Source organism: Gossypium hirsutum, chromosome D03, assembly GCF_007990345.1.
Source record: "Gossypium hirsutum isolate 1008001.06 chromosome D03, Gossypium_hirsutum_v2.1, whole genome shotgun sequence".
NCBI lineage: Eukaryota > Viridiplantae > Streptophyta > Magnoliopsida > Malvales > Malvaceae > Gossypium > Gossypium hirsutum.
Genome location: NC_053439.1, coordinates 52,566,254 through 52,638,342, shown reverse-complemented (window position 1 = coordinate 52,638,342; position 72,089 = coordinate 52,566,254). Strand labels below are relative to the sequence as shown.

Genomic DNA, 72,089 nt, shown 5'->3' with positions numbered 1-72,089 from the left:
ATTTATTTATTTATTTATTTCGAAAAAAATAAAAATACAACACCTTTTGATATTTGAATCTATTTCAAAATCTCTACTTTTTTTATGTATTTCTCCCTAAACAAGGATACATTGGGTTCGACTTTTATAGCCAAGTAATACATATTATTTTGTTTTTTCTTTCTCTGTTTGCTACTGTTCTTGATGCCTCTGTGTCTATCTTCTTTTTGTTCTCTTTTGCAGGTTCGCGAAGTCAACAAAGGCGGAGACTCCGGCTTTTTGCCATTTTGGTGCAAGGGAGGCAGACCTCGGGAGGTGGGCACGCTGACGCGGCACGTGGAGCGGCGGTGCGGCTGGATTTAGGGGCTTTTTTAAAAAAAATTGTTTATGTGTTGTGGGCTAGAGTTTTTTGGTTATTTTTGTCCATTTTGGTCTTGGGCCTGCTGTTTTGTTTTGTAATTTAGACTTTTAATTTATATTTTTTTGGATTTTATTTGTCTTGGGCCCGGGCAAAATAGGCCCATTACACTTATCATATACCAAAATATACACATATTATCAAACATTAGCTAAGGTTCAAACCAAAACTATCATTCCCAAGTTAACATATATAACATCTATGTATATGTCACATAATTAAACTTTAGAGCTTTCAAAAGACTAGCGAATCAATAACGAGATAGTGTGAGCTTCTTGTAGATCCATTCGACACGTTCCACAAGTTAGCAATCTACAAGGAAAAAGGGAGGCAACGGAATAAGCATTTCGAATTCTTAGTAAATTCATAGGTGTTAAATAAAAAAACTTACCTTATTAATCAATTAGGTACAACAAGCTACAAGTTTGATATAATCAACTAGTTGTAAAACATAACATAACAAGGTGAGTTAGAACACATAATCAAACCATGTTATATTTCAAGCATATAACATACCATTATATAACATATTAAGTAACCTATTCAGTCTCATTTCATTCATGAATATGGAAATCACATACTATGCCAAAACTTTATATTCAAATAGTTCAATCTCATTTCATTCATGAATATGGAAATCACATACTATGCCAAAACTTCATATTCAAATAGTTCACTAACAATTTATTTAACATTAACTACATTTCGTGTCATCCAATTTCTCATTTCATATCATCTATATTACTCAATAAAATTTAGTAAACGAACTTGAATACACAGGTACTAATCACATCTATTGCTCATTCAAGCTAAATATATATTCGTGTCAGGTTACCCATCCGGGCTAAACCTTTATAATGACACATCAAATTGATTGGCCAAGCTAAAATATGTATGTCAAGTTACCTGTCCAGGCTAAACCTTTAAAACGACATCATGTTACTCGTCCGAGCTAAACCTGTGTCACATGTATCTTCGAATCCGTAACAAATGTTGAATCTCAATAGTCATGGATAATCAATCCATATCCATGTATACAAGACCTAAACTAAGTTCACCAGGGCAATTTCAACATATAAGTTCATATACATTTCTTTACAATTTAGTACAAATCTCACATTTTGAATCAAATCTTAAACAATCCAAATTTCAAATTAAACATGCATATATTCATAAATTTAAATACATAAAAATTTAAACACAAACACACCATATGAATTTACCTAGTCAATTCAGCAAACAAGTTGAATTTGTAATGAGTAATCGATAATTTTGCCTTTTTCCCAGTTATCCTCGGTTTGGTTCAATTCCTGATCTATACCATAATTCAATTCAATTTATTGATTCCAAATAGTTTATAATATTCTATTTTATGCATGGATCAATTCAATTTTCTTTTTGAGTGCCCCTAAAGTTTTGTATTTTATTCAATTTAGTCTTTAAAATCGAATTTTCCATAACTTTTAAATTTGAGCTTCAATTTCAAAATCGATCTCAAATAAATCCTTTTAGGACTCTCTATCATCAATAATTATAGAAATTTCACATCAATTTTGAAACCTATACACTTTAGTCCCTATGTTCAAAACTAACAATTGTTACTTTGCAAACTAGTCATTTTTCACTTCTAAGCTTAAAATCTAACAATTTAACATCAATTTCTTTAAACATTCATCAATGACAACTTTTATAAACTTTAACAGTTTTACAAATTGGTTCATGGGTTAGTTAAATCAACAAGATGAGTACCAACAACAGCAAGAGAAAAAGTATGCACCATTAAAGCAACAAGCATCAACAAAATCAGTAGTGCAAATTTCGCAAAGTTTATAACAACGTACATCACCAAATCTATATCTCTTCTCGTATTTTTTCCTTTTTCTATTTTTCTATATTTTAAAATTATATTTTTTACCTTCTTTCTTTCTTTCAAATCCTTCCTTATTTTAGTTTTTCTTTTACTTTCGTTATTTATTTTTAACTTTGTTTCCTTTATTTTCTATTTCCTATTTCTTTTTCTTTCTTTTTATGGTATAAACACAAGTGTCATTATCCATTTACGGTCTGAGTTTAGTCCGAAGGTAGTATTTAGGTAAAGTCTCCCTAATAGTGACAACCTTAGGATTCGAACTTGATCCAAATTCTTAGCAAAGAAGTCCACTTCTATTCTTTCCAACCACTCTTAACAATAGCTCTCTCACATGACTTAAACCTTAAGTCAAGACTTGCACCTTCAACTTCCCGAATCTTTTATCTCTACCATCAAATTGACTTAGAATTTTGTTGGAGTGCCCTCCTTTTTTTAATAGAATTTGTTCTTTATTTTATGGTCAAAGTGTGGCTTGTGGGAGAGGGATTAGCAAAGATATATTTTGATGTTGGGTGTTGAAAGAAGATACAGTAACTAACAGGTAGTGCTAGATAGTGACGATGATGCTGTGTGGGAAGGGTGATGGCAAGGTACAAGGGCATGGGTTAATGCAAGTAGGGTGGCCAAGGCAGGTTAGGATATTTAAACCCGAGCTTCAGGTTTGGATCTCATGAAACAAAAAATGAAAAATTAAGCATAACCTAAACAAAAATTACTTACAATAAAGACGCATACGCCAGCCAACCACACATTAATGGTCCCATGGATTCTCGAAACAACAATGATGGGAATGATAGGCTGCAAAGGGATAAAGGTACGAGATTTCTCATAGGCAATATGAGCCCTAGAATACTTTGGTAAGCCATTTTCTTTAATCTATCCATCTTTCTTCATCCCATCCTCCTTAGAGAGACTTAAATAATTATAATTAGAACTATTTGATCATATAAATCAAATAGGATTTAATTGGTTAAAAGTTAGAGATTTAATCTTTATATTTAAAAAGTAAATAATCATCCGAGATATTATTATACAACCATATTTTTTTTAAAAAAAATCTTATTATAAGTTCTGATCATATATGCTCTTTTTGATACAAGACTTAGAACTACCCAACCCATAAATAAGAGGATAATGTGCTTCAACACACTCGAACCCACGTTCTCCTATATTGACAACAATGTCCATGCTAATCGAGTTAAGATTTAATCGACTCATATAAACGTACTTTAATTAACTAAATTGATGTCACTTGATTTGTAATACTGAACTCAATTAGAGATTTAATTATTCCATACATCGATAAATTTTCATACAAGATAATGTTTTACTTCTATGTCAAGATTGGGCCGTTCATATAAAATTGGATGTTGTGATGTGGGCTTAAACATTAGGATTTCATTGATTGGCTGGCCTTATCGAACAACAGTCCAACCAAACATTAAAACTAAAAATGCATCATTAGACAATGAAATAAATATAACTATTTTGTTGTTGTAATAGTAGCCATATAAATTCATTAGTAAAAATAATTCATTACAGTGTTATTTCATGTGACATATGTAATTTAAATTGTTGAATATAATTAAAGTATTTTAATTATTTTGATAATTATAATAGTTTTATTTTTTATATAAGGCTTAGAATTATTTATAAATTTTCTTTAAAGTTTAAATAAGAGTTGATTTTGAACAGATTCTAAAGAAAGTAAATTATGCCGCTCACTCATTAGTTGGAATGATGAAGCATTTTCCGATTGGCGTTCAAATTTTCCATACAACTCCCCCTTTGATCCTTCACCAATTAAAGATGAATAGCATGTTTGTGTTTTGGATTCCTGGTACAAACTGTTAGTTGAATAATTTATTTTCTTATTACAAAAAAAAAAGAGATAAACATGTTTTAGTGTGCTCGAACTTATATTCTTCTACCTTGACAACAACATCAAATGCCAATTAAGCTACTAATAGAGTGAAATTCAAATGAAAATAATAATGAAATTCAATTTTTTATTTATCTTTTAGCTACTAATGGAGTGAAATTAGATAAAGGTTGAATGTTTATATATCTATTTTATGGTAGTAAGTTTAATATTTATATTATTAAAATGCGGGCAATTCAATAATTTAAATCATAAGAATTTTTAATACCATAGATTGAAAAGTGAAAATTTGATTTTAATAAAATATTTATTTTATATATTCAAATTTTAATTATAAAAATAAAAACTATTTTAATACTAATGTAGTAATATGATAAGTAATAAAAAATTTATTTTGATTAATTTAAACATTTTTGAAAATTTTAACTAAATTGATATTACTAATCAAATAAATTTTAGTTTAATTGTGAATTTATTAAAATCCTATTATCTTTATAAAGTATTTAATACTATTTTAAGGGTAATGTTATTAGACTAGTTTAAAACCATAAGAGTGGTTGGTCTAAAGTATCTATCAATCTAAGAAAGTATCCACAAATGCATAAACAGACAAAAAAAAAACATCCAAATAAATACTTTTCTCCGTTAGCTATAATAATTGTTGAGAAATTGTTTTTGAAAAGTGAAGTAAATAATGTTATTTTTAAATATATTTCAAAATGATTGTAGGTTTCACTATCTAATGTTGTTATTGAAAACTGGCATTAGAAATATTGGGATTGACCCGTATAAATAACGAATAAGAAAAATAGAGAAGATCGAACATAAATATTGTACGTGAAAAACCCTCGAAGAGGGAAAAACTATGGGTAAAGGAGGTATCGACTTTTCACTAAATGAGTAAACAAACAAGAGTACAATATGGAGAAAATAAACTATCTCCATAGTTACCATGAAACTCTCACCAAAAACTCATCCGCGACTACATTTTGTCGCTCCCAAAAGCAAAGCCCTTGTTGATTAGCACATCAAAATAGGGATACAATTGTCCCTTTAAATAGGCTTAGATTAGAGTTCTAATCATACTGAAATATCCCTAAAATAATCAGAGTCCAACTGGAAGAAGAAATCTTGCTTGAAATCTTAAAACGTGGCTATTTAACTTGGAGAAATCGTCGTGACGTCGTGACGTCCCATGCATGTTAGTCACGATGTCGCGGCTACACTCGTTTGGGGTTTCATCGTGACATCGCTTATCTTCACGTCTCGACATCACCTCTATGTTACCTCTTTTTCTGTAAATCGTGGAGCATCTTCCTAAGTGCCTACAAAACGTTTGATAAATGCGAGGCACACCCCACAAATCATCTCCACCTTGATTTGTATTTATCATGTCTCTTTTTCCATGCCTCGCCATGGGCCTAACTCAAATTTTGCAGAATGTCAGTCAAGCCTCAACTATTTCCACTTGACTATAACCTTCTGCGACCAACCTTGCCTCAAAACACTCTACTAATCATTCGTGTCCTAAAGACCAAAAGGGGATTAGATTATTCTCTAAACCAGGCATATGTCTGACAACTAACAATACAACTCCACCTTCAACCAAATTATGTGGAGAGTAATGAATCATCACCCTTGTCCTCGGCCATATTAGCTACCTTTGTAATTGCTAGAAACTAAAATTTGTGATTCTGTCTAACTTCTCGAAATCCAAATTCATTATTGTGTCAACAAACGAGTCGATCTGCGAAAGTTGAACTATAACTCTTATACCAATTTGTTGGGGATTGACCCGTATAAACAACAAACAAGAAAAGCAAAGAAGATTAAACATAAATATTTTATGAGGAAAACCCTCAAAGAGGGAAAAATCAGAAGCAAAAAAGGTATCGACTTTTCACTAAATGAGTAAACAAACGAGAGTACAATATGGGAAAAATAAACTTAAAAGTCCTAAACGTACAGTCCCAAACCCCAAAAACAAAGTTCTAACTCGAAAACAAAATTCTCTCCATAGTTACCATGAAACTCTCACCAAAAACTCATCTACGACTACATCTTTTCGCACATAAAAAGCCCTTGTTGATTGACACGTCAAAACAAGGATACAATCGCCCCTTTAAATAGGCTTAGATTAGAGTTCTAATCATACTAAAATATCCCTGACATAATCAAAGTCTAACTGAGAGAAGAAGTTCTATTTGAAGTTTTAAAATGCGGCTGCATAACTTGGATAAATTGTTGTGACATCCCATGCATGCTCATCATGACGTCTCCGCCACATTCGTTTAAGGTTTTGTCGCGTCGTCGCGACGCCGCTTGTATTCACATTGTTGAATGTCTTCCTAAGTACCTAAGTAAACATCTGATAAATGCGGGGCACACCCAACAAAAAACATAAAAACGTTGTTTTTAGACATGATGTTTTAAAGAAACACTTTGAAATGATATTCAAATTCATTAATTTTATGATGTATAAAATTTAGTAACTTAAATTAGAATAAATATAAAAATAATTTATTGTAGCTTATTATTTATATTTTGATATATAAAATATAATTTTTCAATATTTTTTAAGCAGTTAATATATTTTTTGTAAAATTTAATTTAATTATAAAAATTATATTTTAAATATTGAAATATGACAATTAATTTATGTGGGTTTTTTTATTGATCTAGTAACAAATTTAGCCCTCAATATTTACAAAATATGTCATTTTATTTCTAATTCTTAAAAAATTAAATAAATTTGGCCCTAAATTTTTACAAAATCTATCAATTTATTCTTAACTTTAAAAATTCAAAAAATATATTTAAAAAATAATAATTTTTAGCCTTTTATAACCAATTAGCTAACTAGTGATGGCAACGGGCTTTTATTTTTATTTTTATTTTTGTAAAATTGTGATTAATTAATTATTTTTTAAATGAAAGCTTTTGACACAATTTCTTATTAGATTTGCTTAATGATTTATCTTTGGAGTTGTGTGCTAATGTATATTTGCACGCATGTTGTGATTACAACACAAAAGAAAAAGAAGGAACAAATATTTCTTTAATAAATTGTTAAATTAAGAAGATAGAAAATAGAGGAAATAACCTTATATGTGTGAAAAGAGACTAGTATAGCGATGGTAGAATGAAACTAGTTGTGATAAATTTTAGGGACTTTTAATTTAATTGATATTAAATATGTATAGATGGTAATTTCATAAATATTTCAGGGTGGGGTGGATGGTTTCATTCTAAACCCTCCCCGACCCAACCTGACTATTTTTAAAAATTAACTCGCCTCGCCACACCCCAACCCCCAACTTCAATAAAAAAGCCCAACCCTATTGGGTCAAATTAGCTCATAACTCATCAGATTCAATGTATTTTTCCAACCATACGGTTGCCCATGTGAGATATTAAAATAAGGAAACAAAAAGTATCCTCTTTCAAGTCACTTGCAAAAGAACTCTAAAAAGTTGAGATAAAACACACACAAAAATTAAGATCCAAAAGAAAATAAATACATTAAAAACGTTATTTGTTCATTTAGTAATGCAACCAATTATTCCATATAGGTTCTAAATCAATTGGTTTGGTCCAGTGTGAAGCCTAAATTATAGTAAAAAAATTTTGTTGCAAGTGACTTGAAAGATGATGCTCTTTTTCTAATTTCAATATCTCATATGGGTTACGCATGAGCTATAAAGAGTTAAAAATGATTTTTCAATATCTTTCTAAAATTTTTAGAGTTAGGACTAAATTGATAGATTTTATAAATATTAAAGGCCAAATTTATTAATTTTTTAGAATTAAAACTAAAATGAAAAATTATGTAAACATTTAAGGCTAATTTGTTGAATTTTTTTATATTTAGGATCAAATTGATAGAATGCGTAAACATTAAATGGCTAATTTTGTTATTAGACCAATAAAAAAGACCCACATCAACTGACTAAAATATTTAATTTCGTAAAGCATATTGACTAAATTAAAAAAACTAATAGTTGGGTGACCATAATCGAAAAATATAATGACATATAATTGACAAACTTTGACAAAAACAACCAACGACAATAATGAGAGGACTAAAATTTTGAACTTTTAAAATATTGAGACCAAATCTCAAATTCTATACAAGTACAAGGATTAACATAAAAAAATTAACTATTATTTAATCATCCTTTATTGCATCGGAAGGAGACGTGTCAATGAAGTGAGTGCAAAAGAGAGCAGCGTAGCCTCCTTTTTTTTCCAGAACCAACTTTAATTATTATTAATTAATTAAAATTAACAACTTTCTAAAATCCCTTAAACACCCTTCCCCAAAAAATCAATTCCCACATTACTAACCGTCCGATAGTAATCTTAATCATCAAAGATTAAATCCAACAGCTCATATTCTCTGACTCCCATCAAAGTACAATGTACACTTGCCATACCTACATAAAACCATGTGTATCGTAGAAACAAAACCAACCCCAACCTCCCTTCTCCCCCACCAAATAAAGCAAAAAAAAAAGAAAAAAAAACCAGAGAGTCTCCGTTTCGAGTTTGGTTTTTTAATATTTGTTTCACTTTTTCAGTTTCGTCCTTGTGTCTCCCCTCCTTTCGGTTTCTCTCCGCCCCCCCCCCAATAAAAACGAAATTCAGGGAATTAAATTCCCTATAAAATCGTTTCTCGTAAATTTCCTTTTCGTTTTAAATCAAACCCGATTTCCTGGTTTCTTTTTCTTCATCGATCGTCGCCGGCGGAAAAACAAGGTATGTTTAGGGTTTTAATTTGATTTTTTATTTTTTGGTATTTTTTAATTTTTTAATATTATTTGGATTGTAATGGTGGTGGTTTGAATTTTTTTTCCGATGGACGGCTGTGATAAAATAAGGATTTTTTTATCTAGATTCTTCGTTTAGGTTTTTGAAAGACGAGATTACCCTTTCGTTTAGGCTACGGTATTTATTAACATGACGACCATGCCCTTACTAGGTCGGTATAGACAGCTATAAAGGAGCATGTTGGTAGAGGGTATATTCGTTAATATAATAAATGTTAGGAATTAGAAAATATTAAAATAATCAAAAGCTATATAATTTGATTGATATACGCGTTTGGGGATAATTTAGCTTTTGACCCTTTCTAAAAGAATCCATCAGCAAAAAAATCCTTAATTTTGTTCATCTTTGATTGTAGAAAAATCAAAAGCAAAAAGCTTGCAGAATTAGAAAAAAAATTATGGGTTCTGAACAGAATGAAGGAACAAGCTTTCCACCATCGGAGCCAAAGCTTTGTGCCAACGGTTGTGGGTTTTTCGGGACGGCAGCGAATATGAATTTATGTTCAAAGTGTTACCGGGACCTCCGTGTTGGGGAGGAGCAAGCGGCGAAGGCGAAAGCTGTTATGGAGAAATCTCTCAGTATCAAAACGAAGCATGAACCTGTCGTTGTGGAGACTTTTAAGCCTCATGTGGGTTCTTCGTCTACATCGATTGAGCAACAACAACCGGCTGTTGTTGCCGTTAATCAACAACCGGAACCAAAGGCGGCGAACAGGTGTTTTATTTGTAGGAAAAAGGTTGGGTTAACTGGGTTTAAGTGCAGGTGCGAGAATACATTCTGTGGGGAGCATCGGTACCCAGAAAAACACGAGTGTTCATTTGATTTCAAGGGTATTGGACGTGATGCCATTGCTAAGGCAAATCCCGTTGTTAAAGCTGATAAGGTGGAGAGGTTCTGAAAGGTGGGGGAGTTGTTTGTTGGATGAATGTGTTTCTTCCCTTTTCTTACTGCCTATCTCGGGGTTATCGAGAGAGCAGTTAGATTTAGGGTCAATGGAAATATTGTGGGGTGATTTACTGATTTATGTTGTTACTGGTGTTTTTGTTGGGGTTGGGGTTGGGGTTGTGGGATATGATTTGGGAGGGGGAGGGGGATGTTTTAAGGGTGATTGAAAAATGGATCAATGAATGTTTCTAGTTTTCATTTTTACTTCGATTGTATCTGCCTTTGATCTTTCATTATATCCATGTTTATTAGATGTAATGTATGTTATGCCATCTAGTTTATCTGCAATTGTCATGTGCATATGACATTATGGTATTAGAATCTTAGGGTTGGAAGCAGTTAGAACACAACTGGCGTACTGGGAAAATGTGCGTAATGTCATAGCTTGTTCCTGCTGGAAAGAGATCGTGCAAGTTGGTCAAGATGGATCGATCTTGTTACTTAACCAATCAATTTCTTGTTGGTTTTGAACGAGTGGTAGATGTTTGGATTTTAATTTGGAGGATAAGAAAGAGTTTTTAAGAAAAAGAAAAGGTTAAAAATTGGGAACATCGAATCAAATTAAATGGATCAATTTAGTCGATTGGTGTGGTATAATTTGCTTATTTAATTTATAAATATTAGTCTAATTTTTGAAATATTTTAAAAGATGTTCAACTTAACTTGAATTGTAAGGATAAGAAAATAATAAAGTTTGAATTTTTTAGAACAAGTTTTGAATTTGAGACTTAGATGTAAGAGATTTAATTATAAGGGTAAATTATAAAATAGTCATTTTTGTTTGTTTTAGATGATATTTTAGTCACTTATGTTTAAAATGTTACGTTTTTGTTATTTATATTATCGTTTTGTTACAAAGTGATCACTCTACTGTTAAGTTTTATTACCTCCCTAATTGCGCTCCTATGTAGCAGTTTAAGTTGGCATTTAAAACTCATTTGGACTGTCATGTAGGACTGTTGTTAGGGAGGTATCGGAGTTTAACGGCAGAGTGACCACTTCGTATCAAAACGACGATAATGCAAGTGACTAAAATATAACCTGAGACAAACAAAAATAACTATTTTTAAAGTTTATTCTAATTATAAATAGAGGCTTTCTATAACTTCATTTCTATCATTGGACATTGAGAGGGTTTACTCTAAAGCTTTGTTGAGTTTTCTTCCATTTTTGCTTGATTTGTTTTAATAGCTTTTTAATTTTGGAGAATCTTTAAAGATGCTTAATTTTGTGAGATGAACCTGATTTAGACAATTTGAAGTGAATTCTTTACCTAAAACCAATCAGTTTGCTCAGTTAAAGTCCAAATATGTGACACCTGCATACACACCTTTTCTTAATAGTGTTTAGGTCATATTGTGCTTAAATATGCCATCTAACACAATATGAAAAAGAGTGTGCACTCTATTTTTGAATCTTTATTAGAATTAAATCAAGCTAGTTATTTATTAGGAGCTTATTCTCTAACTTTGGGATTGATTTAGGCCATTTCAAGCGATTTTTTTTAATATAAAATCGAATAATTTATCTAGTTAAAGATCTTATAAGGATAGTCATTCAATTATAAATATTTTTTTAATATTTTATACTTTATCAATTTAGTTATAGATTTAAAAATTTTAATTAATTTAACTATCAATATTTACAAAATTTATCAATTTTCTCTTAATGCTAAAAATTCAAAACGAAACAGAAAAAAATTTAAAAATAGAAAATTACTTCAAAAAATGATTCATTAAGCTCATTTTTTGCTTCAACTACAGTTTCTTGTTGCAGTGTTCATTTTCTTGTTCTGTTTCTGATACATTTTCTTCAACCTCAAGCTTGTTAAAATCAAATGAATCTTGGGGCAACATAATTTCTTCTTTAGATTCTTGGTGGTCCTCTTCAACTTCTTGTTCTTGATCTTGACATTCTATAATTGTTTGAGTTTCTTCCCAATCTTTCTTCTTCAACTTCAGCTTTCATCGTTTACCGAAGCAGATTCAGTCTCTATTTCAGCTTCAACTTCATCAGCTATTGGGATTTATTGTTCCTCAATTGCTTCACAAGAAACAAATATTTCACTAACTTCACTAACCTCTTGATGTTCAATTTCTTATTTTTCTACTTCCACAACATCCTCTTGAGCCACTTCTTCTTTTGGCAATGGACTTTCCATGAACTTATTCCAATCCTCACTACATCCTTATTTCTTCTTTGTCTCTTTGGTTAGCCATGCAAAATACCTGCAAGGCAAAAACCAGTTAAAACCAACCCCAAATGCCCCCTAATGCTTCACAAAACAATCTCGCATAATTTCTCGGGCAACTTTGACTGGATTACTGTCCGGTTCCACTCATGGGTGTCGCTTCCATACTCTGCAATAAAGGCTGTTCCCCGTAATGAAATTTTTTTTTTTTGAAAGTACAGCCATATCCAAATAGTATAAAGGCCTAAAGCTGAGTGTTGGGGATCGACTGGTATGAAGAAAGAAATAGAAATGGTAGAGAAATCAATCACAAATTTTACGTGGAAAACTCCTCCGAAGATGATAAAAATCATAGACATAAAGAGGCTTCGGCTTTTCACTAAATAAGCAAATAAACAAGAATATAATATGAAGAAAATAAACCTAAATATATTAAACGTAAAAACCCAAACCTCGAAAACAAAGTTCTAACTTGGAAACAAAATTTTCTTCATAGTTATCACGAAAATTCTCACCAAAACTCATTTGCGACTATATATTGTCACCCCCAAAAGAAAAGCCATGTAGTACTACATCTTTAATTGTCTCTTAACTAGTCTCTCTAAATATGGATACAATAACTCTTTAAATAGGCTAAGATTAGAGGTCTAATCATCTTAAAATATCCCTAGAGTAATCAAAGTTTAAATGGGAAAAGATAACAGAGTTTAACTAGGAGAAGAAACCCGATTTATACGGAAAACACGTAGCCACGTCGCCATGTCGCAACGTCCCCATTCACGTCGTCATGACGTCGTCTATCGTTGCAACATCGGGAAGCTTCTCGTCGTGACATCACCGTCTGTTTGGCCGAAAATACAATGCACACCCTATAAAATCTCCAAATTGACTCGTATTTACCATACATTCTTCTCCAGACCCTGCCACGGGCCGAACTCGACCTTTGCAGAATGTCAACCAAGCTCTAACCGTTCTCAGACTTGGAAACCAAAAGACTCCTAGTCTTCAAATCAAAGTTGTATAATGCAACCAAGGCTAGTGATACACAAACGAACGTGTGCTTCACAATATAGGAGAAAACATCAAGGAAATCAAATCCCTCCACTTGACTGTTACCCTTTGTGGCCAACCTTACTTTAAACACTCTACTTTATCCGAAACTGCTACAAATTGAAATCTATGATTCCATTGAACTTCTAGATATTAGAATCCATTGTTTCCATCCCTAAACAGGTCGATTGCGGAATCCAAACCAAATTCTGGTACCAATTTTTTGGGGATCGACCCATATAAATAACGAAAGAGAAAAATAGAAAATATCGAACACACAAATTTTACGTGAAAAACTCCTCCGAAGAGGATAAAAATCACATACAAAGGAAGCTTCGACTTTTCACTATGAGTAAACAAATGAGAGTACAATATGGAGAAAATAAACCTAAATTTACTAAATGTACATTACCCAAAACATAGAAGATAAAACCCTCTCTAATAAAGTTCTCTCGAAAAGGGTTTAAAGTTCTCTCCATAGTTATCATGAAAACTCTCTTCAAAACTCGTACGTGACTACATCTTGTCACCCCTAAAAAAAGCCCTATAGTAGTACATCTTTAATTGACCTCTCAAAATAGAGATACAACACCCCCTTAAATAGACTAAGATTAGAGGTCAAATTATACTAAAATATCCCTAGAGTAATCAGAGTTTGACTAGAAAAAGATAACAGAGTTTAACTGGAGAAGGAACTTGATTTATGTGGGAACCCCATTCACGTCGTCATGATGTCGTCTATCATTGCAACGTTGGGAAGCTTCTCGTTGTAGCGTTGTCATCTATTCGATCGAAAATACGCGGCACACCTCACACTAAGAAAATAAAATAAGAAGTACAATGGCTAAAATAGCCTAGCCCAACTTGAGAGGAGACAAACCCTAGTTCGACCACTTTCCATTTGTTGTCGTAAGCTGCAATGGGATGATGAGAGAAAACAAGAACCACAATCCCAAGTTGTTGTACTCACGACCTACAAGCCTGTTATCAAGGAGAAGTCAAGATTAAAGGGTCCAAAAGGGCTACCATTTACATCGTGGAGCATGTCTGGGCCATCGACCACCATAAATCTCGAGTTTTTGAGAGGAGACAAACCCTAGTTCGACCACTTTCCATTTGTAGTCGTAAGCTGCAGTGGGATGATGAGAGAAAACGAGAACCACAATCCCAAGTTGTTATACTCAGTTGTTGTACTCACGACCTACAAGCCTGTTATCAAGGAGAACTCAATAGCGAAGGGTCCAAAAGGGCTTCCATTTACATCGTGGAGCATGTCGGGGCCACCAGTTGCCGTAAATCTCCAGTTTTCAAGAGGGCATCAACATCCAAATCATAGAGATTTGGAGCAGCTCGATCAACACCACCATGCACGAGCCTTCGAAGCTAAAGGTCAACGGTGCTCCACCCTGTGTAGCATCCTTGCCAGAATGAACAAAAACGAGGTTGAGAAGGCTTCCAACCAGGCAAAATGAGGTAATGTCTTGGATAGAAGTTGTGGAAAGACTACATGAAAGTCGAGGGTCTCTACATCTTTTCGGTAATTGAAAGCTGAGTGGAAGTTGGGGAGACCAGGTTATTTTGTCAAAAACGAAGAAAAGGAAAAGAAGATGATAGGAAGGCAGATGGGAAAAGAGAGTAAAGGGAAAAAAGAAGGGAGAGAGAGAGGAAAAGGAGAAGAGGGTCAACAATCTGCCATAAGGTTGTCGACGATGGCTAAAGGACCGCAAAGTTGGTTCATAGGGATTACCAGATGTGAGAGAAAAGGACACTTTGTTGATTACTTTTTTTTTTTTTCATTTGGATCCCAAAACGAATTTTTATTACTAGCATACCTCCAGCATTACTTCCTTAGTAGAAATAGGGTTTTAACTGCAGTGTCTGTAATGCCTAACCCTCCATCTGTCTTGCTTAAACATACATTCCTCTAATTAACTAAATTCATTTTTTACTTATTATCTAGTCCTCCTTAAAAGTGTGTTTGGTATGAACTTATTGGGTGTACTTGTCGAAGCAAGCTATGATGACAAACAAAAACAAAATAGGAAAGAACACTAACAAATTTTTATGTAGTTTGGAGTAAATACGTCTTTTGGTTTATTGGGCCTTGACTAGAGATAAATCCATTGCTAAATCACAGTACAAATAATGATTTAAGCTTAACCAATTACTCAATTGTTATAAGAAGAAAATAACAATAGTATTGCATTAAGCAAAAGATATCCTATAAAGTAGATTTGATCTCTCAAATTTGTGCTCTTCATGAAAGATTGTAGTCTTTACTTATAAATTTCGTACCTCTAGCTAAACTTAACAAGATAATCTTCAAAATCTTCAAAATAACGATAATAATAGGATAATTCTTTATTCATGGATGATCATATACCAAATAATAATAGTAAAAGGACTCTCTATAATTTAGATTATCATTACAGATATAATTCATGTGTTTATTTCACTAAAATTCAAAATAAATAAATAAAAAGATAATACAAGTCAAAATTCTCAATCCAATCATATGATTGATAATGCCACACAAGTTGTTGTAATTATTGTTGTTTAACAAGTAGTACAACAACAAATTTGGAGTAACACTCCCCACAAGAACCATCTTCTAATTTTGTCAATGGCAGCCACAACACTTTTCGAGCCTTGAATGCCGATATATAGTACAATGATGAGGCGGATAATAAGAGAGCCAAGCTCTAGTATTTTAGGCTTAAGACCACTATAGCCATAGCTAAAGTGGTAAGATTGTTATATGTTGGCATAAATACTAGAGCTTAAGTCTTATGTCAGCATCTTTTATTTCAAATTTGTAATGTTAAAAAAGAAAATTTTAAAGATTCAAAAACCCTCTTTAAAATGAAAATAATATCAATTTTTTTTCATTTAATTAATCCTTCAAACTGAAAAATATATAATATGTTTAATTGAAAGAGACGAACTTAAATTTTAACCGCATTAATCATGTATCTGTTAATAATTATTGATTTAACTAATTTTGATGATGTGATGGTTGGAGTAATGCTGATGTAGTATTATTTTTTTATATGTTATGTTAATAAATAATTTAATAATTATAAAAAATTTGAAAAGTAAAAAAAAAATTGTGAATTCCTCGATTCCTAAAATGAAAAACTTATTATTGAGGCTTTTTTTTATAATTTATAAAATTTTAAATAAATAATAATAAAATTGTATTTTTGACCCTTCAAAAATAATAAAAATTTGATTTAATTTTTTAAATTTTATAAAAATATAGGCTATTAAACTGTATTTTTACTATAATAAAAATATACAATTTAATTCTTCCTCCTTCCCCCAAAAGAATTTTTTGGTTTCATAGGGTTGTGGGAACTTGGAGGCAAGAGTTAGCTTACGTGATATTGAAACTTAAAGGAAAGTCTTGCTTGTTACTATACTCAAACTTACTTGGAGTGCATATTTATATGTGATATGGAGATAAAGGAAGAAGAAGAATTTCAGTACATCTTTCTTGACTGAAGATGTTGTCTTGGTACATATTAAAAAGATTGTACGAGCTCGTTTAGGAGGAAGACCAATAATAAAACTCACCATGTTAATGCTTCACTTTGCGCTTCTTGGGGCATCATTGTTTAATTTATTTATATAACTTAAAGTATAGTTACTATACAATATTTTTTGTTCTTTTGTAGCAGTTTAACTGTTTTCTTAAATTAATGAAAAATCCATTTTTCATCAAAAAAAAAAAGTTACAAACTCTCATAAGATTTATTTTCTATTTTTCTTAAATCCCATTAATTTTTCTTAAATCCTAGAAATTTTATACTTCTTAAGAATTTCTACGTTATAAAATAAACTCAACTATTAAACAATCTTGGGCATATAAATTACAATAGAAAACCCAATTCAATGAAAAGAATACGGTAGATGATAGAGCGGAATCAGCGGATAAGTCTAACTAAGCTTAGCCTTTTAAGACAACAAAAGCCAGCTGTGGCCTGTGGGGAGTCTAAGACAAAGAGAGTTGCAGTGCAGAGAATCTGAACTGGATTTTAGCTAATTGAATCTTTCGAAACAGCTGTCCGATCCGCAGTTCTCTGAATCCAAAAACAAAATAGACAGGTAGGGAGAGAGTACTTAAATTTAAAGCCCCTACATTGTCATTGTCATTGCCTTTTCTATGCAAGTATTTCGTGGTATTACCTCGAAAAGGAGCTTTGTTCAGAGCAGTGCACGTGTATAACCAGTACCACAAATATTTTCATGTCTCCCTCGTATCTTTTAAAAACAACCCCAGTCTCCCCTTCTCAAAGAACCATACATTTGTAATAGTTAACGACTATATATAAACAATCAAGATTTAAATGAACACAACAATGTAATGTTTGATATAGCAGGTTTGGTTCAATGTGTAATGAAGTATTTGCTGGTTTAGCTTTCCATTGAAAGATAATAAAATGAAATGCACTATTAGAAAAGAGAAGTATTAAAGTAAAAAGAAAAAAGAAAAAGAAAAACGAAACCTAAAATGATTGCTTCTTGAAAACCCAAATTTCCTAACTAGCTACAAATTCAGTGCTGGAAACTGTTAGCTAAAATGGAGGACGACCAGAAGGCCAAAATGCTTCATTTGGTAATTGAATAGGGTTGAGAAGATTAGGTGCTAATCCATGAAAAAGAGGCACATTTGACTCAGCTAATGCTTGTTGTTCTTGTTGCTGTAGTTGCCCTCCACCTGCAGTTGGTGATCCAATTGCACCCCCTTGCATTGGAAGCTGTGGCTCTTCTTCTTCTAATGGGAGCCGCTCATAAGCGGCGTTACTAAAAGAAGCTGCCATGATTACAACGGGGCCTGAACATGTAAGTGTACCTACAACACTGCCACCTACAACTTGCCCTTGTCCACCAGCCAAATATATGGTTAATCCCGTAGCTGCAGGCGGTGCTGGTGGTGGCAAGAATGATCCTGCTAATGATAATATCTCGAATCTACCATGTAAAGTCACAACTGCACCTGCTGAAGCTGGTTGTCTAAGGGTTACATTTGTTACAGTCCCGGTTCCACTCATTATACAAACCCCTCTTTGGCGTCTTCTTGCAAATGTTGCAACGCTTTCAACAATGTCACAACCATCACCTATTTCCATAACATGAGTACGGAGAGCATTGGCACTGTCTCGGGTTACGATGATTGGTGGTTTAGGCTTGTTCTTGGAACCAGCAGGTCTGCCTCTTGGTCTTCTATTGATCTCTCCTTCACCAGTGCCTTGTAAATTAAGGTCTTTCTCTTCGTTATTTCCACCGCTGCTACTGTTGTTGTTGTTATCGTCTCGATCCCGTTTCTTTAAACCACTGCTGCTTCCACTTTGTTCGTCTTCGGAATTTTGGTGATGAAATTGATGTTGATGTTCTTGTTGTTGTTGATGCTGATGCTGATGCTGATGCTGCTGGTGGTGATGGTGAAGATTGAAATCTCTAAAATTAAATGGAGGTGGAAGTGAAAGACCATGTGATGTAACTGGATCCATCGCTTGAATTTTGCACTCGTTCTACAATCTCTTCTTTTAATTCCCTAAACCAGAACCCATAAGCTGAATTGATTTGGGGTTTCACCAGCTGAATTGACCATACAGAGCCTGAGATAAAACTGGGGTTGGAAGAGGTTAGGATTTGATATACCAAGAGAAAGGAATAGATGGGGATTGGGATTGGTTTTTGACAAAGCCTGCGTGTTTAAGGGGTACCTTATGGGCGGTGGAGTAAGGTCCCCACTTCTTCTCTGATCTTAATTTGTCTGCTCCAGCAGCACCCCACGTTCTTTCTCTTTCTTTTCTTAATGTGCAATATAATAATACTATGGTGTCTACTTTAACTCACCTTAAATACCCCCCTTATTACACAGTCCTTATCTACAATGAATTCTTTTTCATCAACCCTTTCATTATGTATATCAAAGTTTAAAGCATATCCAAGTGGCATCTGCTATAAGTACATATATATAAACAAATACATAGGTGATAGGACCATATGCCATCCCTCTATTGCTGGAGTTAATTCTTATCTCAAACGTAAGAAGTTTGAACAATTCTAACACGTTCAACCCATTGTAGATAATATATATATAAACAAGTTTTATTTTGATGAAGGTTATGAAAACGATGACTACATTAATTAACATGTTAATGTTCGTATGTGAGGGGAAAGCAGGTGGGAAAGTGAAGGTTTGACCGCATAATCCAGAGTGTTTGGGGGCGTGAGAGTTGGTGAGAAAAGACGCGTGGGAGGCGCTGACAGAGAAAGCACGAGGCAAAGGGCAAACTGGCATCGCATTGCATTGAATTGCAGTGCAGTGCAGTGCAGGGAGCAGTTTTAGGCAGCAGGAGAGGCATTGGTAATATAGTGTTGTTGGATTGATTGCTAGGGTAGCTAACAGCTAGATTCAAGGAATAAAAACAAGGACAGCAAGCCTTAGTTTCAACTTTCAATCACCTTTCTAACCATTTTCTCACATATCAAGAAGACGCTTATCTCGCTTGAGTTGCAATGGGGACGAAATCCTATGTATCAAAAGATGCTCTTTGTCGGCTTTTTATCTCTTTCCTCATGCATGCAGATGGAGGCCTTAATTTTTTTTTAAAATTATAGAATCATTATTATTCATTTTATGGTTTATAAAATTTAATATTTTTTGGATTTGTCCCTCAATCAGTATTATTTTCAAAATTCTAACTTGGGTTATTTCCTTCAAAATATAATGTATTTTCCTAATGCAACAAAGACCTTCATTTTAATTTATACCTTTTGCGCAACACCCTTTATTAATTTTTTTTATACGCTTCTTAAATTATCCTTAAATTCTTAATTAAACTCGTGCTGTAGCATCTATGATATCGATTGAGCTATTAATTACTACAATCTGAGATATATCTTTCCTCTCTTTCTGTGCACATTAAATAAAATCTAACTTCGATAAATTAATATTTTTTTAATTTAAAAAAAAATAAATTAATTGAATTTTTTATAAATCAACCAAATTTTGGTTAATTCTATTAATCAACAATTGAATTGGTTTTAGTTTATGTAACTTTAGCAGTGACGGAGTCCATATGTTAATATTGGGGAGTCAAGTTTAAATTAGATGTATAAAAATATTTTTGGGAGGGGTCTACTTATATTTTTAGGAGAGCTATAATATATATACAAAGAAAGAAATTGTAAAAATCTTAAACTTTAGAGGACCTACTTATATTTTTTTAGAGGGCCATAGTATATTTACAAATGACTAAATTGAAAAAAAAAAAAATAAACTTTGGGGGGCTATGACCTCTGGGCCTCTACTTGGCTCCGCTGTTGACCTCTAGTACCCCATCTGCGGCTTGTGACATTTGCATGAACCATATCATTAATTAATTTAAAGTATAATTATGGAATTGCATTTTTTTTGTGAGAAGAAATTACAAACAATTAACCTAAATCAAAAGGGTTGTTTGTAAATAAATGCAACCTATCCTCTTTATTAAAGTCTATTTTAGCCAATCTATTAGCTTCTATGTTTTCTTCCCTTGGGATGTACTCGGTTACCCAGTCCTCTACATTATTCAAGAAATGATAGATCTACCTAATAAGCGTCGACCTAGAATGCATTGAGATCTAATCTTGGATATCTTCAATAGCTTCCAAACTATCTGTTTGAATTAACACTTTATTATGTTGCTTCTCTTGCACAAGTATCAGACCATCCAAGATACCCCCATAGTTTAGCCTTAAGGATTGAGCAGTTTCTCAATTGATGATTAAAGCCAATGATCCAACCCCATGGTTCTCCCTCAAAATTCCCTACAACAGCATAACCTAAATCTATTTTAACTAAACCATCCGTTCTTAATTGCATATGGAATTGCAAAGAGTCGCTAAATGTATCTAAAATACATAATACATGAACTTCTTTAAAATTTGACCTAATATTTTTATTACAAGAATAGGAACGTCAGGGTTTGAAGTATAATTTCTAATTAGTAAAATAAAATTTGATACTATCCTAAATAAATAATTTCTCAATCTCAAGAAAATAAAAATAAAAAGAAACTTATTGAGGTATTTATGAGAAGAGTGTCCAATAATAAGATTTTTATTATTTTTTATTCTATGTAAAAGAATAAGAAACACAAGTCTATTATTTCACCCTTATCATGAAGATGTTATGATTTTTTTTTAAAATTATTGTTTTTTCAAATGAATTAAATAAATCAGAGGTTTTTTTTTCATATAAGTTTTACCGTTCGTATTGGAGTTTGTGATTGATCTTTCCAATAATATCATTTTCAATGTTCGAATTTGTATTTTCTTTTTAGTAGTGCAATGTACGTTATCGCTAAACCAAATTGGTAGAGGTTTTTATTCTTTTGAAAAATGAATTTAATTCGGTTAAAACATGTCATAAGTCATTGTACTCTTTAAAAATTTAGAATTTAATCTATGTACTTTTATTTTCAGGAATTTAGTCCCTTTACTTTTTAAATTTTTATAATTCAAGTATAACTATTAAGATTGTTACTTTTTTTCTTTTGTTAAATTCAGGTTAATTATAACATCATTTTTTAATTACATGACTACCAAGTGAGTATTTTTTTTATTTTAAAATGTCACACCAACAAATTTAATAAAAAAAACTATATTAACAATTAGACATGAATTTTAAAATATGAAAAGTAGACGACTAAATCCCTATAAATAAAAGTATAGAGATTAAATTCCAAATCTTAAAATTGTAGAGCAACCTATGGAATATTTTAACCTTTTTAATTTCTTTTGTATTTGTGGGAAACTCAATCTTGTCGAAATTCATGTCATAGTTCAATACATAATTTATTAACTTAGACGTCTTGCAGCCATATGCATATAAAACCTTGCACATTCCCTATTCTAAGGTTTAGTATATATTATGACAAAGATTCAATGTATATTATTAAACTCTAATAAATGTTAGCCAAAAAAGTAATAGCAATAATGAGTTGAAAGTGTAGATTTTGGAACACATTAAATATACTAAATCAAACGCAATTTGAGTATAAGTCAGAGGATAATTAAGCAAATTTGTAAAGTTTAGTCTCCTTTATATATACTAACCACACACCAACTCAACAACTCAATTAGCAAAACATTAAAAAGAACAAATTTTATTATAAGCCTTTATATCATTCAATAATTTTGTATTTTTTTCTATATTAAATAGCTAAAACAATAATTTTGAAATAAATATGGGGAAGTTAAAATATTTAAAATTATTTGGATGTGGTTCAATTTTAGTGTTTATTTTATATATCTTTTCTTTGCTCTTAATGTTTTAATATATTACCAAATCTTTGATTTTGGTGTTACAAATTAAGTGATCTGTGAATTTAGTTTCAATAAATTGTATTATAAAAGCACTTTTTTTTTTAGTTTCAAATTTCTTTATATAAGATATTTTTGAATGCTAAAAAAATTTATCTTTACACGAAACTTACAATTTATTTTGAAAACAATTAATTAAGTCTAGTAAAAATATTTATCATTCACTTAAAAACACATCATTAATTACTTTAAAAAAATTCCTTTTCCTTTTACAGAGTCGTTTATATGATACTTGAATTGTAGTTCATATGTATATATACAACTTTAATTTTAATTCAATGGTACACATTAAAAAAATGAATACATATGCTTTCATATTTGATTAATATAAGTGTTTGTATATGCAATATATTAACATAAAATAATGTTAATTCGATAATATTGTTAGTGGTTAATTTATAAAAATTGAATCAAATTAAAATTTTATATATATAAAATCACACAAAATCAAAGTTTATGTATAACATTACATATTAAATCAAAGTTTATGTATAATTTTGATATTTTTGTCCCTAAATATAATCCCTTAATCAACTAAGTTGATACCAAGTTGAGGGTTCGAACCTTGACATCCACTTACCTGATACCCTTGATTATACCCTTGATTAAATAAATAATTAAATATATATATTTTTTTAAAAGCAGGCATAATAACTTATTTGATCCTCCAACGTTATAAAAAAAAGTCATCTTAGCCTTTCACTTAATTTTTACCTAATTATTTACCTATTTTAGCCCTGAAACTTACATTATTTGTCAAATCACCCCAAAATAGATGAAAAAGTTAACATTTGTTAACTTTGCTTACATGACATTCACGTGTATGCCAGGTTCACAATTCATTAATTTTTTTAAAAATTAAAAATATTTTTTATAATTTTTATACTCTTTAATCATTTTAATAATTTAAATAGATGATTAAAATTACCTTTTTTTAAAAATTAAAAAACCAAATAAATTATTACACCTAAAATGGGACAAAGTCAATAGGACCATGCTTGATTAAATGTTGCGATTTCACTTTTAATCTCGCTTAAAAATTAACAATACAAATTAACTCATTTTAGCTTAGTTTGAATGGAAAAAAGAAAATAGATTTGTATGTCCTCCAAAATATTAATGATTCAATTTAACCTATTTCACATAAAATGTCTCTCTACATCTTTAAATATTATTTTTAACCCTTAATACCAAATTCCTTACATCATCGTTACATGCAAAGAAGTCTTTCTGATGAAAACTTAGAAAAGATCACAACTTTGAATGCGAACAAGTGACTCATACATACCATATTTTAAATCCCTTATCTTAATCAACTTCATATAATAATAATATTCCATTAAACAAATCAACCAGTCACAATCTTGCACTTCTTAATTATTAAGGAAGAAAAAAGTTAAAGAAAACAAATAAATTAAACAACATGTGAAGTGCAACCCCATTGCCTGGAATCAGCTGTCAGATGCCATGGTTTATGCTTTTTCTCCTAGCTCTTACCAGTTCAACACCTATTAGCTTTCACATGTCAACAGAACTCAATTAAAGATTAGATGTTTCCCACCTCATTTGATCATATCATCACAAATCCCGGATTCAATGTTAATTTACTTCTCATTATATTACTATATTTTTTAAAAATTTTATGAGTCGGAAGTAGATTTATGTTTCATGTGAATATAATTAGTTAGGGTTTGAGAAATTAAAGATAGGGTTAATATCATTTTTAATCTCTTAATTTGGTAATCAGCTTTACTTTAGTATTTGTATTTTTTTTTGTCTACTTTAGCACTTAAACTTGACAATTAAGAATATAAAATTTTGATGATATGGTACTTTGAGATTATGCCACATCATCACTTGAAAATTAAAAAAAAATTATATAAATTTTCAAGTGAAGTTGTGGTACAATCTAAGAGTGTCACATTTAGTGTTTTAATAATCGAACTGGTACTTAAACAAGTTAAACCACCAGTTTTTGATTTAACTAGTTTGATCAGTCTAACTATTTGACTAAATTAATTAAAAATTCATATATCTTTTTAAATTTAAAGTTGTTCAACTTGTTCAGTTGTCGATTTTGTCCCGATTTTTTATTGTTGTAAATTTCAAGCAATTTCTTAGCCAATTGGTTCAATCCCTTTGTTCGGACTATTATATAAATCAGTTCTCAGTCTGTCCAATCTGGTATTATTCTAGTAACACTGGTCAGATCATCAAATTTTGACAGAATTTAGGTCTAGGGACCAAACCGAAATTAGTTGTCAACTTCAAGTACCAAAGTGGACCAATAAAAAATAAAGATATCAAAATAGACCTAATTACCAAATTTAAGGAGCAAAAATTATATTATCCTTTAAAGATATTGAAAGAGATGTTTAATTACATTAATTTCTTTTATGTTTAATTATATAGAATAGCTGAAGCAACTTTTTAGTTACAATCTAAAAATCATAGAAGTTGGCTTAATATACACTTTAGTTCTTGAAGTATATTTGTTTTTCTCATTTTGGTCATTTTTTATTACTTCAATCCCTAACGTTATCAGCTATTCATAATTTAGTCCCTAATGATATCATACATTTTCTGTTCAATCCTTTAGGAGTTAAAAAAAAAAAAGCCAACCAATTATATCTTGCCACATGCCATACCATGACATCACTGTGACACCATCATTTGAAAAAAAAAACCTTAAAAATTGTAATTTTTTTAAAACTTACAAAAAAAATATTAAAACTTTAAAATTTACAAAAAAATATAAAATATAAAAATACTGGATTTGACTATTTAAAAAATTAGAAATTTTAGTTTTTTTTTAGATTTTTATAAATCACATTTACTAAAGCTTGAACATGAGATCATTGTCTTTTGGAATGATATTACTTATGGTAGTTGTTTTATAATTTAATTAATCGAAACTTATAGTTGGTAGATTTTTTCGGCAATAAATTTGGATAAGTTTTTTTTTCAAATTATTTAAATAATGAAAAAAAATACTATTTTAATTAACATGATGGGAAAAAAATAACATTATTTTTCATTATTTAAATAATTAAAAAACTTATCCTAAATTTATCACCTAAATATTTTAAAATATTTAAATTTCTATTTTTAAAAAAATAATTATTTAATTATTATATTTTTGTATTGTTTTTGTAGCTTTGTTTTTTCCCCTATTTTTAATAATTTTTTGTAAAATTTTCCCCCTTTTTAAAGGTTTTTTTAAGATTTATCCAAAGATGATATCATTATCATGTGACACATGGAAACATATGATTGGCTAAATATCTCAACCTTAGTTCTTAAATGTCCAAAATAGTAAACTAGAAACTCTAATAACATTAGGGACTGAAGTGAGCAAAAAAACTTTAAGAATCAAAATAGAAAAAGTTATATACTTTAGGGACTAAAATGTGAATTAAGTATTAAAAGTTTGACATTGTTAACGTAATGTAAAAAAAACTTGGAAAAAGAGCTTTATAAAGTTTAATGTTAAAAACTAAAATAAAAAGAAACATTGCTAAAAGATTTGGTCACTTACTTCAAATATGTAAAGATTTGTACGGAAATATTCTAGATATTGAAGACCAAATTGAAGATTTTGAGACGATATGTTACATTATAAATACATTTTTTTAGCCTTTTGGAAATATAAATTGTAATATTTTAATTACAAATCAATCTACAAATATCATCATATAATAATTATTTTTAAAATTTACAAGTACAATATAATTAAACTATAAGTACAAATACATGTTTTAATAATCATTGGGTGTGATCAAATTACAAGTTAGAACAAATTCAAACTATAAATTAATCAATTAAATTAAAACTCACACATAACAATAATTTATAGTGAGAATTCAACATGTGAAGTTGGATTAATCATTTTCTTTGATTTGTAATATCAAAATTTTGGATGTGCAAGTTTTTGCAGCAAAATTCGTGGTCTGACCCATGAATTAAATAATTAATTAAGTGAGCCAAAATTAAGCTAAACTCAATTAGTGGATCCAAATTTTCATAGCAAGGCCGGCTTGTTTAAAAGCCTTTTACATGTTTGAGAAAATATAGTAATCAAGTTGAAACTTGAAGTAATTTATGATAATCCTTATCATCATCATCATCACCATTATTATCATCATCATTTACATTGGGGCATTTAGAAATATGAATAACTTTAGAATATATATTCAATATTAATACTGTACAATAGGTCAACCCAAATCTTAAGCTGCCATTCACGTGAGCACCCCTAACAGGATCTCCTAAGTTAATTATTAAGAGGATTTACAAATTTAAAACTAGTTTGGCATAAAAACTCATACTGTTTTTTTTTTATATCAATTAATAATTATAGTAAACTTAATAGCACAATATATCACCAATCAACATAAAATAAAACACAATAATCATAAAAAAATCAATTAAACGAGACAAGTGACTTTTTACGGGAAAAACCCAAACAAAAGATAAAAACCATGGGACTTGAAAGTCCACTCAAAAACTTCACTACATTCAAAGGTTCGCTACGAGATCAAATACAACGCCACAGTAAAAAGCATACAACTCTTAACAAGACTATCAACAAAAAAATCTCAAGCAAACAAAGGAAAAGAGTTGAGAATATCACCCAAATATGACTAACATTGAAAATAAAAAACCTAAAGATACAAAATCCGTATGAAAATGCCATCCTTGCACAATCGAAATCCGCGAGCCTACTAGCCATTGTCCAAAAATCATCTCAAACAGACATCAGATAAACCCTCGATCGAGGAGTTGATCAACACTGCATTGGTGAACCAAAGCTGTCTTTTATATTATAGCTCTTCAATGTTGAAAAGGAGAACAATTCACTCTGACTCAAGCCCTATCAGCATCTCCCTTTACATCCAAAGAGAAATCAGAAATTTCATGAGTGGATACTGGATAATTCATGGAACATAAGCAGTACTGGTTTTAATAAAAGGTTAAAACATGAAAATCTCATCGTCCTTAAATTAGAATAGCAGAAAAAAAGGATAAACAAAGCAATATATGACTTGTAGTTCCAAACTAAATCAATGTTTTATGGAGTTATGTGATTCAATTTAGTTGTGCATTGCAAATGACTATATATAGCAAGAGAGTTACCATATCCGCAAAATCTTTATCAAATAAAAACTTAAAAGCCAGTTTGTAAATTGCAAAGATAATCACATCATAGAAAGAAGTGTCATAAATTGCATGAGAAGGAAATCGAAGTATTGCAAGAAACTTGCTCATTGATCACAACTTAACATCAGTTCTTGCAAGAAGACACAAATGCAATGCAAAACAAGATACAAGCTTCTGATTAGAATCCAAAGTATGGTGAATTTGTTGTCAATCACAATAGTACCAATCACAATTGCAATTCAAAGCTGTTCTTTATTGGTTGCATGATCTATGATTCTCAAATACAAAAGAATAAAAGTTCGGAAGGAAAAGAAATTTCGTAATAAAGCTAGTTGAAGTTATTCTCAATGGTCATACACCACTTACCTTAAATATGTCACCAAGGGCAGCATAAAACCCGGATCAGTGAAATGAATTTCATTTCAAATGAATATAGATAACTTACAATACAGTATGATTTGAGAACTTCGTAAGAGAGGGCTGCAATGAGATATTTGTGTAGGAAAGACAACAAATCCATGAAATCTTTATCAAAATTTAAAGTTAAAAATATGAGATATGACAAAAGGGACTTATGATATCCATGGAATTATTTATCAAGGCAAAATATAAAGGCGTAATATCATAATTTTCATGGAAAGGAAATTAGAAGCACAGCTTACTTATGTGTCCACGGATCAATTCAAAATTTGGGGGTCTATAAGCGAGACTCTCAAAAGATTTGAAGCCCAAACTAGTCATGCAACATTATGCCACAAAAGCCAAAAAAATTTTAAAAGAAGGATTTATATGAGACAAAATCAAGTAACTTAGGATGAGAAGAACAAAGGGTATAACTATAAAAAGTATCAAGAGAGGATTAGTATATTTTATATCAAAAACCAAAAGATGCAGAGTTGTGGTTCAAGTAACTGAACTTACCTCCAATCATTAATAAGTACAAGTGGAAGGTGGGAAATCTTGGACCATTCAGGGCCACTCTCCCTCTCACATCTTGGCTCTAATAGAGGACACCCTTTAATGCTCATTGCTATTAATCTGGAGAGGCTTCGCATAACATCTACAGAAGGCAAGTACATGAGCTTATCACAGAACTGGATACTCAGACACTCTAGAGAAGAGAGATTTCTGAACGAGTCTGGCAAGGCTTCTATTTCATGAAAACTGTCAATAGTCAACTCTTCAAGGGTACTGGGGAGATGAAGTTGGTGAGGAAGACTCTTTAGCTTTCCAAAACCACTCAAATATAGACGCTTCAGAGAAGAGAGATTTCCCAACCACTCTGGAAAGGCTTCTACTCCTTGAAACCCTTCTATCGTCAATTCTTCGAGGGCAGTGAAGAACTGAAGTTGGTGAGGAAGACTCTTTAGCTTTTCCCAACCAGTCAGTTTTAGAACTAGAAGGGAGGCACTGAGATATTGAATGGAACTGGACCACGGGAATTCTTGTAGCTCTTCTGAGAAACCACCGATAGCTAATTCTCTCAAGCAGTTAAGCCTACCAAGGCTGTCATCTTGAATCCATATCAGATCAGGAATATTTAATATTGTTAGACTGCAAAGGGAAACGTTGGATTGCAACATATTTGGTAGCAGATGACTCCATCCTTCGCCTACTTTCTCAAATTCTAATTCTGTGAGAGAAGAGAGTCCATCTAAACTTGGAATGGGCCTCAAATTAGGGCAATCACCTATCAACATTTTTTTAAGCGATGACAGTGGTGCTGTTATTGGAAGAACTTCCAATTTGTCGCACCTTCGAACTGACAGATATTGAAGAGAGGAAAATCCTTCCAAATTTGGGATCGAACTTAAATCAGGACAATCGTCTAGATCTAATTCTTTGAGACAAGTGGAGGTAGATAATCCATCTCCAATCTTGCTTAATTTTTCACAATCACAAATGCGAAGCTTTTCAAGAGATGAACATCCTCCAGTTATTGGAAGAACTTCCAATTTGAGGCACCTGTGAACTGACAGATATTGAAGAGAGGAAAATCCTTCCAAATTTGGGATCGAACTTAAATCAAGACAATTGTCTAGATCTAATTCTTTGAGACAAGTGGAGGTAGATAATCCATCTCCAATCTTGCTTAATTTTTCACAACCGAAAATGCAAAGCTTTTCAACAGATGAACATCCTCCAGTTATTGGAAGAACTTCCAATTTGACGCACCTTCGAACTGACAGATCTTGAAGAGAGGAAAATCCTTCCAAATTTGGGATCGAACTTAAATCAGGACAATCGTCTAGATCTAATTCTTTGAGATAAGTGGAAGTAGATAATCCATCTCCAATCTTGCTTAATTTTTCACAATCGCAAATGCGAAGCTTTTCAAGAGATGAACATCCTCCGGTTATTGGAAGAACTTCCAATTTCTTGCACCATCGAACTGATAGATATTGAAGAGAGGAAAATCCTTCCAAATTTGGGATCGAACTTAAATCAGGACAAATGTCTAGATCTAATTCTTTGAGACAAGTGGAGGTAGATAATCCATCTCCAATCTTGCTTAATTTTTCACAATCGCAAATGCGAAGCTTTTCAAGAGATGAACATCCTCCAGTTATTGGAAGAACTTCCAATTTGAGGCACCTGTGAACTGACAGAAATTGAAGAGAGGAAAATCCTTCCAAATTTGGGATCGAACTTAAATCAGGACAATCGCCTAGATCTAATTCTTTGAGACAAGTGGAGGTAGATAATCCATCTCCAATCTTGCTTAATTTTTCGCAATTGAAAATTCTAAGCTTTTCAAGAGATGAACATCCTCCAGTTATTGGAAGAACTTCCAATTTGAGGCACCCTTGAACTGACAGATCTTGAAGAGAGGAAAATCCTTCCAAATTTGGGATCGAACTTAAATCAGGACAAATGTCTAGATCTAATTCTTTGAGACAAGTGGAGGTAGATAATCCATCTCCAATCTTGCTTAATTTTTCACAATCGCAAATGCGAAGCTTTTCAAGAGATGAACATCCTCCAGTTATTGGAAGAACTTCCAATTTGAGGCACCTGTGAACTGACAGAAATTGAAGAGAGGAAAATCCTTCCAAATTTGGGATCGAACTTAAATCAGGACAATCGCCTAGATCTAATTCTTTGAGACAAGTGGAGGTAGATAATCCATCTCCAATCTTGCTTAATTTTCCACAACCGACAATGCGAAGCTTTTCAAGAGATGAACATCCTCCAGTTATTGGAAGAACTTCCAATTTGTCGCACCGTTTAACTGACAGATTTTGAAGAGAGGAAAATCCTTCCAAATTTGGGATCGAACTTAAATCAGAACAATACCGTAGATCTAATTCTTTGAGACAAGTGGAGGTAGATAATCCATCTCCAATCTTGCTTAATTTTTCACAATCGCAAATGCGAAGCTTTTCAAGAGATGAACATCCTCCAGTTATTGGAAGAACTTCCAATTTGAGGCACCTGTGAACTGACAGATATTGAAGAGAGGAAAATCCTTCCAAATTTGGGATCGAACTTAAATCAGGACAATAGTATAGATCTAATTCTTTGAGACAAGTGGAGGTAGATAATCCATCTCCAATCTTGCTTAATTTTTCACAATCGCAAATGCGAAGCTTTTCAAGAGATGAACATCCTCCAGTTATTGGAAGAACTTCCAATTTGTTGCACATTTTAACTGACAGATATTGAAGAGAGGAAAATCCTTCCAAATTTGGGATCGAACTTAAATCAGGACAATTGTCTAGATCTAATTCTTTGAGACAAGTGGAGGTAGATAATCCATCTCCAATCTTGCTTAATTTTTCGCAATTGAAAATTCTAAGCTTTTCAAGAGATGAACATCCTCCAGTTATTGGAAGAACTTCCAATTTGAGGCACCCTTGAACTGACAGATCTTGAAGAGAGGAAAATCCTTCCAAATTTGGGATCGAACTTAAATCAGGACAATTGTCTAGATCTAATTCTTTGAGACAAGTGGAGGTAGATAATCCATCTCCAATCTTGCTTAATTTTTCGCAATTGAAAATTCTAAGCTTTTCAAGAGATGAACATCCTCCAGTTATTGGAAGAACTTCCAATTTGAGGCACCCTTGAACTGACAGATCTTGAAGAGAGGAAAATCCTTCCAAATTTGGGATCGAACTTAAATCAGGACAATTGTCTAGATCTAATTCTTTGAGACAAGTGGAGGTAGATAATCCATCTCCAATCTTGCTTAATTTTCCACAACCGACAATGCGAAGCTTTTCAAGAGATGAACATTGTCCCGTTAGTGGAACACTTTTCAACAAGGGACAAACCCAAATCTTCAGCCGCTCCAAGCAAGGAAACATGATCATCTTTGTTTCCGCCATTGCTGTCCATTCTTCTAGACTTTCCATCCCACTTAAGGTGAATTTTTTCAATGCAGGAAACACCTTGATCACCTTGTTCATACCATCAACACCTTCGTTGCAATAAAATTCATTACCCATGCGTTTCACTTTCTTCAGATTTCTCAACTTAAGATACTGGAGATTGTGCAATTGGCCCAGAGGTGGAAGACTTTCACAGTTGATGCAATAGAAAAACTTCAGCTCCACCAAATTGTGCAGTAAAAACAAATCAGTATTAGAATCACCAACAGGTCTTAACATCCACGAGGGAAAGCTTCGACCTCCGTAATGCCAAACAGTTAAGCTTTGCAAATTTGAGTGTGGTTGGAGACCTTCCATCACTTCCTCACTGTTATAACCACTACTCCCACTATCACACCCTCCAAAATCAAATATCACCTTGCATAATTTTTCTTTACGGTGCAGATTTGCTCCACTAGCCTCTTGTTTGTCTCTAACACCCCCAAGATGGCGTATCTCCAGTTCTCCACGCAGTTCGTTTAGGGATCCTAACTCCTTAATCGAACATCCCCTTTCTGATCCCACAAAAAATATGGGTAATGTTTGAAGCCGAGTTAGGTTTCCAATATTAACTGGCTGAAGTTCTTTTATATCAAAATATAAGTGCTTCAAGCTTATCAACTTTTCCAATCCATCCGGAAAGGTGAGTCTCAGTAAACCCAAGAGCCTCAATGTCTGCAGATTGTAAAGTTTGGTTGTGGACTTGTGCAGTGCTTCAATAGAAGTCCATGAGATGTCCAAATACCTCAAGTGCTTTAATTCTCCAAGGGAATCTGGCAACTCACAAATATTAGCAGCGCCAACAAACTTTAGGACTCTTAATCTTGTGAAGCTTTTTGATAGTTTCTTGAACACATCAATCTCCGAAAACAGTGAGTATAATTTTGGAACAACCGCCGTTAAAACTTCTGGTAACGATTCCCCATCACCCCCAACATTGAGATGACGAATATGAGAACACTCTTTTGAGGTGAGACTGGAATTCTCTTGAAAAAACAAAGTATCAAACTGTGACACAGACAAAGATAAATCATGCACCAAGTCGTGCATCTTGAATGTGAGGATATTCCCGAATTTGTCCTTCTCGACATCTTGAAATAAGGAATTTGATAACAACTCATTCAAGTATTTGTCACCAATATCCTCCATTGCCATAGAGCTGCCAAGAAATCCTTCAGCCATCCACAGTTGCTTAGAGCTGCCAAGAAATCCTTCAGCCATCCACAGTTGCTTCAATTCCTCTGTTTCAAAGCAATAATCTTTAGGAAACATAGCACAGTACGCAAAACACTTCTTCAAAGATGGAGAAGGCAAGCGATCAAAACTTAATTTTAACACACTTTCCACTGAACCCCATACTCTACTTTTTTGAATTTCCAACCATGCGCGGCGACTCCTTTCTTTTTTCATTGTCCCTCCAATAACTTTAGCTAACAATGGCACACCTCGACACTGCTTAGCAATCTCCTTTCCAATAGGCTCTAAATCGTGAGACATTGGAGAGGGTGTCAATGCTAGTTGTTTAATTACGGACCAGCATTCTTCATCTTCTAGTATTCCTGGTTGATGCCTTTGATCCGAAAGTGCTTGCACTGTTGATGCTACATCTTCTTTGCGTGTTGTCACAATAACTCCATTCCCGCCATTTGTACTGATTCCTTTCAGACAAAGCTTTAGATCCTCCCATTTCTTAACATCCCACACATCATCAAGTACAAGAAGATACTTGATCTGATCTTTTTCTCCTTTGGCCTGTTCAATCTTCTCCTTGAGCTTCATAATCATTGCATCCCTGTTTTCTGGCATTGAGGTATGTCTATCACCAGTAAGCTGTTCAAACATCGCTCCTAAAATCTTTTTGACATCAAAATGATCAGAAACACAGACCCAGGATTTGACACCAAAATGCCTTTTCACACGCAGATCATCATACACCAGCTTTGCCAATGCAGTTTTGCCAAGACCTGCCATACCTACTATAGGTACAACAGAAACAACCTGCTCATCTTTAGGATTGACTAACAGGTCAACCACCTTTGAGACATCATTTTCCCTTCCAACAATGGTCGAGTCATCCATGACAGAGGACGTCTCCACATTTGATCTTATAGGTACAGGAGACACATGTTTTGTAGCTCTCTGCTGAAGATCAAATGAACTGGCGAGCTTGTTAAGGCCATTCAGTTTTTCAAGGATGTCCTTAATTTTACCAGCCATCTTGCGACGAAATAAAATGGAATTGTTGGAAGAAAGGAAGTCGACTACCTTCCTTCGAATTTGGCTCCGAATCTTCAGTTTCCTTCGGAGAATTTCATAGTCAAACTCATCAAGGACATCAGCAGCCTCATCAGCAACATCTTTGAGCCTCTGCAACCAAAGCTTCACTGCTTCATTCTTTGTTTGCATTTCCTCTGCATCTTGCAAAAAAGCTTCCATTATTTCTAGTGAGTCGCCCAGTCTTCTCAGCTCCTTCTTGAAATTCCATATACGGCTGATTTGGTTAGTGGCAATTGAATTCGCTTTAGACACCGCTTCATTCAAAATAGCACCCAAAAGAACTTCTGCCATCATTGCTCCTGCCATCTGAAAGGTTTGAAATGTTAGGAAATAACTTGAAAAAAAATATCATTGAAAATAAAGAAGAAAAGAAGAGATTTCTAACCCAGAAAATTAAAGCAACAAGATACCGAGTCCAGGAATCGAAATGGAGAGAAGAAATGAAAGATGAGTTGCTTCGGTAAAATTAATTGAAGTGACTTTTGTGTACTAAATGTATGACATTATTTTGGGATTTTTTAAAATTTCTTGGGTAGTTTATAGTATTATCTTCAAATATAATAATAAGATTAAAATAAAAATTTTATTTTTATCATATATCAATGGCCGTGTCGTGTTGTCATATCATTGCAGCTGTAAAGCTTTTGTGTTCAAGTGGCAGGTAAGTGGTAGGCAAAATCTATGGTCTTAGAACAGTCCAACTTCTCTTTCGTTATCATACTACAATGTCTTTTAAATGTGATCTCTCTCTAACTTTTATATCTAATTCTGACAAAAAAAAGAAAAAAATGACTGTGCATTGGGTGCTGGCCATTGACAGGTCAGCACTCAAAAAATTTTATTTTTTTGTATATTAATATTATATAATTTTTTAAAAAAATACATGAATTTCGGCCATTAACAGGCTAAAACTTAAAAAATTAATTTTTTTAAGTGTGACAAAATGATTAGGCAATTATTAATACAAAAACGAGTGAGTACGGTTCATTTTAGATTATTTTAGTAATTATTTTTAAATTTAAATTATTTTTATAAATATAATATTTTTTTAAACTATTTTAGTAAAAGAGCCGAAGATGGATGATGCAGATGCAGTGGAATGAGACCATTGCTGTAAATCATATATCAATGCACCCTAAAATCTTAATAGCATGTACCTTAAGTTGATAGAAACAAATAAATGCCCGTATTGTCATATCATTGCAGCTTTAAAGCTTTTGTGTTTAAGAGGCAGGCAAGTGGTTGGTAAAATGTATGGTCTTAGAACACTCCTTTTCTTTTGTTATGATTGTACAATAACGTGTTTTAAATGTCATCACTATGCCTCTTGATTCATGACTATATCCGTTGAAAGTTTGTCTAAAAATTTGTGGAGATTTAAATATAAATTTAGATTTATTTTATAAAATTAATTAATTTTGTTTAAAATATAAATCGAGTTCAGACTTAAATATATAAGATTCAATTTAATTTTATTTGTTTTTAAAAATTTATAATGTTTTATATTCTATATTTTTATATATTATGTAATTTATAATACATAAAAATTAAATTTATAATAGTAAATAATAATATTATAATGTAAACATTAAAAAATGTTAATTTAACACCCCTTATCTGTGTCCGACGTCGGAATAGGGTACAAGGCATTACTAGACTTAAACACAATCAAACACACAAAACCAGACCATTTAAGTCCACTTTTCTTACCTTCATACTATCCTCCTGCACAAAAACACATTTATATACTAATAAAGTCCAACCAATCAACTGTTTCAAGCTAAAACATATATATTTCAATATCTAACACAACCATCACATTCAGATTTACTTTGCATACTTAATCATTCATACTATTACTTTTTACTTCAACCCCTATATATGCCATATAAATCAAAAAGTTGTTTAACAAAATCTATCGAGGTAAATTTGAATTGTGTGATCCTTGATGTAGATCTGATCCTCCGAACGTTTATACGTCAATCTACAAGAAACAATAAACACACGCAAATAAGCTTACAGAAAACTTAGTAAGTTCATAGGCTCATAATAAAATCTTACCAAAATTTCACTAACAATAATAATAAACAAGTATAATACAATATTTCTTGCCAACCATAATCTTAGACAATGAATTTACTCAATCTAGCTCAATATCAGATACCAACTTATTTCCAACATTTAGCTTCAATTGCACTTACAAATACTTGTCAAATTAAGGATCATCTTACGGATTTGAGTACGTCGTTTGCCCGGTGCCACGATTTGCTTGAATCATTTACAATGCTATAACTCAGTATGGTTTTATTCACTGAAATACCATACCTACTTTTCACAACTCAGTATGGTTTTCTTTACTGTAATACCATATTTACGTTCCACAACTCAGTATGGTTTTCTTTACTGAAATGCCATACCTACGTTCCACACTTTACCATGGATCCACCATGGACTTATTCGTTAATTCATCACTGGTTACTAAACGTACTCAATCTTGCGTATCACTTAATTTGAACTTAAATTTTGATTTTCACTTGTTTTTACAATAATCATAATTCAACTACAAAACACGAATTAATACATTATATCATTTCCCCATTAACAATTAATCATAAAAGTTCAGCTATATGAACTTACCTGGGCCAATTTGTAGGGGTTGTAATATTTCAGGAACTAATCAGCGACTTTTTATTTTTCTTGTTTCTCTTCAGATTCCCAATCTATAATATACATTTTTTTCATTCATTAGCATTTATTTTAATACTAATTCACTTCGCAATTTATGCCCTTCAATTTTTGAAATTATACTTTTACCCTAAAATTTATAGTTTTTACAATTTAGTCCCTACTCAATCAACAGTTCAATTGAACAAAATTTTCCTCAAATAACACTTTATCTAATCATTTTAGGCTATTATACAGCCTTTAAAATTCATAATTTTAGTACAAAACCCCAATTCCTAACTTTTTCACAATTAGGTCCTAAAAATCATTTTCTACTAAAATCACTTAATAAAATCATAATATAATGAAATTAAAGCTTCAAATCTATGATAATTCATCATAAACTTCCAGCACTTATTCATGGTAACTTACAAAATCACACATGGAATCAAAAACTAATGAATTCAATAGTTGAACCTAGTTGTAAAAATCACAAAACATAAAAATTTCAAAGAAAAGCAAGAGTTGAACTCACATGGTATAAAAATATGAGAAACCAGCTTGTTTCAGACCTCCTATGGTGTTTTTGCTGCTGAATTATGAAGAAATATCTAGATTTTTCAATTTTGTCTTTGTTTTATATGTTTAATTTGCAAAATTTCTAATTTTACCCTTGTTTCTCCTTGTTTTCTTGCTGATTTTCTTGCCCAAACCGTCCAGCCCATATAATTTGGGCCTAATTGCCTTTTAAATCCCTCTTTATTAGTCACTTAAGCTATTAATTATAATTTAACAAATTTTGCACTATTCTTAATTTAGTCTTTTTTAATTAATTGACCATTCAAACGTTAGAATTTTCTAACGAAACTTTAATACCAACTCAATGACACTCTATAAATATTTCTAAAAGTATTTATGGCTTGGTTTATGAGTTTGAGGTTTCGATACCTCGTTTTAGACCCAATTTACTTATTAATTTCTTTTTAAATCACAAAATTCACTAATCTAAAATTCTTCTATAATCATACTTGACTCATATGTATTTATTTATTAAATTTTAAAACTCACTGGTCGGATTTAGTGATCTCGAATCACTGTTTCCGACACCACTAAAAATTAGGCTGTTACAGTTAAGATGAATATATATAATTTTAATAAATATTAAATTGAAAACAATATAAATATATTTTATTTTTTAATTAATATGTACAAGCCTAAAATGGATTTTAATTACTAATTTATTAATATTGGTAAATTTGAGTAAAATTTTAGATTCATATTTTAAACTGAATTACGTTTGGTAAGTATAAAGTGTGTTAATATCATATCTAAACTCAACCCATAAACACCTCTAATCATGACTCATAATGATTAGACATGTTGAGGAATTGGATGATCCACCCGATTTGATCAATTTGATTTAATTTGGATAAAAATGTTTCCCTAACTTGATTTATCTAACCTGAGTTAAATGATTTTTAATTATAAAAATATATAAATATTAATATAAAAGTGTGTTTTAAAAAATATTATTATTCAAACCGTAATATAGGGTTATTGGGTGTGAGATGCTTGGAACCGGGTTTGACATTTTTTTTAAGTTGAGCCTTGATCCGGTTCAACCCATGTATATCTCTAGGTATGATAAAGATATTAAAATGAGCCTTTTCAAGTTTTAAGTGTCCTTTTGTGTAAATATTATATGCTGAGTTTCCTTTCAAATTTAAGTTGTCTCTATTTTCATGAAAAATAATATATAGATTTTTTTTTACATTTTCCAAATTTGTTTCATAAAAAATAATTTGGTAAACAAAAAAAAATGTGATACAAGTCAATAAAAAATAAATCATTTTTTCTAGAAATTGAATTCCTCTTTTGAAAAACATAAGTTTTTTTGTCCAAAAAAAGAACATTTTAAGAGTAAGCTTGATTTTTATGTAAAAATTAACTTGAATCTAACATAATATTATATTAAGGGTAAACTACACTCAAGGTCATTAAACTATTATTAAGTTTATATTTTGGTTACCCAACTTCATAAAGTTACAAAATGACCACTAAACTATTCAAAAGTTTTCATTTAAGTTACTAAACTATTTGAAAGTTTTTATTTAAGTCACTAGGTTGTTAAGTTATTTTTTTTTTTTTTTAAGTTTGGCTAGTGAACTACAATCTAACAATCAATGTCAAAAATATAAAAAAATAAAAAAATTATTTGAATTTTGATTCACAAATTTGTAATGAAAAATTGAACTATAAAAAATAAGGAAAATGGAAGCTTTTTATTAGTGTTAGGAGTGCGAACAGATAAGACCATACAATAACAATTTAATTACCCATTGACAGAAATAAAAACTCAAAAAGTTTAGTGGTCATTTTATAACTTTTTGAAGGATAATTTATTTATTTTTCAATAAAAACACTAATATACAATCCAAAATATAGTACAAAAAATTTTGTGATCTTCCCAACAATACTACTATACATTTAACAACATCGCTACTTCATATAACTAACAAAAATGCAGTCAAAGATGTAAATCTGAAATGTGGGGCAATCTTGGAATTTTGATGGGATGAAATCGAATACATTCAACATTGTTTAGATCTATAATTGGTGTTCTTTTATTCTTAATAAATATTAATCAATAATTATGGCAAACTTAATAGTATAATATATCACGGATCAGCTCAAAATAAAACAAAATAATTATAAGGAACAAATTAAATGAGACATGTAATTTTTTACACGAAAAACCCATTAAAGCAAAGGGTAAAAATCACGGGACTTGAAAGTTCACACAAAATAAAACACGAGAAAATGATATATATGTATCATCATATAGTAATTATTTTTAAAACATAAAATGATATATATGTATCATCAAATTATTATAGAACAAATTACTAGCTAGAACAAATTCAAACTATGAACTAATTAATTAAACTAAAATCAACCCATAACAATAATTTACGTTGAGAATTGAAAATCCACATTTTAATTAGGTGTGATGAGTTTCAAACTTGAATTAGTCATTTGTGGAAGTTGGATTAATCATTTTCTTTGATTTGTAATATCAAAATTTTGGATGTGCAAGATTTTGCAGCAAAATTCTTGGTCTGACCCATGAAATAAATAATTGATTAAGTGAGCCAAAATTAAGCTAAACTCAATTAGTGGATCCAAAATTTCATAGCAAGGCCGACTTGGATAATTATAAGTTATATTAATACAGTATAATAACTCAATCCAAATGTTAAGCTGCAGTTCATGTGAGCACCTCTAGTCAGGATCTCGTGAGTTAATTTTTAGGAGCATTTACAAATTTAAGACTATTTGGTATAAAAACTTATACTGTTTTTTTATATCAATTAATATTTATAGTAAACTTAATTGCACAAAATAAAACTCAATAATCGCAAGGAACCAATTAAACAAAACATGTGATCTTTTACGTGGAAAACCCCGTTGAAGCAAGGGTTGAGGGTAAAAACAAAGGGACATGAGGGTAAAAACCACAATAAAAAGCATACAACTCCAACAAAACTATTCGCTGGAAAGTAGAGGATCTCACCCAAATATGACTAACATTGAAAATGAAAAACCTAAAGATACAAAATCCGAACGAAAAATCCAACCTTGCACAATCGAAATCCTCGAGCCTATTAGCCATTGTCCAAAAATCAGCTGAGACAGACATCAGATAAACCCCTGAATTGGTGAACCAAAGCTGTCTTTTATATTATAGCTCTTCAATGTTGAAAAGGAGAACAATTCACTCTGACTCAAGCCCTGTCAGCATCTCCCTCTACATCCAAAGAGAAATCAGAAATTTCATGAGTGGATACTGGATAATTCATGGAACATATGCAGTACTGGTTTTAACAAAAGGTTAAAACATGAAAATCTCATCGTCCTTAAATTAGAATAGCAGAAAAAAAGGATAAACAATGCAATATATGAGACTTGTAGTTCCAAACTAAATGAATGTTTTATGGAGTTATGTGATTCAATTGAGTTGTACATTGCAAATGACGATATATAGAAAGAGACTTACCATATCCACAAAACCTTTATCAAATAAAAACATAAAAGCCAGTTTGTAAATTGCAAAGATAATCACATCATAGAATGAAGTGTCATAACTTGCATGAGAAGGAAATCGAAGTCTTGCAAGAAACTTGCTCATTGATCACAACTTAACATCAGTTCTTGCAAGGAGACACAAATGCAATGCAAAACAAGATACAAGCTTCTGATTAGAATCCAAAGTATGGTGAATTTGTTGTCAATCACAATAGTACCAATCACAATTGCAATTCAAAGCTGTTCTTTATTGGTTGCATGATCTATGATTCTCAAATGCAAAAGAATAAAAGTTCGGAAAGAAAAGAAATTTCGTAATAAAGCTAGTTGAAGTTATTCTCAATGGTCATACACCACTTACCTTAAATATGTCACCAAGGGCAGCATAAAACCCGGATCTGTGAAATGAATTTCATTTCAAATGAATATAGATAACTTACAATACAGTATGATTTGAGAACTTCGTAAGAGAGGGCTGCAATGAGATATTTGTGTAGGAAAGACGACAAATCCATGAAATCTTTATCAAAATTTAAAGTTAAAAATATGAGATATGAGAAAAGGGACTTATGATATCCATGGAATTATTTATCAAGGCAAAATCTAAAGGCATAATATCATAATTTTCATGGAAAGGAAATTAGAAGCACAGCTTACTTTTGTGTCCACGGATTCAATTCATAATTTGGTTCTCAAACTGATAGTCTCAAAAGATTCGATGCCCAAACTAAATCCTGCAACATTATGCCACAAAGCCAAAAAAATTTTAAAAGAAGGATTTATATGAGACAAAATCAAGTAACTTAGGATGAGAAGAACAAAGGGTATAACTATAAAAAGTATCAAGAGAGGATTAGTATATTTTATATCAAAAGCCAAAAGATGCAGAGTTGTGGTTCAAGTAACTGAACTTACCTCCGATGATTAATATATACATGTGGAATGTGGGAAATCTTGGACCATTCAGGGCCACTCTCCCGCTCACATCTCGTCTCTAATAGAGGACACCTTGTAATGCTCATTGCTTTTAATTTGGAGAGGCTTCGCATAACATCTACAGAAGGCAAGTACATGAGCTTATCACATAAATCGATACTCAGACACTTTAGAGAAGAGAGATTTCTGAACGAGTCTGGCAAGGCTTCTATTTCATGAAAACTGTAAATAGTCAAATTTTCAAGGGTAGTGGGGAGATGAAGTTGGTGAGGAAGACTCTTTAGCTTTCCAAAACCACTCAAATATAGACGCTTTAGAGAAGAGAGATTTCCCGACCACTCTGGAAAGGCTTCTACTCCTTCAAACCCTTCTATCGTCAATACTTCGAGGGCAGTGAAGAACTGAAGTTGGTGAGGAAGACTCTTTAGCTTTCCAAAACCACTCAAATATAGACGCTTTAGAGAAGAGAGATTTCCCGACCACTCTGGAAAGGCTTCTACTCCTTCAAACCCTTCTATCGTCAATACTTCGAGGGCAGTGAAGAACTGAAGTTGGTGAGGAAGACTCTTTAGCTTTCCAAAACCACTCAAATATAGACGCTTTAGAGAAGAGAGATTTCCCAACCACTCTGGAAAGGCTTCTACTCCTTCAAACCCTTCTATCGTCAATTCTTCGAGGGCAGTGAAGAACTGAAGTTGGTGAGGAAGACTCTTTAGCTTTCCAAAACCACTCAAATATAGACGCTTTAGAGAAGAGAGATTTCCCAACCACTCTGGAAAGGCTTCTACTCCTTCAAACCCTTCTATCGTCAATTCTTCGAGGGCAGTGAAGAACTGAAGTTGGTGAGGAAGACTCTTTAGCTTTTCCCAACCAGTCAGTTTTAGAACTAGAAGGGAGGCACTGAGATATTGAATGGAACTGAGCCACGGGAATTCTTGTAGCTCTTCTGAGAAACCACCGATAGCTAATTCTCTCAAGCAGTTAAGCCTACCAAGGCTGTCATCTTGAATCCATATCAGATCAGGACAACCGTCTAGATCTAATTTTTTGAGACAAGTGGAGGTAGATAATCCATCTCCAATCTTGCTTAATTTTTCACAACCGAAAATGCAAAGCTTTTCAAGAGATGAACATCCTCCAGTTATTGGAAGAACTTCCAATTTGTCGCACCGTTTAACTGACAGATTTTGAAGAGAGGAAAATCCTTCCAAATTTGGGATCGAACTTAAATCAGGACAATTGTCTAGATATAATTCTTTGAGACAAGTGGAGGTAGATAATCCATCTCCAATCTTGCTTAATTTTTCACAACCCAAAATGCAAAGCATTTCAAGAGATGAACATCCTCCAGTTATTGGAAGAACTTCCAATTTGTTGCAGCTTCCAACTGACAGATATTGAAGAGAGGAAAATCCTTCCAAATTTGGGATCGAACTTAAATCAGGACAACCGTATAGATCTAATTTTTTGAGACAAGTGGAGGTAGATAATCCATCTCCAATCTTGCTTAATTTTTTACAACCCAAAATCCAAAGCTTTTCAAGAGATGAACATCCTCCAGTTATTGGAAGAACTTCCAATTTGTTGCAGCTTCCTACTGACAGATATTGAAGAGAGGAAAATCCTTCCAAATTTGGGATCGAACTTAAATCAGGACAATTGTCTAGATCTAATTCTTTGAGACAAGTGGAGGTAGATAATCCTCCAATCTTGCTTAATTTTTCACAATCGCAAATGCGAAGCTTTTCAAGAGATGAACATCCTCCAGTTATTGGAAGAACTTCCAATTTGTTGCAGCTTCCAACTGACAGATATTGAAGAGAGGAAAATCCTTCCAAATTTGGGATCGAACTTAAATCAGGACAACCGCATAGATCTAATTTTTTGAGACAAGTGGAGGTAGATAATCCATCTCCAATCTTGCTTAATTTTTTACAACCCAAAATGCAAAGCTTTTCAAGAGATGAACATCCTCCAGTTATTGGAAGAACTTCCAATTTGTTGCAGCTTCCTACTGACAGATATTGAAGAGAGGAAAATCCTTCCAAATTTGGGATCGAACTTAAATCAGGACAATTGTCTAGATCTAATTCTTTGAGACAAGTGGAGGTAGATAATCCATCTCCAATCTTGCTTAATTTTCCACAACCGACAATGCGAAGCTTTTCAAGAGATGAACATCCTCCAGTTATTGGAAGAACTTCCAATTTGTCGCACCGTTTAACTGACAGATTTTGAAGAGAGGAAAATCCTTCCAAATTTGGGATCGAACTTAAATCAGAACAATACCGTAGATCTAATTCTTTGAGACAAGTGGAGGTAGATAATCCATCTCCAATCTTGCTTAATTTTTCACAACCCAAAATGCAAAGCTTTTCAAGAGATGAACATCCTCCAGTTATTGGAAGAACTTCCAATTTGTTGCACCTACGAACTGACAGATATTGAAGAGAGGAAAATCCTTCCAAATTTGGGATCGAACTTAAATCAGGACAATTGTCTAGATCTAATTCTTTGAGACAAGTGGTGGTAGATAATCCATCTCCAATCTTGCTTAATTTTTCACAACCCAAAATGCAAAGCTTTTCAAGAGATGAACATCCTCCAGTTATTGGAAGAACTTCCAATTTGTTGCACCTACGAACTGACAGATATTGAAGAGAGGAAAATCCTTCCAAATTTGGGATCGAACTTAAATCAGGACAATTGTCTAGATCTAATTCTTTGAGACAAGTGGTGGTAGATAATCCATCTCCAATCTTGCTTAATTTTCCACAACCGACAATGCGAAGCTTTTCAAGAGATGAACATCCTCCAGTTATTGGAAGAACTTCCAATTTGAGGCACCCTTGAACTGACAGATATTGAAGAGAGGAAAATCCTTCCAAATTTGGGATCGAACTTAAATCAGGACAATCATCTAGATCTAATTCTTTGAGACAAGTGGAGGTAGATAATCCATCTCCAATCTTGCTTAATTTTCCACAACTGGAAATGTGAAGCTTTTCAAGAGATGAACATTGTCCCGTTAGTGGAACACTATTCAACAAGGGACAAAACCAAATCCACAGCCGCTCCAAGCAAGGAAACATGATCATCTTTGTTTCCGCCATTGCTGTCCATTCTTCTAGACTTTCCATCCCACTTAAGGTGAATTTCTTCAATGCAGGAAACACCTTGATCACCTTATTCATACCATCAACACTTTCGTTGCAATAAAATTCATTACCCATGCGTTTCACTTTCTTCAGATTTCTCAACTCAAGATACTGGAGATTGTGCAATTGGCCCAGAGGTGGAAGACTTTCACAGTTGATGCCATTCAAAATATTCAGCTCCATCAAATTGTTAAGCAAAAACGGATCAGCATTAGAATCACTAACAGGTCTTAACATCCATGAGGGAAAGCTTTCACCTCCGTAATCCGAAACAGTTAAGCTTTGCAAATTTGAGTGTGGTTGGAGACCTTCCATCACTTCCTCACTGTTATAACCACTACTCCCACTATCACACCCTCCAAAATCAAATATCACCTTGCATAATTTTTCTTTACGGTGCAGATTTGCTCCACTAGCCTCTTGTTTGTCTCTAACACCCTCAAGATGGCGTATCTCCAGTTCTCCACGCAGTTCGTTTAGGGATCCTAGCTCCTTAATCGAACATCCCCTTTCTGATCCCACAAAAAATATGGGTAATGTTTGAAGCCGAGTTAGGTTTCCAATATTAACTGGCTGAAGTTCTTTTATATCAAAATATAAGTGCTTCAAGCTTATCATCTTTTCCAATCCATCCGGAAAGGTGAGTCTCAGTAAACCCAAGAGCCTCAATGTCTGCAGATTGTAAAGTTTGGTTGTGGACTTGTGCAGTGCTTCAATAGAAGTCCATGAGATGTCCAAATACCTCAAGTGCTTTAATTCTCCAAGGGAATCTGGCAACTCACAAATATTAGCAGCGCCAACAAACTTTAGGACTCTTAATCTTGTGAAGCTTTTTGATAGTTTCTTGAACACATCAATCTCCGAAAACAGTGAGTATAATTTTGGAACAACCGCCGTTAAAACTTCTGGTAATGATTCCCCATCACCCCCAACATTGAGATGACGAATATGAGAACACTCATTTGAGGTGAGACTGGAATTCTCTTGAAAACACAAAGTATCAAACTTTGACACAGACAAAGATAAATCATGCACCAAGTCGTGCATCTTGAATGCGAGAATATTCCCGAATGTATCCTTCTTGACATCTTGAAATAAGGAATTTGATAACAACTCATTCAAGTATTTGTCACCAATATCCTCCATTTCCATAGAGCTGCCAAGAAGGTTGCGGAAGCGACGATAATATTAATAACAATATTATCAGAAATATTTAGATAATTATTATGCCAACAATTATACTAAGAAAATTCCCAGTTAAATTGGAGGGGTCACAATGGTCCCGCTTAAAACCCAACAACTAGACAGAACTCACTTAGATATTTATAGCAATAATAACTAAATAAATATAACCAACATAAAGCTATTAAATAAAAGCAAACAAATAAGAAATAAAATACCAGAGTTTTAACGAGGTTCGGCCAATTTAGCTTACGTCCTCGGACACTACCAAATTAATATTTCCTCTAGAAATATTACAAAGGAGAAGATTTTGGGATGATACAACCAAAGGGGGAGGGGTTCTATATATAACAAACCAAACCCCCTCCCTTTCTATCTTTTCCTAATGTGGGATATTGCCAATATTCAACAAAGAAATCCTTCAGCCATCCACAGTTGCTTCAATTCCTCTGTTTCAAAGCAATAATCTTTAGGGAACATGGCACAGTACGCAAAACACTTCTTCAAAGATGAAGAAGTCAAGCGATCAAAACTTAATTTTAACACTTTTAACACACTGTCCGCTGAACTCCATACTCCACTTTCTTGAATTTCCAACCATGTGCTGCGACTCCTTTCTTTGCTCATTGTCCCTCCAATAACTTTAGCTACCAATGGCACACCTCGACACTGCTTAGCAATATCCTTTCCAATACGCTCTAAATCGTGAGACATTGGAGACGGTGTCAATGCTAGTTGTTTAATTATGGACCAGCATTCTTCATCTTCTAGTCTTCCTGGTTGTTGCCTTTGATCCGAAAGTGCTTGCACTGTTGATGCTACATCTTCTTTGCGTGTTGTCACAATAACTCCATTCCCGCCATTTGTACTGATTCCTTTCAGACAAAGCTTTAGATCCTCCCATTTCTCAACATCCCACACATCATCAAGTACAAGAAGATACTTGATCTGATCTTTTTCTCCTTTGGCCCGTTCAATCTTCTCCTTGAGCTTCATAATCATTGCATCCATATTTTCTGGCATTGAGGTATGTCTATCACCAGTAAGCTGTTCAAACATCGCCCCTAAAATCTTTTTGACATCAAAATGATCAGAAACACAGACCCAGGATTTGACATCAAAATGCGATTTCACACGCAGATCATCATACACCAGCTTTGCCAATGCAGTTTTGCCAAGACCTGCCATACCTACTATAGGTACAACAGAAACAACCTGCTCACCTTTAGGATTGACTAACAGGTCAACCACCTTTGAGACATCATTTTCCCTTCCAACAATGGGCGAGTCATCCATGACAGAGAACGTCTCCACATTTGATCTTCTAGGAGACACATGTTCTGTAGCTCTCTGCTGAAGACCAAATTCGTTGGCCTCTCTGTTAACGACCTCCAGTGTTTCAAGGATGTCCTTAATTTTTTTAGCCATCTTGAGACGAAATAAAATGGAATTGTTAGAAGAAAGGAAGTCGACTAACTTCCTTCGAATTTGGCTCCGAATCTTCAGTTTCCTTCGGAGAATTTCATAGTCAAACTCATCAAGGACATCAGCAGCCTCTTCAGCAACATCTTTGAGCCTCTGCAACCAAAGCTTCACTGCGTCCATCTTTGTTTGCTTTTTCTCCGCATCTTGCAAGAAAGCGTTCATCATTTCTAGTGAGTCACCCAGTCTTCTCAGCTCCTTCTTGAAATTCCATATACGGCTGATTTGGTTAGTGACAATTGAATTCGCTTTAGACACCGCTCCTTCCAAAAAAGCACCCAAAACAGCTTCTGTTATCAATGTTCCTGCCATCTGAAAGGTTTGAAATGTTAGGAAATAACTTGAAAAAAAATATCACTGAAAATAAAGAGGAAAAGAAGAGATCTCTAACCCAGAAAATTAAAGCAACAAGATACCGAGTCCAGGAATCGAAATGGAGAGAAGAAATGAAAGATGAATTGCTTCAGTAAAATTAATTGAAGTGAGTTTTGTGTACTAAATGTATGACATTATTTTGGGATTTTTTAAAATTTCTTGTTTAGTTTATAGTATTATCTTCAAATATAATAATAAGATTAAAATAAAAATTATATTTTTATCATATATCAATGGCCGTGTCGTGTTGTCATATCATTGCAGCTTTGAAGCTTTTGTGTTCAAGTGGCAGGTAAGTGGTAGGCAAAATGTATGGTCTTAGAACAGTCCACCTTCTCCTTTGTTATCATACTACAGTGTCTTTTAAATGTCATCTCTGATCAAAGTTTCTCTAACGTTTATTTCGCTTAAAATATCAACCGAGTTATATAAAATTAAATTTATTATAATTGTAAATAATATAATTATAATATAAATAAAAAATATTAAGATGATTATATATTAAATTTTAATAAATATTAAATTAAAATTAATATAAATAAATTTTAAATTATTTAAAAATAAAATGGATAAGTCTAAAATGAGCTTGAGTTATCAATTTATAAATATTAGTAAATTTGAATAAAATTTTAGGCTCATATTTTGAGTTGGATTGCGCTTAGGCAAGTATAAAACGTGTTAATATCATGCCTAAGTTCGACCCATGTCGATCCTATCATACATGTGCATTGTGAAAGAAGATTCATGTCGATCCCGGCTTTCAACTAAATGACATTCTCTGCTATCCTTGTTCCACAAATTACATCGAGTATGAGTTTGAATAACACGAACCAAATAATAGAAAATAAAATGATTTACTTACTTCCAGTTGGAAAGTTAGTTCTCTCCATAAAAATCGGTATATATCGAAATTCTCAGAAAATAAAATTTATTTTAAGTAAATAAATTCTCACTACTTTCTAGCAAAATAATGATAACTAGATAATTTATAAAGTGTGTTTTTAAGTCAACCGATGCTATCTCTTTACAGGAGAGGTACAAGAACCCTAGTTGAACAAGCCCTTAACAAATAATGTTATTTAAATAAAAATATGCTCCCACTCTAATTAGAGCAAGGAGGCGTGACACACCTTGTTAATTTTATTAGGGTTGTCGCCCCTTGTGTTCACACATGGGTTTAGATAGGCCTATTATGTATTGGGTTTAATTATATGTGTTTATTTAACTTTTGGCCTAACACTTTATAATTTAATCCAATCTAATAATTATTTTTATTTTCCAAAATAAATAAATAATAATTAATTAATTAAATTAGTTTCTAAACTCAATTCTACTACTACTAAAATCATAAAAACATTACTGTAGTAGAATTAATAAGAAAATATATTTGATTCAACAAATCTATAATGACTAATTAATTTAAGGGTAAATTACACCAACAGCCACTCAACTTTGATGTAGCTGGTAAAACAGTCACTGTGGTTCAATTCAGTCGCTCAACTTTAAAAAATGACAAATTGGTTACTACCGTTATAGACGTAACAGAAAACTGAGGTAGCCAATTAACTTGCCATGTTGGCATCCCACGTGGAAACGGTAGTCTCTATAGCATCCCCCTCATTAACTTGCAGTGGTAGAAAAAGAAGAATAAAGAAAAAAATTCCCCACTTAGGTCACATTTGATTCATCAGCGACAACCTCTACACCATCCATAATCTCTTACCCTAAAAATCTGTTTTAAAAAGTATTATTATTCAAACAGTAATATAGGCTTATTAGGTGTGAGATGCTTGGAATCGGGTTTGACATTTTTTTAAGTTGAGCCTTGATCCGGTTTGACCCATGTATATCTCTAGGTATTATAAAGACATTAAGAATGAAACTTTTCAAGTTTTAAGTGTCATTTTGTGTAAATATTATATGCTAAGTTTCCTTTCAAATTTAAGTTGTCTCTACTTCATGAAAAATGATTTATAGATTTTTTTTTTACATTTTTCAAATTTGTTTCATAAAAAATAATTTAATAAACAAAAAATGAGATACAAGTCAATAAAAAATAAATCATTTTTTTCTACGAATCGAATTTATCTTTTGAAAAACATAAGTTGTTTTCCAAAAAAAGAACATTTAAAGAGTAATATTATATTAACTTGAATCTAACATAATATTATATTAAGAGTAAACTACATTCAATGTCATTAAACTATTATTAAGTTTATATTTTGGTTACCCAACTTCATAAAGTTACAAAATGATCACTAAACTATTCAAAAGTTTTCATTTAAGTTACTAAACTATTCGAAAGTTTTTATTTAAGTTATTAGATTGTTAAGTTGTTTTTTTTTTTTTAAGTTTGGCTAGTGAACTACAATCTAACAATCAATGTCAAAAATATAAAAAAATAAAAAAATTTGTTTGAATTTTGATTCGCAAATTTGTAATGAAAAATTAAACTATAAAAAAATAAGAAAAATGGGAGCTTTTGATTAGTATAAGGAGTGCGAACAGATAAGGCTATACAATAATAATTTAATTGCCCATTGGCTGAAATGGAAACTCAAATAATGTAGTAATCATTTTATAACTTTTTGAAGAATTAATTTATTTGTTTTTCAATAAAAAGACTAATATACAATCCAAAATATAGTACAAAAACTTTTGTGATCTTCCCAACAATACTGCTATACATTTAACAACATCGCTACTTCATATAACCCTAATTTATTTTTAAAATTTCTTAAACCTTAAATAAATAAAATCCTAAATTATATTAACAAAATACCAACACTATAATCCTAAAACCTAAACCCACAAACCCTAGGCACTAAACATGCAAATAGCCCTAACACTAGAAAAACATGGGCTAAAGTGCGTCCCTGAGGGAGCGATTTTGCCACGTTAGTAAAGCGCGTTCACGTCAGCGTATTCTGTGCTGACATGGCAAAATTGCTCCCTCAGGAACACGTTTTGCTAGAATTTCCCCTTAAAACGCTATTTTGTGGACGCGTTTTAGTGTTTTCAGCCCATTCCGGTAAATAATGAAAAAAGTGGTCTATTTTCGTAAATAAAGTTAGAAATGGGTCTTTATTGGTAAAATGGTCTAGTGTTTGGGTTTCAAGTAATATTGTATTTGATAATTTTTAATTTAACGAAAATATTTAAAGGATATATTTGGATAATTTAAATAAGAATATTATATATATTTTTAATTTTATTATTTTTTTTAAAAATGAAAAGAGTTTATTTTTGTTATCTTATATTTGTAATTTTTTTCTAACCAATCAAAAACAGGCAATTACTTCATCTGGTTTCAAAACATTTTACATAATCGTACTTCAGTTCAGTGCCACTATTGTGTCAGGTGGTACAAAAAAATCTTTTTTTAAAACACTGATGATTAATCATGATTAGAGAAAAAAGAAAGTGATACCGCCGATTGATTAAACGGCACCGACTAATACTATAACAAAAGAGTCGTTTTTGCATATAATTTTTCCTCCAAGACTATTTGGGTTTTTTATAGGAATATATTTAAAAATTTAAATACCGAAATAGGTTGTCAGATAGATTAATTACTGAAATGGTATGTTTTTTTAATGGCGCCTATCTGACAGGCGCTAATGAATTTTTTATATTATTTTTTCTTTTTAATGGCGCCTCTCTGACAGGTGCCAATGAATTTTTTATATTAAATTTTTTTCTTTTAATAAAATATTATTAATTTTTTTCAGATCAGTATATGACCCATTTTCTATATGAGTCAGGATTTGGATATAATTTTTGGTCTGAGCTCAGCTTGACTCTAGTATATTATGTTATAACAATATGATATTAATTATATATGTTAAATAATATTTATATTTATATTAAATCACTAATTCAATAACAATTGAATCCATTACCCAAAATCTAAAAAAAAACTTACCAAACTAAGTAACTCAACCCAAAATATAAAATTTTAAAAATTATATTTAATACAATAAAATATTTATTATATTTATAATAATATTTTTAATATAAATAGTTTTTAATGTATTTCTAATGTGTTAGAAAACTTTTATTTTAAAGTTTTTTAGTATTATATTTTTTAGAAATTTATTTTTAAATAAAAACTAATCTAAAAAAATCAAATATGAACGAGTTAGGCCAGACCCGAATTTACTTTTATTAAATTGAGTCAAATTTGGGCAAAAAAATAAATTCATTTTTTGAGCTGAGCCGAATCCAAACTTAAAAATTTGATCTAAATACATTACATAAACCTGACTCGGTACCAACATTAATCAATAAGTTTAATTTTAATCTATTGCCGACAAGATAAAAGGGATACAATTATATTATAGAAAATGGGTCATATACTGATCCGAAAAAAATAATATTTTATTAAAAGAAAAAAATTTAATATAAAAAATTTATTGGCGCCTGTCAGATAGGCGCCATTAAAAAAAACATACCATTTCGATAATTAATCTATTTGACAACCTATTTCGATATTTAAATTTTTTTAATATATTCCAATAAAAAACCCAGACTATTTTGTAGTTAATTAATATTTTTAGATTGTTTATATAAAAAAAAACATTATTTGGCCACGAAGAATGTAAAACTTAATAATAACAAACTTGTTAAAATTTTTATGTTAGTTTTTATAATTTTTATAATTTTTATAATTTTTCTATTTTAAATAATTTTAATAACTTTTTTTGTAATTTTTCATTTTTAAAGGTTTTTTAAATGATAGCATCATATTTATGACATGTAGTAACATATGATTATAACATATGATTGGATGAATATTTCAACCATTAGCTTTTAACATCTAAAGAATTAAATTGAGATCATATAATATTAAAAATGAAATGAACAAAAAAAAAATTAAAGACCGAAAATAGAAATGCGATTTACTTTATAGAGATTCCTTATGCCTTTGAATAAGGTAACAATGCATAATATTATATTATTTAAATCTTAATTTTTGATATTCATAAAATTAGGTTTTTCAAATTTATTGATTTGTTTTTTGAAAATTAATCTTAAAAAAGGGTTAAAATGGGAATTTATTATTATATTATTAGTGAATATTTAAAATTTGTCACTATATATTATTTTAATTAGTATTTATCATTATATTTTAAGAATAAAACTAAAATATAGTGGTAAAATTTTTTTTTTTGCTTTAAAGTATATTGATAAATATAACTTAAAATATAACATTAGGGTATAAATTTCAATTTGAGCTGCGAAATTTACACATTAACCCTTTTAAAAAAAAAAACTAGAGAGAATATGAGTGAGTGATAATGTGGAGACAGTTTCCATGTTTGGTCTGCATGGCGTTGGAAAGTCTCTGTCTCCTACCATTATTGCGATTGGGGCCGACTGAAACAATTACGTTGGAGATAAAAGAGGACCTTCAGTCATGGGTAAGAAACAGGGTGTCAGACAGGGAAATCAATGTATCAACAATGGCGGGTTTTAGGCTTCATCACCAATAAGAAGATGGATGATGCAGATGCAGATGCAGATGCAGATGCAGATGCTTTGGAATGAGACCATTGCTGTAAATCATATATCAGTGCACCCTAAAATATTAATACCATGTACGTTAAGGTGATAGAAACAAATAAATGCCCGTTTTGTCATATCATTGCAGCTTCAAAGCTTTTGTGTTTAAGAGGCAGGCAAGTGGTTGGTAAAATGTATGGTCTTAGAACACTCCTTTTCTTTTGTTATGATTGTACAACAACGTGTTTTAAATGTCAATACTGTACCTCTTGATTCATGACTATATCCGTTGAAAGTTTGTCTAAAATTTGTGGAGATTTAAATAAAAAATTTAGATTTATTTTATAAAATTAATTAATTTTGTTTAAAATATAAATCGAATTCAAACTTAAATATATAATATTCGATTTAATTCTATTTGTTTTTAAAAATTTATAATGTTTTATATTCTATTATTTTTATATATTATGTAATTTATAATACATAAAAATTAAATCTATAATAGTAAATAATAATATTATAATATAAACATTAAAAAATGTTAATGTAACACACTTTACCCGTGTCCGACGTTGGAATAGGGTACAAGGCATTACCAGATTTAAACACAATCAAACACACAAAACCAGACCATTTAAGTCCACTTTTCTTACCTTCATACTATCCTTCTACACAAAAACACATTTATATACTAATAAAGTCCAACCAATCAACCGTTTCAAGCTAAAACATATATATTTCAATATCTAACACAACCATCACATTCAGATTTACTTTGCATACTTAATCATTCATACTATTACTTTTTACTTCAACACCTATGCATGCCATATAAATTAAAAAGTTGTTTAACAAAATCTACGAGGTAAATCTGAATAGTGTGATCCTTGATGTAGACCTGATCCTCCGAACACATATACGTCAATCTACAAGAAACAATAAACACACGCATATAAGCTTACAGAAAGCTTAGTAAGTTCATAGGCTCATAATAAAATCTTACCAAAATTTCACTAACAATAATAATAAACAAGTATAATACAATATTTCTTGCCAACCACGATCTTAAACAATGAATTTACTCAATCTAGCTCAATATCAGATACCAACTTATTTCCAACATTTAGCTTCAATTGCATTTACAAATACTTGTCAAATTAAGGACCGTCTTATGGATTTGAGTAGGTCGTTTGCCCGGTGCCATGATTTGCTTGAATCCTTTACAATGCTATAACTCAGTATGATTTTCTTCACTGAAATACCATACCTACTTTTCACAACTTAGTATGGTTTTCTTTACTGAAATATCATACCTACGTTCCACAACTCAATATGGTTTTCTTTACTATAATACCATATTTACGTTCCACAACTCAGTATGGTTTTCTTTACTGAAATGCCATACCTACGTTCCACACTTTACCATGGATCCACCATGGACTTATTCGTTAATTCATCACTGGTTACTAAACGTACTCATTCTTGCGTATCTCTTAATTTGAACTTAAATTTTGATTTTTACTTTTTTTTATAATAATCATAATTCAACTACAAAACACGAATTAATACATTATATCATTCCCCCATTTACAATTAATCATAAAAGTTCAGCTGTATGAACTTACCTAGGCCAATTTGTAGGAGTTGTAATATTTTAGGAACTAATCAGCGACTTTTTCTTTTTCTTATTTATCTTCAGATTCCCAATCTATAATATAATTTTTTTCATTCATTAGCATCTATTTCAATACTAATTCATTTTTCAATTTATGCCCTTCAATTTTTGAAATTATATGTTTACCCCAAAATTTATAGTTTTTACAATTTAGTCCCTACTCAATTAACACTTCAATTGAACAAATTTGTCCTCAAACAACACTTTGTCTAATCATTTTAGGCTATTATACAGCCTTTAGTATTCAAAATTTCAGTACAAAACCCCAATTCCTAGCTTTTTCACAATTAGGTCCTAAAAATCATTTTCTACTAAAATCACTTAATAAAATCATAATATAATGAAATTAAAGCTTCAAATATATGATAACTCATCATAAACTTCCATCACTTATTCATGGTAACTTACAAAATCACACATGGAATAAAAAACTAATGAATTCAATTGTTGAACCTAGTTGTAAAAATCACAAAACATAAAAATTTCAAAGAAAAGCAAGAGTTGAACTCACATGGTATAAAAATATGAGAAATCAGCTTGTTTCAGACCTCCTGTGGTGTTTTTGCTGCTGAATTATGAAGAAATATCTAGATTTTTCAATTTTGTCTTTGTTTTATATGTTTAATTTGTAAAATTTCTAATTTTGCCCTTGTTTCTCCTTGTTTTCTTGCTGATTTTCTTGCCCAAACAGTCTAGCCCATATAATTTGGGCCTAATTGCCTTTTAAATCTATCCTTATTAGTCACTTAAGCTATTTAATCATAATTTAATAAATTTTGTACTATTCTTAATTTAGTCTTTTTTAATTAATTGACCATTCAAACGTTTGAATTTTCTAACGAAACTTTAATCCCAACTCAATGGCACTCTATAAATATTTTTAAAAATATTTATGGCTTGGTTTATGAGTTCGATGTTTCAATACCTCGTTTTAGACCCAATTTACTTATTATTTTCTTTTTAAATCACAGAATTCACTAATCTAAAATTCTTCTATAATCACACTTGACTCATATGTATTTATTTATTAAAATTTAAAACTCACTGGTCAGATTTAGTGATCTCGAATCACTGTTTTCGACACCACTAAAAATTAGGCTGTTACAGTTAAGATGAATATATATAATTTTAATAAATATTAAATTAAAAATAATATAAATATATTTTATTTTTTTAATTAACATGTACAAGCCTAAAATGGATTTGAATTAGCAATTTATTAATATTGATAAACTTGAGTAAAATTACTTTTGAATTAGCAATTTAAACTGAATTACGTTTGGTAAGTATAAAGTGTGTTAATATAATATCTAAACTCAACCCATAAACACCTCTAATCATGACTCATGATGAATGATTAGACATGTTGAGGAATTGGATGATCCACCCGAATTCGGTTTGATTTAATTTGGATAAAAATGTTTCCCTAACTTGATCTATCTAACCTGAGTTAAATAATTTTTAATTATAAAAACATATAAATATTAATATAAAAGTGTGTTTTAAAAAATATTATTATTCAAACCGTAATATAGGCTTATTGGGTGTGAGATGCTTGGAACCGGGTTTGACATTTTTTTTAAGTTGAGCCTTGATCCGGTTCGACCCATGTATATCTCTAGGTATGATAGAGACTTGTATATTTCAAGTTTTAAGTGTCATTTTGTGTAAATATTATATGCCGAGTTTCCTTTCAAATTTAAGTTGTCTCTATTTTCATGAAAAATTATTTACAGATTTTTTTACATTTTTTAAATTTGTTTCATAAAAAATAATTTGGTAAACAAAAAATGAGATACAAGTCAATAAAAAATAAATCATTTTTTTCTAGAAATTGAATTCCCCTTTTGAAAAACATAAGTTGTGTTCCGAAAAAAGAACATTTTAAGAGTAAACTTGATTTTTATGTAAAAATTAGCTTGAATCTAACATAATATTATATTAAGGGTAAACTACATTCAAGGTCATTAAACTATTATTAAGTTTATATTTTGGTTACCCAACTTCATAAAGTTACAAAATGATCACTAAACTATTCAAAAGTTTTCATTTAAGTTACTAAACTATTCGAAAGTTTTTATTTAAGTCACTAGATTGTTAAGTTTTTTTTTTAAGTTTGGCTAGTGAACTATAATCTAACAATCAATGTCAAAAATATAAAAAAATAAAAAATTGTTTGAAATTTGATTCACAAATTTGTAATGAAAAATTGAACTATAAAAAAAAAGGAAAATGAGAGCTTTTGATTAGTGTAAGAAGTGCGAACAGATAAGACCATACAATAACAATTTAATTGCACATTGACTGAAATAGAAATTCAAATAGTTTAGTGATCATTTTATAACTTTTTGAAGGATTAATTTATTTATTTTTCAATAAAGAGACTAATATACAATCCAAAATATTGTACAAAAAATTTTGTCATCTTCCCAACAATACTACTATACATTTAAAATTTGTCACTATATATTATTTTGATTAGTATTTATCATTATATTTTAAGAATAAAACTAAAATATAGTGGTATTTTTTTTTGCTTTAAAATATATTGATAAATATAACTTAAAATATAACATTATGGTATAAATTTCAATTTGAACTGAGAAATTTACACATTAACCCTTTAAAAAAAAACTAGAGAGGATATGAGTGAGTGATAATGTGGAGACAGTTTCCATGTTTGGTCTGCATGGCGTTGGAAAGTCTCTCTCTCCTACCATTATTGCGATTGGGGCCGACTGAAATAATTACGTTGGAGATAAAAGAGGACCTTCAGTCATGGGTAAGAAACAGGGTGTCAGACAGGGAAATCAATGTATCAACAATGGCGGGTTTTAGGCTTCATCACCAATAAGAAGATGGATGATGCAGATGCAGATGCAGATGCAGATGCAGATGCAGATGCTGTGGAATGAGACCATTGCTGTAAATCATATATCAGTGCACCCTAAAATATTAATACCATGTACGTTAAGTTGATAGAAACAAATAAATGCCCGTTTTGTCATATCATTGCAGCTTTAAAGCTTTTGTGTTTAAGAGGCAGGCAAGTGGTTGGTAAAATGTATGGTCTTAGAACACTCCTTTTCTTTTGTTATGATTGTACAACAACGTGTTTTAAATGTCAATACTGTACCTCTTGATTCATGACTATATCCGTTAAAAGTTTGTCTAAAATTTGTGAAGATTTAAATAAAAAAATTAGATTTATTTTATAAAATTAATTAATCTTGTTTAAAATATAAATCGAGTTCAGACTTAAATATATAAAATTCGATTTAATTTTATTTGTTTTTAAAGATTTATAATATTTTATATTATATTATTTTCATATATTATATAATTTATAATACATAAAAATTAAATTTATAATAATAAATAATAATATTATAATGTAAACATTAGAAAATGTTAAGATGAATATATATAATTTTAATAAATATTAAATTAAAAATAATATAAATGTATTTTATTTTTTAAATTAATATGTACAAGCCTAAAATGGATTTGAATTAGTAATTTATTAATATTAGTAAACTTGAGCAAAATTTTAGACTCATTTCTTAAATTGAATTACGTTTGGTAAGTATAAAATGTGTTAATATCATATCTAAACTCACCTATAAACACCTCTAATTATGACTCATGATGAATGATTAGACATGTTGAGGAATTGGATGATGCACCCGATTTGATCACTTTGATTTAATTTGGATAAAAAAGTTTCCCTAACTTGGAGTGAGTTTGGATAGGCAGTGCGTTTACCTGCGGTTAATGTAAAAACAGTGGTAGCGGTGAGATTAGATACTGTAACAACACTGTAGTGTGAGACAAAAAGTAGGCTAAACGCACTGCACCGCACTTAATCGCCCATCCAAACCCACCCTTGATCTCTCTAACTTGAGTTAAATAATTTTTAATTATAAAAATATATAAATATTAATATAAAAGTGTGTTTTAAAAAATATTATTATTCAAACCGTAATATAGGCTTATTGGGTATGAGATGCTTGGAACCGGGTTTGACTTTTTTTAAGTTGAGCCTTGATTCGGTTCGGCCCATGTATATCTGAAGGTATGATAGAGACATTAAGAATGAGACTTTTCAAGTTTTAAGTGTCATTTTGTGCAAATATTATATGCTGAGTAGAGGTGCTCATGGGCCAGGCGGCCCGGTTGGCGCGACGGCTCGCCCGAAATATGGGAGAATTTGGGTAAAAATATAGGCCCGAAATATGGGTTTGGGCAAAAAAATGAGGCCCGTTTAGAAAACGGATCTGGCCTCGAGCACAACTTTTTTGGCCCGGGCCTGGGCCCGGCCCGAATATAATAAATATATTTTTATTTTTTTAATTTTAAAATATTTTTAAAATATTTTTTTAAATTTTTTTTATTTTTAAAAAAAAATTTTGGTATTTATTTAAAAAGTGGACCAGGCCGGGCCAGGCTCGGGCTTAGGATTTTTTCCCCGGGCTTGGACAAAAATTCAAACCCATATTTCAGGCCGGGCCGGGCCGAGGCCTAGGACACGGGCTAAAATTTTTTCTGGGCCCGGCACGAACCCGGCCCATGAGCACCTCTAATACTGAGTTTCCTTTCAACTTTAAGTTGTCTCTACTTCTTGAAAAATGATTTATAGATTTTTTTTTATATTTTTCAAATTTGTTTCATAAAAAATAATTTGATAAACAAAAAATGAGATACAAGTCAATAAAAATTAAATCATTTTTTTCTAGAAATCGAATTCCTCTTTTCAAAAACATAAGTTGTTTTCCAAAAAAAGAACATTTTAAGAGTAAGCTTGATTTTTATGTAAAAATTAACTTGAATTTAACATAATATTATATTAAGGGTAAACTACACTTAAAGGTTACTAAACTATTATTAAGTTTATATTTTGGTTACCTAACCTCATAAAGTTACAAAATGACCACTAAACTATTCAAAAGTTTTCATTTAAATCATTAAACTATTTGAAAGTTTTTATTTAGTCAGTAGGTTGTTAAGTTTTTTTCTTAAAGTTTGGCTAGTGAACTACAATCTAACAATCAATGTCAAAAATATTAAAAAATAAAAAATTATTTGAATTTTGATTTATAAATTTGTAATGAAAATTTGAACTATAAAAAATAAGAAAAACGTGAGCTTTTGATTAGTGTAAGGAACGCAAACAGATAATGCCATGCAATAACAATTTAATTACCCATTGACTGAAATGGAAACTCAAATAATTTAGTAATCATTTTATAACTTTTTGAAGGATTAATTTATTCGTTTTTCAATAAAAAGACTAATATACAATTCAAAATATTGTAAAAAAAAATTGTGATCTTCCCAACAATACTACTATACATTTAACAACATCGCTACTTCATATAACTAACAAAAAATGCAGTCAAAGATGTAAATCTGAAATGTGAGGCACTCTTGGAATTTTGATGGGATGAAATCGAATACATTCAACATTGTTTAGATCTATAATTGGCGTTCTTTTATTCTTAATAAATATTAATTAATAATTATGGCAAACTTAATAGTATAATATATCATGGATCAGCTCAAAATAAAACAAAATAATTATAAGGAACAAATTAAATGAGACAAGTAATTTTTTACATGAAAAACCTATTAAAGTAAAGGGTAAAAACCGCGGGACTTAAAAGTTCACACAAAATAAAACACAAGAAAAATGATATATATGTATCACCAAATTATTATAGAACAAATTACTAGCTAGAACAAATTCAAACTATAAACTAATTAATTAAACTAAAATCAACCCATAACAATAATTTACGTTGAGAATTGAAAATCCACATTTTAATTACGTGTGATGAGTTTCAAACTTGAATTAGTCATTTGTGGAAGTTGGATTAATCATTTTCTTTGATTTGTAATATCAAAATTTTGGATGTGCAAGATTTTGCAGCAAAATTCTTGGTCTGACCCATGAAATAAATAATTGATTAAGTGAGCCAAAATTAAGCTAAACTCAATTAATGGATCCAAAAAGCCTTTATGAAAATATAATAATCAAGTTGAAACTTGAAGTATTACTATTTGATAAGGTCAAATGAATTAATTAAACATAAATCATTATGTGAATGGAGGTTTAAACTTTAAACATAAGGGTGAGCTTGGGGCATTTAGAAATATGAATGAGTTAGAAAAAATTAGACTAATATTTCGAATTCAACCCAACTTGGATAAATATAAGTTATATTAATACAGTATAATAACTTAATCCAAATGTTAAGCCGCCGTTCATGTGAGCACCTCTAATCAGGATCTCGTGAGTTAATTTTTAGGAGCATTTACAAATTTAAGACTATCTGGCATAAAAACTTATACTGTTTTTTTATATCAATTAATATTTATAGTAAACTTAATTGCACAAAATAAAACTCAATAATCGTAAGGAACCAATTAAACCAAACATGTGATCTTTTACGTGGAAAACCCCCTTGAAGCAAGGGGTTGAGGGTAAAAACAAAGGGACTTGAGGGTAAAAACCACAATAAAATGCATACAACTCCAACAAAACTATTCGCTGGAAAGTAGAGGATATCACCCAAATATGACTAACATTGAAAATGAAAAACCTAAAGATACAAAATCCGAATGAAAAATCCAACCTTGCACAATCGAAATCCTCGAGCCTATTAGCCATTGTCCAAAAATCAGCTCAGACAGACATCAGATAAACCCCTGAACTGGTGAACCAAAGCTGTCTTTTATATTATAGCTCTTCAATGTTGAAAAGGAGAACAATTCACTCTGACTCCAGCCCTATCAGCATCTCCCTTCATATCCAAAGAGAATTCAGAAAGTTCATGAGTGGATACTGGAAAATTCATCGAACATAAGCAGTACTGGTTTTAACAAAAGGTTAAAACATCAAAATCCGTCCTTCAATTAGAAGTAATAAAATAGCAGAAAGAAAGAATAAACAAAGAAATATAAGAGACTTGTAGTTCCAAACTAAATGAATGTTTTATGGAGTTATGTTATTCAATTTAGTTGTTCATTGCAAATGACTATATATAGAAAGAGACTTACCATATTCACTAAATCTTTATCAAATCAACACTCAAAAGCCAGTCTGTAAATTGCAAAGATAATCATAGAATGAAGCGTCATAAATTGCATGAGAAGGAAATCAAAGTCTTGCAAGAAACTTCCTCCATTGATCACAACTTGACATCAGTTCTTGAAAGGAGACACAAATGCAATGCAAGACAAGATACAAGCTTCTGATTAGAATCCAAAGAAAGGTGAATTTGTTGTCAATCACAAAAGTACCAATCACAATGGCAATTCAAAGCTGGTCTTTATTGGTTGCATGATCTATGATTCTCAAATACAAAACAATAAAAGTTTGAAAAGAAAAGAAATTTCCTAATAAAGCTAGTCGAAGTTATTCTCAAAGGTCATACACCAGTTACCTTAAATATGTCACAATATGATTTGAGAAGTTTGTAAGAGAGGGCAGCAATGATATATTTTTGTAGGAAAGACAAGAAGAAAAATATGATATCTATGAAACCTTTATCAAAATTTAAGTTAAAAATACAAGATATGAGAAAAGGGACTTATGATATCCATGGAATTTTTAATCAAGGCAAAATCTAAAGGCATCATATCATAATTTTCTTGGAAAGGAAATAGAACCACAACTTACTTTTGTGTCCACACATTCAATTCATAATTTGGTTCTCAAACGGATAGTCTCAAAGGTATCCATGCCCAATCACAATACTGCAACATTATGCCACAAAAGCCAAAAAAAAAATTAAAACAAGGCTTTATATGAGACTAAAGCTTAGGGTGAGAAGAACAAAGGGTATTACTGAACTTACATCCGAAGATTAATAGATATACGTGGAATGTGGGAAATCTTGGACCATTCAGGGCCACTCTCCCGCTCACATCTTGTCTCTAATTGAGGACAATCTAGAATGTCATTGCGTTTTAATTTGGAGAGGCTTTGCATAACATCTACAAAAGGCAGGTACATGAACTTATTGTATGAATGGATACACAGATACCTTAGGGAAGAGAGATTTCTGAACGAGTCTGGCAAGGCTTCTATTTCATGAAACCCCCTGAATGTCAACTCTTCAAGGGCAGTGGGGAGTTGAAGATGGTGAGGAGGACTCTTTAGCTTTCTAAAACTGTTGTGCGGAAGCGTGTAAAAGAGTAAAATTATTGTACTAAAAAATCACACTAAGTTCAATTCCCAGGAAAGAGAGGTGGATCACAAGGATCGCTTAAGTACCAAGTCTTTCCTAGCCAGAATATCCCTCAATCGTAATTTAATAGCACAATAAATCACTACAATCACACTCACAATTCATGCAGAATAATACTATAAAGAACACAAGTATTTAACGAGGTTCAGTAAATTTTGCCTACGTCCTCGGGCACTAGCAAATATATTTCACTCCAAAATACAAGTGAGAATTTACAAAGAGAGAGGGAGAGAGAATAATGCCTTAAGTAGAGAATGGCAAATATGGGATACAGAATGAAAGATGGTTATGCCTATTTATAGTTGAGGTTCAGGGATCAACTTGCAAAGTCACTTTACAATTAGGGACCAAATATTGTAAATATCTCAGATTTCTTATGCCAATATCTCGATACCGATATCTTTGACTTTCTAATATTTAATACCCATATTTTTGACTTTATTTGATACCCATATCTTTGACTTTATTTGATACCCATATCTTTGACTTTATTTGATACCCATATCTTTGACTTTCCATAAATATGGATGATTTCTAATAATCTTCATCTTGAAGATTTGATTCGAATAATCTTATCTTCACAAAATTCTCTCTGTCTTTGTCAACAACACTTGATAGTGCCTTCTTCAACTGTTAAACATGCAGAATATTGATCAAGTTCAAACAATGTTTGAACTTGATTGTTGTTACCATCTTGGTCATCATATCTGCGGGATTATCTGTAGTCTTAATATTCTGAAGGTGAATTTTCCCCTTATCAATAACTTTCCGCACAAAATGGAAACGTACGTCGATATGCTTTGTACGTGCATGATAGACTTGATTCTTTTCTAAATGAATAGCACTTTGACTATCACAATACACGTTAATATGTTCCTGAACCAATCCCAAGGTTTTAACCATACATTGTAACCAAATAGCTTCCTTTACAGCCTCTGTTACAGCCATGTATTCAGCTTCTGTGGTTGACAACGCAACTGTAGACTGCAGTGTAGACTTCCAACTTATTGGTCATCCAGCAAGTGTAAACACATAACCAGTGGTTGATCTTAGTTTGTCCAAATCACCGGCATAATCAGAATCAACGTACCCAATAACACCTTTACCAAGTGTAGTATCCTGCTTGAACAGTAATCCAATATCCATGGTATTTTGAATATACCGTAGAATCCATTTCACAGCTTGTCAATGTCCTTTTCCAGGATTATGCATATACCTGCTCACTATACTAACTGCCTGTGAAATGTTAGGTCTTGTACACACCATTGCATACATCAAGCTACCTACTGCATTAGAATACGAAACTTGTAACATGTATTCTTGTTTCATATTCGTCGAAGGAGATAGTTGTGCAGAAAGCTTGAAATGAGAAGCCAACGGGGTACTTACAGCTTTTGTCTGCTCGTTCATTCCAAACTTCTGTAGTACCTTCTTCAAATATTGCTTCTGAGACAAACTAACTCTACCATGAGCTCTATCCCTACATATTTCCATGGCAAGAATCTTCTTAGCTTCACCTAGATCTTTCATCTCAAACTCAAGGTTGAGTTGAGTCTTAAATCTCTCAATTTCAACTTTACTCTTAGATGCTATCAACATATCATCAACATATAAGAGCAAGTATACGAAAAATCCTTCTTGTAGCTTCTGAAAATACTCATGATCAAATTTACTTCTTGTGTACCTTTGCCCTTTCATGAACTGATCAAATCGCTTGTACCACTGCCTCGGAGATTGTTTCAATCCATAAAGCGACTTTGTCAGTTTGCAAACCCTATTTTCTTTATCAGCAACCTTGAATCCATCTGGCTGAGTCATATAGATTTTCTCTTCCAAATCACCGTGTAAAAATGCGGTCTTCACATCGAGCTGAACTAGTTCAAGATCATATTGCGCAATCAAGGCTAGCAAAATCTGAATAGACGAATAATTCACAACTGGAGAAAACACTTCATTGTAGTCTATTCCTTCTTTCTGAGCGTAACCCTTTGCTACCAATCTAGCCTTGTATTGAACTTCATTTTTACCAGGAAATCCTTCTTTCTTTGCATATACCCATTTGCATCCAATTGCCTTCTTTCCATTGGGTAGTGTCACCAACTCCCCAGTCCTATTTTTATGAAGAGACTGCATTTCTTCATTCATAGCTTGCTTCCACTTTACACCATCAGGGTTACTTTTTACTTCTGTGTAAGTAGAAGGAACATCATCATCTGCAATCGAAAGTGCATAGGCCACCATATCATCAAAGCGAGCAGGCATACGGATCTCTCTTCTTGGCCTCCTATATGCAATTGAATCATGTTGCTGTAGAAGTTCTTGGGTCGAAACTTCTTCATCATTTGTTCCTTCAATATTAGTTGGATCATCATTAACCTTTTCAAGCTCCACCTGCTGCAAAGTGCCACTGGTTTTGTTATCCTTTTGTGAATCCTTATTCTTCATCATGGTTGATTCATCAAAAGTTACATCTCTACTAAAAACAATCTTCCTTGTATCAGGACTCTAAAGAAGATATCCTTTTACTCCACCGGTTATACCCATGAATAATGCTTTCTTTACTCTTGGTTTTAACTTAGATTCTTTTACATGATAATATGCAGTGGAACCAAAAACATGTAAAGAATTATAATCAGTAGCAGGTTTACCAGCCCACCTCTCCATAGGAGTTTTTCCATTTATTGCAGCTGATGGCAACCGATTAATTAGATGGCAAGCATTTGTAACTGCCTCAGCCCAAAATTTCTTGCCCATTCCAGCATTGGACAACATTCATCGAACTTTCTCTAGTATAGTCCGATTCATACGTTCTGCCACCCCATTCTGTTGTGGTGTATCTCAAACAGTGAAGTGTCGCACAATGCCCTCATCTTGACATACTTGTAGAAATGGATCATTCTTGTACTCAGTACCATTGTCTGATCTAAGTCGTTTGACCTTTCGACCTGTCTGAGTCTCCACCATCTTCTTCCATTTCAGAAATACATCCAAAACTTTATTTTTTCTTTTCATTAGATACACCCATACTTTTCTTGAATAATCATCAACAAAAGTAACAAAATAGTACATACCTCCTTAAGAAGCCACTTTAGTAGGTCCCCATACATCACTATGAACATAGTCCAGAATTCCCTTTGTATTGTGAATTGCTGAACCAAATTTTATCCTCGTCTGCTTGCCCAGAACACAATGTTCACAGAATTCCAATTTGCAAGAATTTGCACCTTTCAACAAGCCTTGCTTCGTCAAACTCAGCAAAGCTTTTTCACCAGCATGTCCCAATCGCATATGCCATAACCTAGTAGCCTCTGAATCTGCATCTTTCGTAGAAGCTGTTGATGTTGATCCAATAAATGTACTTCCATTTAAATAGTACAGATTATTCCTTCTTGTGCCTTTCATCACCATCAATACCCCAGCTACTACCTTTAGTAATCCATCTCTCAAAGTGATTGTGAGCCATTTAGATTCTAGGACCCCTAATGAGATGAGATTTTTCTTCAAGCTAGGTATGTAGCGAACATCTGTCAAGACTTGAATTGAGCTGTCGTGATTCTTCAATTGGATTGTACGTACTCTCATTATCTTACAAGCGCTGTCATTGCCCATAAAAACAACTCCACCTTCTAGTTCTTTAAGACTAGAAAACCAGTCCTTATTAGGACATATATGATAAGTACATCCCGAATCCAAAATCCAGTCATCTGTATGACATGCCATTGCAATGCCAACCAAGTTAAAGTCTGACTCCTCATCATGCTCCGCTACACATGCATCAGAAATAGCCTTGCCTTTTTGTAACTTAGGACAATTCTTTTTCCAATGCCCTTTCTCACGACAAAAAGCACATTCATCTTTGGCAGGTCTCCCTTTAGACTTGCTCCTTCTACCAGATTTATTGTTGTGCGAACGACCTCTTACTGTTAAGACTTCTGTAGTTGTATCTCTGTGATCTTTTTTATCTTTCTTTCGAGTCTCAGATCTATACAACGCATTACAGACTGCATCAAATGTGATCGTATCCTTCCCATGAAGCAATGTGGTGGTAAGATGATCATATTCATCAGGAAGAGAATTCAACAACAGTAATGCCTTATCTTCATATTCAAATTTCTCATCCAAATTTAGCAAGTCTGCTAAAATTTTATTGAATGAGTTCACATGGTTATTCATTAACATACCGGGTGCATACGTGAATCGATAAAGTTTCTTTTTCATATAATGCTTATTTTCAAGACTTTTTGTTAGAAACTTTTCTTCCAGTGTATCCCACAACTTCTTCGCTGATGTCTCCCTCATGACAGAGTATTTCTGCTTTTTGGCCAAACATAGGCGAATTGTTCCACATGCCTGTCTATTGATCTTAGCCCACTTCTTGTCATCCATCTTTTCAGGTTTTTCTTCAAGGGCTATATCCAGCTCTTGCTGACATAAGACATCCAGGATCTCACATTGCCACATACCAAAATTATTGGTACCATCAAATTTCTCTACTTCAAACTTTGCATTGGTCACAGTAGTCTTTGCTGATGACGATACCTTTTCTATTTTTCTCCTCAATCCCAACTACTGTAAGTGAACAGTGCCATGAACGATTGTATTCCCCAAGTACGAATTTAGCTCTGATACCAATTGTTGTGCGGAAGCGTGTAAAAGAGTAAAATTATTGTACTAAAAAATCACACTAAGTTTAATTCCCAGGAAAGAGAGGTGGATCACAAGGATCGTTTAAGTACCAAGTCTTTCTTAGCCAGAATATCCCTCAATCGTAATTTAATAGCACAATAAATCACTACAATCACACTCACAATTCATGCAAAATAATACTATAAAGAAGACAAGTATTTAACGAGGTTCAACAAATTTTGCCTACATCCTCGGGCACTACCAAATATATTTCACTCCAAAATACAAGTGAGAATTTACAAAGAGAGAGAGATAACAATGCCTTAAGTAGAGAATGGCAAATATGGGATACAGAATGAGAGATGGTTATGCCTATTTATAGTTGAGGTTCAGGGATCAACTTGCAAAGTTACTTTACAATTAGGGACCAAATATGGCAAATATCTCAGATTTCTTATGCCAATATCTCGATACCCATATCTTTGACTTTCCATAAATATAGATGATTTCCAATAAAAACCATGCAAACATAGACGCTTTAGAGAAGAGAGATTTCCCAACCACTCTGGAAAGGCTTCTGTTCCTTTAAACCCTTCTATCTTCATTCTTCGAGGGCAGTGAAGAACTGAAGTTTGTGAGGAAGACTCTTTAGCTTTTCCCAACCAATCAGTTTTAGAAATAGAATGGAGGCACTGAGATATTGAATGGAACTGGGCCATGGGAATTCTTGCAGCTCTTCTGAGAAACCACCGGTAGCTAATTCTCTCTAGCAGTTAAGCCTACCAAGGCTGTCATCTTGAATCCATGTCAGATCAGGCAAATTTAATATTGTTAGACTGCAAAGGAAAACGTTGGATTGCAATATATTTGGTAGCAGACTATTCCATTCTTCACCTACATTCTTAAATTCTAATTTTGTGAGAGAAGAGGGTCCATCTAAACTGGAATGGGATTAAAATTAGGGCAATCACGTATCATCAATTCTTTAAGGGATGACAGTGGTGCTTTTAGTGGAAAGCTCTCCAATTTGTTGCACCATTTAACTTGACAGATATTGAAGAGAGGAAAATCCTTCCAAATTTGGGATCGAACTTAAATCATGACAATAGTCTAGATGTAATTCTTTGAAACAAGTGGAGGTAGATAATCCATTTCCAATCTTGCTTAATTTTTCACAACAGAAAATGCGAAGCTTTTCAAGAGATGTCAACCAGATAAATCTATCTTCGAGACAAGTGGAGGTAGATAATCCATCTCCAATCTTGCTTAATTCTTCACAACTGGAAATGCCAAGCTTTTCAAGAGATGAACATCCTTAAATTATTGGAAGAACTTCCAATTTGTTGCACCTTTGAACAGATAGATATTAAAGAGGGGAAAATCCTAAATTTGGGATCAAACTTAAATTAGGACAATCTTCTAGATGGAATTCTTTGAGACAAGTGGAAGTAGATAATCCAGCTCCAATCTTGCTTAATTTTTCACAACTGGAAATGTGAAGCTTTTCAAGAGATGAGCATTGTCCCGTTAGTGGAACACTTTTCAACAAGGGACAAACCCAAATCTTCAGCCGCTCCAAGCAAGGAAACATGATCATCTTTGTTTCCACCATTGCTGCCCATTCTTCTAGACTTTCCATCCCACTTAAGGTGAATTTTTTCAATGCAGGAAACACCTTGATCACCTTATTCATACCACCAACACTTTCGTTGCAATAAAATACATTACCCATGCGTTTCACTTTAGTCAGATTTCTCAACTTAAGATACTGGAGATTGTGCAATTGACCCAGAGGTGGAAGACTTTCACAGTTGATGCCATTGAAAAAATTCAGCTCCATCAAATTGTTAAGCAAAAACAGATCAGTATTAGAATCACCAACAGGTCTTAACATCCATGAGGGAAAGCTTTCACCTCCCTAATCCGAAACAGTTAAGCTTTGCAAATTTGAGTGTGGTTGGAGACCTTCCATCACTTCCTCACTGTTATAACCACTACTCCCACTATCACACCCTTCAAAATCAAATATCACCTTGCATAATTTTTCTTTACGGTGCAGATTTGCTCCACTAGCCTCTTGTTTGTCTCTAACACCCTCAAGATGGTGTATCTCCAGTTCTCCACACAGTTTGTTTAGGGATTCTAACTCCTTAATTGAACATCCCCTTTCTGATCCCACAATAAATATGGGTAATGTTTGAAGCCAAGTTAGGTTTCCAATATTAACTGGCTGAAGTTCTTTTCTATTAAAATATAAGTGCTTCAAGCTTATCAACTTTTCCAATTCATCCGGAAAGGTGAGTCTCAGTAAACCCAAGAGCCTCAATGTTTGTAGATTGTAAAGTTTGGTTGTGGACTTGGGCAGTGCTTCAATAGAAGTCCATGAGATGTCCAAATACCTCAAGTGCTTTAATTCTCCAAGGGAATCTGGCAACTCACAAATATTAGCAGCGCCAACAAACTTTAGGACTCTTAATCTTGTGAAGCTTTTTGATAGTTTCTTGAACACATCAATCTCTGAAAACAACGAGTATAATTTCGGAGCAACCGCTGTTAAAATTTCTGGTAATGATTCCCCATCGCACCCAACATTGAGATGACGAATATGAGAACACTCTTTTGAGGTGAGACTGGAATTCTCTTGAAAAAACAAAGTATCAAACTTTGACACAGACAAAGATAAATCATGCACCGAGTCGTGCATCTTGAATGTGAGAATATTCCCGAATTTTTCCTTCTCGACATCTTGAAATAAGGAATTTGATAACAACTCATTCAAGTATTTGTCACCAATATCCACCATTGCCATAGGGCTGCCAAGAAATCCTTCAGCCATCCACAGTTGCTTCAATTCCTCTGTTTCAAAGCAATAATCTTTAGGAAACATGGCACAGTACGCAAAACACTTCTTCAAAGATGGAGAAGGCAAGCGATCAAAACTTAATTTTAACAAACTTTCCACTTTTTTGAATTTCCAACCATGTGCGGCGACTCCTTTCTTTGCTCATTGTCCCTCCAATAACTTTAGCTAACAATGGCACACCTCGACACTGCTTAGCAATCTCCTTTCCAATAGGCTCTCAATCGTGAGACATTGGAGAGGGTGTCAATGCTAGTTGTTTAATTACGGACCAGCATTCTTCATCTTCTAGCCTTCCTGGTTGATGCCTTTGATCCGAAAGTGCTTGCATTGTTATTGCTACATCTTCTTTGCGTGTTGTCACAATAACTCCATTCCCGCCATTTGTATTGATTCCTTTCAGACAGAGCTTTAGATCCTCCCATTTCTTAACATCCCACACATCATCAAGTACAAGAAGATACTTGATCTGATCTTTTTCTCCTTTGGCCTGTTCAATCTTCTCCTTGAGCTTCATCATCATTGCATCCATATTTTCTGGCATTGAGGTATGTCTATCACCAGTAAGCTGTTCAAACATCGCCCCTAAAATCTTTTTGACATCAAAATGATCAGAAACAAAGACCCAGGATTTGACATCAAAATGCCTTTTCACACGCAGATCATACACCAGCTTTGCCAATGCAGTTTTGCCAAGACCTGCCATACCTACAATGGGTACAACAGAAACAACCTGCTTATCTTTAGGATTGACTAACAGGTCAACCACCTTTGAGACATCATTTTCCCTTCCAACAATGGTCGAGTCATCCATGACAGAGAACGTCTCGACATTTGATCTTCTAGGTACAGGAGACACATGTTCTGTAGCTCTCTGCTGAAGACCAAATGAACTGGTGTCTTTGTTAAGGCCATCCAGTGTTTCAAGGATGTCC

At 32.2% G+C, this 72,089-nt stretch overlaps 6 protein-coding genes across 9 annotated transcripts in view; 1 reads left to right on the top strand and 5 right to left on the bottom strand.

The window, feature by feature from the left end:
* The first annotated feature begins 8,353 nt into the window (after window positions 1-8,353).
* On the top strand, window positions 8,354-10,212 carry LOC107920432 (zinc finger A20 and AN1 domain-containing stress-associated protein 1). The gene is made up of 2 exons (XM_016850156.2): window positions 8,354-8,907; window positions 9,335-10,212. The coding sequence occupies exon 2, from the start codon at window positions 9,377-9,379 to the stop codon at window positions 9,875-9,877; it is 501 nt and encodes a 166-aa protein (XP_016705645.1). The 5' UTR covers window positions 8,354-8,907; window positions 9,335-9,376; the 3' UTR covers window positions 9,878-10,212.
* Window positions 10,213-17,529: 7,317 nt separating this feature from the next.
* LOC107918864 (AT-hook motif nuclear-localized protein 26) lies at window positions 17,530-19,015 on the bottom strand. Its single transcript, XM_016848445.2, has one exon. The coding sequence runs from the start codon at window positions 18,676-18,678 to the stop codon at window positions 17,743-17,745; it is 936 nt and encodes a 311-aa protein (XP_016703934.2). The 5' UTR covers window positions 18,679-19,015; the 3' UTR covers window positions 17,530-17,742.
* Window positions 19,016-26,937: 7,922 nt separating this feature from the next.
* Window positions 26,938-34,892, bottom strand: LOC107919860 (uncharacterized). Its single transcript, XM_016849260.2, has 3 exons — window positions 34,739-34,892; window positions 28,625-34,659; window positions 26,938-27,430 (listed from the first exon to the last, which is right to left on the bottom strand). Exons 2-3 carry the CDS (start codon window positions 34,657-34,659, stop codon window positions 27,400-27,402), a joined length of 6,066 nt encoding a protein of 2,021 aa, XP_016704749.2. The 5' UTR covers window positions 34,739-34,892; the 3' UTR covers window positions 26,938-27,399.
* Window positions 34,893-40,447: 5,555 nt separating this feature from the next.
* Window positions 40,448-46,349, bottom strand: LOC107919158 (putative disease resistance protein At3g14460). 2 transcript variants are annotated; one of them, XR_005911541.1, is made up of 3 exons: window positions 42,019-46,349; window positions 41,761-41,837; window positions 40,448-40,825 (listed from the first exon to the last, which is right to left on the bottom strand). XR_005911541.1 is itself a non-coding variant. In XM_041090524.1 (2 exons), the coding sequence occupies exons 1-2, from the start codon at window positions 46,347-46,349 to the stop codon at window positions 41,831-41,833; spliced, it is 4,338 nt and encodes a 1,445-aa protein (XP_040946458.1). In that variant the 3' UTR covers window positions 40,448-41,830. The 2 variants fall into 2 exon arrangements, 1 of the variants encoding a protein (XP_040946458.1); XM_041090524.1 differs by having other exon boundaries at window positions 40,448-41,837.
* Window positions 43,207-48,618, bottom strand: LOC107919159 (putative disease resistance protein RGA3). Its single transcript, XM_041090525.1, has 2 exons — window positions 48,253-48,618; window positions 43,207-48,173 (listed from the first exon to the last, which is right to left on the bottom strand). Exon 2 carries the CDS (start codon window positions 48,171-48,173, stop codon window positions 46,785-46,787), a length of 1,389 nt encoding a protein of 462 aa, XP_040946459.1. The 5' UTR covers window positions 48,253-48,618; the 3' UTR covers window positions 43,207-46,784.
* A 20,091-nt stretch (window positions 48,619-68,709) lies between these two features.
* Window positions 68,710-72,089, bottom strand: part of LOC121215602 (putative disease resistance protein RGA3) — a 4,155-nt gene continuing 775 nt past the window's right edge. The window contains exon 3 of one of the 3 annotated variants that reach the window (XM_041090522.1): window positions 68,710-71,862. In XM_041090522.1, the coding sequence (XP_040946456.1) occupies window positions 70,213-71,181 (969 nt within the window). In that variant the 5' untranslated portion in view covers window positions 71,182-71,862 and the 3' untranslated portion in view covers window positions 68,710-70,212. The other 2 variants (XM_041090521.1, XM_041090523.1) reach the window with 2 other exon arrangements.

Excerpts from the sequence above, each read along its gene's own strand:
- LOC107919158 (XM_041090524.1), bottom strand. The coding sequence starts at position 46,349 with ATGGAAATGGAGGATATTGGTGACAAATACTTGAATGAGTTGTTATCA.
- LOC107919159 (XM_041090525.1), bottom strand. The coding sequence starts at position 48,173 with ATGGCAGGAACATTGATAACAGAAGCTGTTTTGGGTGCTTTTTTGGAA.
- LOC107920432 (XM_016850156.2), top strand. The coding sequence starts at position 9,377 with ATGGGTTCTGAACAGAATGAAGGAACAAGCTTTCCACCATCGGAGCCA.
- LOC107919860 (XM_016849260.2), bottom strand. The coding sequence starts at position 34,659 with ATGGCAGGAGCAATGATGGCAGAAGTTCTTTTGGGTGCTATTTTGAAT. Across the intron at positions 27,431-28,624 it reads GTACTTATTAATGATTGGAG|GGAGATGCTGATAGGGCTTG; the intron begins GTAAGTTCAGTT and ends TTGGATGTAAAG.
- LOC107918864 (XM_016848445.2), bottom strand. The coding sequence starts at position 18,678 with ATGGATCCAGTTACATCACATGGTCTTTCACTTCCACCTCCATTTAAT.